General features: G+C 33.6%; 7 protein-coding genes and 1 non-coding gene across 14 annotated transcripts in view; 3 read left to right on the top strand and 5 right to left on the bottom strand.

Moving 5' to 3' along the window:
- The window catches only part of LOC111991065 (constitutive photomorphogenesis protein 10), a 3,557-nt gene extending 1,774 nt beyond the window's left edge, over nt 1-1,783 (bottom strand). The window contains exon 1 of one of the 2 annotated variants that reach the window (XM_024022844.2): nt 1,467-1,783. In XM_024022844.2, the coding sequence (XP_023878612.1) occupies nt 1,467-1,674 (208 nt within the window). In that variant the 5' untranslated portion in view covers nt 1,675-1,783. The remainder of the gene's footprint in view (nt 1-1,466) is intronic. The other variant, XM_024022843.2, reaches the window with a different exon arrangement.
- Nucleotides 1,784-1,997: 214 nt separating this feature from the next.
- TRNAM-CAU (transfer RNA methionine (anticodon CAU)) lies at nt 1,998-2,069 on the bottom strand. Its single transcript has one exon. It is a non-coding gene; the product is annotated as a tRNA-Met (tRNA).
- A 1,585-nt stretch (nt 2,070-3,654) lies between these two features.
- On the bottom strand, nt 3,655-9,463 carry LOC111991080 (glucan endo-1,3-beta-glucosidase 4). Of its 3 annotated transcripts, XM_065778866.1 has the most exons (6): nt 8,933-9,323; nt 8,264-8,443; nt 7,225-7,358; nt 5,320-6,567; nt 4,200-4,227; nt 3,655-4,106 (listed from the first exon to the last, which is right to left on the bottom strand). In XM_065778866.1, exons 3-6 carry the CDS (start codon nt 7,289-7,291, stop codon nt 3,926-3,928), a joined length of 1,524 nt encoding a protein of 507 aa, XP_065634938.1. In that variant the 5' UTR covers nt 7,292-7,358; nt 8,264-8,443; nt 8,933-9,323; the 3' UTR covers nt 3,655-3,925. The 3 variants fall into 3 exon arrangements, with proteins under 3 accessions (XP_065634938.1, XP_023878628.2, XP_023878627.2); XM_024022860.2 differs by lacking the exons at nt 8,264-8,443; nt 8,933-9,323 and adding an exon at nt 9,331-9,463; XM_024022859.2 differs by lacking the exon at nt 8,264-8,443.
- Nucleotides 9,464-11,699: 2,236 nt separating this feature from the next.
- Nucleotides 11,700-16,636, bottom strand: LOC136069833 (serine/arginine-rich SC35-like splicing factor SCL30A). 2 transcript variants are annotated; one of them, XM_065778865.1, is made up of 6 exons: nt 16,458-16,636; nt 15,372-15,533; nt 15,110-15,187; nt 14,059-14,223; nt 12,491-12,640; nt 11,700-12,135 (listed from the first exon to the last, which is right to left on the bottom strand). In XM_065778865.1, the coding sequence occupies exons 2-6, from the start codon at nt 15,512-15,514 to the stop codon at nt 11,922-11,924; spliced, it is 750 nt and encodes a 249-aa protein (XP_065634937.1). In that variant the 5' UTR covers nt 15,515-15,533; nt 16,458-16,636; the 3' UTR covers nt 11,700-11,921. The 2 variants fall into 2 exon arrangements, with proteins under 2 accessions (XP_065634937.1, XP_065634936.1); XM_065778864.1 differs by having other exon boundaries at nt 12,491-12,643; nt 16,458-16,635.
- A 575-nt stretch (nt 16,637-17,211) lies between these two features.
- LOC111991074 (transcription initiation factor TFIID subunit 7) lies at nt 17,212-22,057 on the top strand. 2 transcript variants are annotated; one of them, XM_065778863.1, is made up of 6 exons: nt 17,212-17,344; nt 18,802-18,924; nt 20,117-20,250; nt 20,343-20,462; nt 21,191-21,262; nt 21,748-22,057. In XM_065778863.1, exons 2-6 carry the CDS (start codon nt 18,804-18,806, stop codon nt 21,907-21,909), a joined length of 609 nt encoding a protein of 202 aa, XP_065634935.1. In that variant the 5' UTR covers nt 17,212-17,344; nt 18,802-18,803; the 3' UTR covers nt 21,910-22,057. The 2 variants fall into 2 exon arrangements, with proteins under 2 accessions (XP_065634935.1, XP_065634934.1); XM_065778862.1 differs by lacking the exon at nt 17,212-17,344 and adding an exon at nt 17,935-18,079.
- A 19,037-nt stretch (nt 22,058-41,094) lies between these two features.
- Nucleotides 41,095-45,442, top strand: LOC111991075 (IQ domain-containing protein IQM2). Its single transcript, XM_024022852.2, has 9 exons — nt 41,095-41,510; nt 42,348-42,869; nt 42,970-43,084; nt 43,173-43,238; nt 43,339-43,427; nt 43,533-43,620; nt 43,708-43,938; nt 44,099-44,200; nt 44,314-45,442. The coding sequence occupies exons 2-9, from the start codon at nt 42,391-42,393 to the stop codon at nt 45,115-45,117; spliced, it is 1,974 nt and encodes a 657-aa protein (XP_023878620.1). The 5' UTR covers nt 41,095-41,510; nt 42,348-42,390; the 3' UTR covers nt 45,118-45,442.
- A 5,305-nt stretch (nt 45,443-50,747) lies between these two features.
- LOC111987336 (zinc finger BED domain-containing protein RICESLEEPER 2) lies at nt 50,748-53,051 on the bottom strand. The gene is made up of 2 exons (XM_065778881.1): nt 50,912-53,051; nt 50,748-50,818 (listed from the first exon to the last, which is right to left on the bottom strand). The coding sequence occupies exons 1-2, from the start codon at nt 53,049-53,051 to the stop codon at nt 50,748-50,750; spliced, it is 2,211 nt and encodes a 736-aa protein (XP_065634953.1).
- Nucleotides 53,052-57,592: 4,541 nt separating this feature from the next.
- Nucleotides 57,593-67,785, top strand: LOC111994491 (probable ubiquitin-conjugating enzyme E2 24). 2 transcript variants are annotated; one of them, XM_065778861.1, is made up of 10 exons: nt 57,593-58,060; nt 58,793-58,947; nt 59,454-60,502; nt 60,791-62,229; nt 64,029-64,166; nt 65,118-65,534; nt 65,624-65,687; nt 65,851-65,990; nt 66,203-66,514; nt 67,283-67,785. In XM_065778861.1, exons 4-10 carry the CDS (start codon nt 60,796-60,798, stop codon nt 67,526-67,528), a joined length of 2,751 nt encoding a protein of 916 aa, XP_065634933.1. In that variant the 5' UTR covers nt 57,593-58,060; nt 58,793-58,947; nt 59,454-60,502; nt 60,791-60,795; the 3' UTR covers nt 67,529-67,785. The 2 variants fall into 2 exon arrangements, with proteins under 2 accessions (XP_065634933.1, XP_023882145.2); XM_024026377.2 differs by lacking the exon at nt 58,793-58,947.
- Nucleotides 67,786-70,603: the final 2,818 nt, after the last annotated feature.

Below are 70,603 nucleotides of genomic sequence, written 5' to 3'. Positions count from 1 at the left end.
CTCATATTCATTTGAACAGTTAAGTGATATGCCAAGAACCCAGTAATGGAATGATATCCAACCCAAAATAGCAAGTGCGTTGGGGTGTTGCTAGTGGGGCCAAAGAACCCATAATGGGCCCAGGCCTCACATGTTTATTGAATTTAATAAATCTCATAGAAGCATTCTCTAGTTCTCTAAAGGGGGGCTAGATAACACAGAGAACAAGCAAGAGGAACTCCATCTAAAAGTAAACTCAAATCACAAGATTAAGGCATTAAGCTTGACGACCGGAACTTCATCACCAGCCACACTACTCAAAATCAAATAAAACTCAAGCTGGTGTGGTTGAGGATGTGAAGAAAGTTCCTGAAGCTTCAACGACTGGGATTGTTATAAGGAGAAGGTTGCAGATGATGACGTACAATAACATGCACAGGATTATATTTGATAGGAGATTCAATAGAGAGGATGATCCATTGTTTTTGAAGCTTAAAATTGAGGGAGTAAGTTTAAGCTAATACTCGAAGAAAAAGGAAACTCAATTAGGCTTGAAGACCAGAACTTTGTTACTGGCTCCATTACTGGAAATTATCAAAACTGAAGCTTAAATTGAGAGAGTGGCAAAATTTAAGCGAATACTGAAGACAAAGTACACCCAAATCATATGGTTGATCTTGAAACCAGAAATTCATCACCAGCTGCGCTAGTGAAAATCATCAAAACACAGATTAATAGAACTTCATCACCAACAAAAGGCAAACCCAAATTAGGCTTTAACTAATAGAACTTCATCACCAAGCCATTACTCCAAATCATCAAAATACAGGTTCTTCAAATCAAGCAACGTGGATAAAAATTGAAGCAAAAACTCAAACAAACTACATCCAGAATCACATCACTAAGCCCTTAAAAGCAAAACTTCACCCAAAAACCACACCAAAAAAAAATCAAACTTGAACCAAAAAGTTAGTAAAAACATAAGCCAACACTCAAAGCAAGCAGTAGTGGCCTTAAAAGCTAATTTTATGACAAACCCATCACTCAAAACCACCAAAAGACTGAAGCTTGAACTAAAAAGTCAGCAAAAAACACATGCCAGCACTCAAAAACAAACAGCAAGCAAAACCCAGAAGACAAAAATAATGAAATCATAGAAAACAATAGTGGCCTTAAAAGACAATTATATGATAAACCCATCGCTCAAAACCACAAAAAGACTCGAGCTTGAACTAAAAGGTCAGCAAAAAGCACAAGCCAGCACTCAAAACAAACAGCAAGCAAAACCCAGAAGACAAAAATAATGAAATCATAGAAAGTAGTAGTGGCCTTAAAAGACAATTACATGATAAACCCATCATTCAAAACCACAAAAAGACTCGAGCTTGAACTAAAAACATAAGCCAACACTCAAACGAAGCAAACCCCAGAAGACAAAAACAATACTAATAGTAGAAGTAGAAGTAGAAGTGGATATGAGAGGAGACCTTGGGGGCCAATAATGGTGGCGACCCAGTGATAGAGATTGTCACCCTTGGGTCCGGCAGAGCAATCGGGAGGTGGGTCCACGTTGAGCTCGGACATCTCCCTCTGAATCCTCTTCCCCGAAGCAGACAAAGAGGTCGTGGGTGCCAATGCTATTGATGATGATGATAATGATGGTGAATTCCCTCCTATTCCTCCTGATATCATCATGCTCTCTCTCTCTCTCTCTGTGTACTCTTCAATAAAACGCACCGTTTTAACTCTTTTTTTTTTTTTTTTTTTGGTTACAGTTACAGTTACAGAGTCACAGACAGTCACAGAGCTAAAGAGGTGGATGAAGAAGAAGTGGTCGGTGTGAACGCACCGCTTTTATGTTTGTAAGAAGCTTAAAACGCATCGTTTTTAGCCAAATGGACGAAGAAGATGCGGTGGTGTGATGAAACGCACCGTTTTGGTGTGCTTAAAACGCACCGTTTCTACGGAAGAATATGAAAAAAAAAAATAATTGGTGGATTTGGGAAGCTACTCTGTTGTATCAGAGCCAGGTTTCGATCCTGGGACCTGTGGGTTATGGGCCCACCACGCTTCCGCTGCGCCACTCTGATTTGTTGATACGTAATGCATTAAATTTTTATTTAGCTAACTATCAGACGTATTCTTTACCGCAATTTGGCAACACGCTAGTGGGGGCCAGCGGCTACCGGCTAGGCTTTTTAGCTAAAGATCAAAACTATCGATATTTTTAAATTTAAAAAAAAAATTAATTGAATTTGATTGAAATGGGAAATAAATAAATCAAAAAAAGAAGAAACAAAACGTATAAATGGTCGAGGAACGTGGATGGTTTAGTACACTTTTATCTAGACCCAAAAGCCACAACGAACGAAGGAAAGGAACAAAAATACCAAGTCCTAACCTCACTAAAAATGTCAAATTGAATAACCAAGATGACAGTGTCTCATTTAGAAAATTTGAACTTAAAGGGAGATGAATTAGATTCAAACCATTTATGTGATTAGAAAGGGGACCAATAAATTGATTGTTGTCGAGGGATAAACTTTTGAGATTCGGCAAGTCTAATATTGACAATAACAACAAACCTGTTGAAATATTCCCCAATAATTAAAAATTGTTAGTTTGATGTGTCAACCAAAAATACGTAAAATTTAAAGGTGGCAATTAAATCTCGTCGCTGAAATTATTAAATGGCAAATCTAAATAAATAAATTTTGTAAGGTTCTTAAGTAATACTGGAATTAACCCAATAAAATTGTTCCCTGATAGAATCAAATAAGTAGTTTGAGTGAAATTTCTAAGCAATATTGGAATTACCTTTGTAAAATTGTAATAAGAAAGATCCAAATACTTTAAAGACTTTAGACTGCCCTAATTATATTTTAGAAGATAAACTTCAAAATTCTCATTTTCCCCAATATTTTCTCATACTTGTTCATGATTTGAATTTCCAACAAATAGGTATATTCCTGTCTCCATTTATAGATGATATTTTAGGTGTATCTTCTCCCCCCATCCCCTCCCAAAAGAAAAGGTGCATGTATTGCTCCTTAGTCCTTAGTCCTCGTAGGGAATAGATACTCATCAACTTTTACATTAACCCATCTTTTATATTATTTTTATTTTTATTTATCAATCATTGACATGTCACTTAAGCAATTATGAAAAAAAATTAGTGAAATTTTGTGTCTCGAGTAGACCGTACTATTTTTTTTAAGATGAATTTAGGGCCATGCCATCAACTCAATTTATTTGCAGGAACGAAGAAAACAATCAACTCGATTCCGTAAAACACTCATCACTAGCTATAAGAGAACCGAAAACGAGGCTCCCAAGTTAGGGAATTATGACATTAGTGATCCCCAAAACCAAACAGGACATCTTCTCAACCACAATACCTCTAGCTGAACCTGAATTTTGTTCATGTTTGGTGTGACCATAAGCAGTTTGTGGCCTCTCAAACAAGACTTGGCCAATACAAAACCCAGAAGCTAAAAACTCCACCTAAAAAGAGAGATACAGAGGGGTAATGGATAAATAAATAAACATTCTGGCAATAATGACATAGTTGTAGGACATGTCCACTCCCATATGGACCATTCTAAAATCCAGGTCACTCCCATTCTAAATGTTTACATGAATCCATAAACCCTAGTATAGAGAAAAGATGGTACATTTGTAAGCTCAATTTTTCATTGGCAAGGAACAAACTCAAGGTCCAGTTACATGGTCCAAAAAATTATAGTTCCACTACCTAAAAGTATAAATTACAGTGAACCACAGGAGAGGCCCCACGAGATAAGAAACAAAGGTGGAGGATAAAATTTAAGGAAAACTAGAGACAAACAAAATTGATGAACAATACATGAATATTTCAACCATGTCATTGGGCCTGTGCATTTCCTTTTGACTTCATTAAATTACAAACAGTGCTGCTTTTGATTGCTCAAGATGGTAGAAAACTAGAAGGACCTCCAGGGCAAAGCAACACAAGAACTAAAAATGTTGCAGACATCAGATATAGAAACTTGGGGGCCTGTAGGATTGAACTTGAACTCCCATCAAAGGGATTTGTAGGTCCAAGTGCTGTTGCAGGTGAAAATCCACCACTCGTGCTCGAACTAGAACTGTTTAGGAATATTACATGTTTAGAGTCAAGACCTTAAAAATAACAAACAACATTCTTAGTAAAAATAAGTGAAGTGGAATCAGATTCTCACCTTCCAGTAAATTTACAGGATCCATTACCTGCAAAGAGCCACCCACCAACAAATAGTCAGGGAAAAACCAAATATTAGAAACAGAAGACATGAGTACAGCGTATCTTTCTTTCTTCTTCAATTCTTTTTTTCTTAAGTATGGCATGGGGATTCAAAACGTGGACTTCTCAATTGGAAACACCAAGAAATCATTGGCAATAGTATATCAATGGGCATTAAATTGCAGGCCTACAGATTAAAAAGAGAGAAATGCTAGGCCACAACACTGTCACAACAAATCCTAAGTGGCAGGTTATTATTAGCTGTTTTTGGTGGGCAAAAAAATAATTTCAGTGATGGGTTTAAATTAAAACCAGTAACAACTTACCACCTATGATTTGTTGTGAAAGTGTTATAAATATATTGTTGATGTAGCACTTCTCTTTAAAAGAAATAAATTAAGAGCAAGGGGCATCACTCATAAGTACTGCCTAAAAGGAGACTAGTATCCAAGTTTTCAGGTACAGCCACCCATAGACCTAACTTGCAGGATAATGGGAGTCATTATAATAATTATTTTCCTTAATGGTAAACCATGTTTACTTCCGGGTAACAGAAGCATTGGAAAGATTTCCTAGGCACGTGCATAAATATTTTCACAACCGTATTGTCTAGATCATAATAGAACACCAGCATCATATCATATGAGAAATATTCCTGTATTAATGGTTATAGCACATCAAGTCATACTAGATATCTTAAAATCATTCAAAGAAACTGTTCTCCGTTGGAACGAGTAGATAGCAGGATTCTACTTCTATGTGCCATACTATGTGTCATATTTTAAGATATACTACTTAAAGATACCTTTCTCTAGAGCACTTAATTTCCTAAATGTTTCTTAGAGCCCACAAACTACCATTATGTTTAAACGGAAAAATGATGTAAGAAAAAAGAGTTCCTTTGCCCAGGGGTGCTCAACTGTTGACAAATTAATGAATATTCCTAATTAACTCTTACTACGGTATAGATGAAAAAGAATTCTGTCATATATTTGCTTATGGAAACTCAACTAAAAAAAAACAGAGCATCCAATTAATGATCTCAAGAGATAAAATGGAGGAAAATGACAAGTACTTACTGGGATCAATAGTGGTGGTCATAGCTGTACCATCAAAGTCACATGTTCCACCAACAGCATGCTTCTTTTGATAATAATCATTATAAGCATAAGAAGCATGATTTTCAAGAGTATCAGGGTTATAACATGGTTTCCCTGATTGAATGGCAGTGCAGTTAGCCTGGCCTTGCCCACAAGCCCAGTTTAGGCCATTTTGTAACTTATCAGAATCTGCACCAGGTTTTGCCACACAGAAAACCACAGAAGAATTTCCTGTAATTTGATCAGAAGCACCCAATCTCAAAGAATATACGGCACTCCCGTTGGCATAAAAAACACCCCAATTTTTTTCTGACACTGGCCCAGGCCTCTTATCTTCATTGAACAACTCATATATGTAGGTATTAATGGGAATGTTTAGCTGACTTGGTGGACCTGAATTATTTAGAACTCGCTTGATCAGATTATTAACAAAGGTCTCTGCATTCTCCACAGTAGCATCAGGTTCTTTTGCTCCACCAAACCATGGCCAGCCACTCTCTGTCACAACAATAGGGATTCCAGAAAAATTTAAAGCATCAATAGAATAATAGGCAGCGTCCACCATAGCGTCAAACATGCTGTTATAGTGGAAAAGAGTGTTTGGGTCTACAATCTGCTTGACTGAGGGAAGTGGTCGGAAAAGAGCATAATCAATTGGGAAAATGCCATTCCCTTTCGTGTATCCATAATAGGGATATGCATTTAACATGTAATAGGAATTTGTGTTTTTCAAAAACTGAAGGAGTTGGTAAATAGTAGAGTTCCAGGAAGAATCAAAGGTAGCAGTGGAGGGGGGGAAAGGTCTAGGAATTATGTCCATATGATGGGGAGTTGAAACTTTGACCTGAAAATTTAGGTCTGAAGCAACTAGGGCTTTATGAAGGTAATTCATAGCAGAAACTAAAACTGGGGCAGCATTAGGGACTGCGGTAAGAACCTCACTGCCAACTGCAACGGCTGTAATATTGGTTGAAGGCAAGTAAGCTGCAACATTTTTATTAATCCAGGCTGCTGCTGCAGAAGGAGATTCTCCAATCCCTAGGATTTCCTCATTTGTGACACCAACAATTACCTCAATCCCACTGTTAGAAAGGGCTTTCAGCATGTGAGAATCAGCATCATAAAGGCGAACATGAGTAATTTGATTGGCTTTGAGAATTGCAACAATATCTGAAGCTGGTGGCAAATTGGTAACATCAGTGCCAATGTTTATCCCTACAAATGCACCTGCAGGTTCACAGTTATGATTCAGTGACAACCAACAACCTGTAAGAAAGATAATATAACACAGTTAAACTATCTCCTAGATCCAAATGGCCCCTAACAGCTTCCACATCTGGCAGGCCCCAGCCTTTCCATCATTTTGAATAACTTATGTAAGATATTGTTTGTACATCTGGCAATTTCCTTAGCCTTTATAGATGTCTTTATTTCTGCAACTCTAGCTCATAACTATCTAATTAAACGTTAGAATATGAAACACTTCATGGCCACCTTGCATAACAACCCAATACCATACTTTCTGAGGCATCACCTTAGGCATACGCCAAATACATTTTAATATGGTATGTTTATCTTTTATTCATGAAATGTCAAGATGAATATTGCTGTGCTGTGTTTTTATAATCATAGATAGGATTAGAAACTGATGACGAGCCATAAGAATAATAATGATTTTACAAAATCAACAAGCAAGTATATACACACACAAACTGGGAAATGATACATCATTTTAGTACTTTAATGCTGACATCTCCTATTCTGACCAGAAAGAAATTCAAAATCCAGATTGTGCTCATGATTCAATTGATGCATTTGACTGTACCCTGAACATTAACAATGATGATGAGCGTGGAGAATGAGACCAGAATTTTATTAAATTACCTAATGCACGGGTAAAAATGCCAAATACGACCAAAAGTAGACTTCCAAGCCATTTTTCACGCATCATCCGATCCAAAAAAATGTCAACCTCGACTTCCACTTCTGAGCCTTTTCACTATCAGATGAACCTTAAACTGCCAAGTTCAGCAAAAACAAACCAAATGCAATCAGATCATCATTGCCAGCAAACTTCAAAAAGAGCTAACAACATATGGATAACATTGGTGGGGGTTGGGGGAGGGGGGGAGAAGCTTATAGAAATTTTTAAAATGGACAAATAACCATTTATGCTAATGGCCTTCAGAGAATATAAATAATGAAAAATAGTGTATAACATTCAAGCAAAAATCAGAACCTCCAAAATGCTATAAAATATAATTACCAACATACCAGTTGTGAAAGTACAATTAACATAGACGTAACTCAAAAATGATTAACCAATGACAATGAACCCAACAAATGGATGCATAACACTTAACGCCAACAACTATATAGGCACATGCTTATGTCATTTTTGCTCTTACACTACTAGGATCTATCAAGTGCGATATGACAGTTGCCAGGGGCACAAATAGGTTGAAAAATAAATCAATCCAAAGACAGCAACGAGAAAAGAAACGGAGCAACACAATTAATTAGCATCTTAAGGTGCTTGAAATGGACTGTATCATTTGTAGTCTAACACCATCTGACCAAGATACATATATTAATTCAATTCTCCAATCCAAACCATACCTTAACTAATACTCTGTAATTACACAACAGAACTGATGCTAGCTTAATGTGAAGATATGCTAAAACATCTGTTAACATTACATGCATCCAATTTCACTGCAAAAAGTACTAGAGTTATGTCTTTCTTTCTTTCTTTTTTTTGAGAAATTACTAGAGTTATGTCTTTGGTAACTCATTATGCTATTTATCTACAAACGTGAACAAACAATAACCTTTCCAGATAACCAAAGTCTCCATTTCCGATAAAGAATACAAGCATTAAGAAGACTAACTAAAGTTTTATCTTGCTCAACTTGCAACTTACTTATTTAAGAATGCATCCCTTTTAAGTGGTTGGTTATTTAGTTGGGCTGTGATTCCATAATGAATCAGAGGACTAGTGGAAATGAGCTTCAGCAAAACTCATATCCCAAGTGACAGACTCGGTTCGTACTTACTCCAATATATATGGGTCCACGTCATTTCTTTAAAATCTAAACTACAACTGCAAAAGCCAATACATGGACAGTGATTCCAAAACTCAGTTGCTACTAAATAAAACTGCAAAAACAAGCATAAAAGTTGAATATATACTCTAATAGGTTTCTTACAACCTTTCATATTTAACAAACAAAAGATAGTTTTATAAATGCAAAGCTACACATGAATAATCTAAAGAATAACAAAAGTTTATATATTTTTTTTTTAAATGTAGTCTTTTTATATGCATATCAGCCACTCAGGGTCTAAGAACATAAAAGTAGAAAACCATTATCCCTAAGCTAGATTTTTTTTTTTTTTAATAAAAGGCCTAAATTCAGAATACCCAGGTGCCCAACCACCCATCTTCTCCATGAAAATCAAATTCAAAAGCACCCAGATGCTAGCCAAAACCCAAAAAGCAACAATAATCAAAGAACCCAGAAACCCAAAGGAAAAGATGGGAAATTTTGAACCCATATGCAGAAATCAAGAGTAAACAGTGAAACATTACCTGATCCAACTTGCCCAGCTGAAGAGACTGAGATACCTACACTCTAAAGCCACTTCCAAGGTACTAAACAAAAACTAAACCCTAAGAGAAAAGCTTCACAAAGGTTAGTGCTTGGGACACAAAACTGACTACCCCAGAACAAGGAATCTAGAAAGATTGTCAAAACCCCCCCACAGTGTCAAAAGAAATTAAATAAATAAACCCTGTTCCTACTAGAGCTAATGCAAAACTTCTCTTTGCAAACAAACAACACTAGCAATTCTTATTACAAGCTATACCCCACCAAATCAATTAACATATTACAAGATATAGTATATATTTTAACAACACTAAATACAAATGTTAAACAGACTCAACCAAAACTAGTAATTAAAAAAAGGTGGTAGAGATGAAGAAACCTCCAAATAGCAGTTTCTTTCTGAATCTGAGTAACTGAGAGTGGCATTAGCCAACACACATACAGACACAAGGTCCTACTATTTTCTTGTTGACTGCTTTTTTTTTTGGGTTTGTTTTTGTTTTTGTTTTTCTTATTTCTTGCAAAGTTATATAATTATTTTTTAAAAATTATAGATTCTTTGACACTTAGTGGAGCACATCGAGATTACCACATTTATAGGACATTGTACTTATATTTTTAATTCTTTATTTAAATATAATATATGAGCCATGCAATAGTGTGACACTTTTTAGTGATTTTCCCTCCAAAAGTCATATTGCTCAGATTGAAAAAAAAAAAAAAAAAAAAAAAAAGGAAAGCAGGAGTTGAAAAGTCATTGGCTTTGTGGGATCGGTTTTTAGAACTAAAATAACTAGGTGAGTAATGAAAAGGATATCTAAAAGGTAGTATGCAATTATTAAATTATTAATTATTTCAATTCAGTGGAATTGATTGACACTAATTTTTTTTTTTTTTTTTTTGAGAAAGAATTGATTGACACTATTGATGAAGAAGGTTTACTTTTTTTTTATTTTTTGAATTCTATGGTCAGACTCGTGTATGATTTGGATCGAGGGATTCAGATTGGATTGCACCATGCAATTAACCGGTGAGAGAAAAGTTAAAAATATAAAAAAAAATAAAATGATAAAAAATTAGAGATAAAAAAAAATTAAAAGTAACTTTTAAAACTTTTAATCTTAACCTTTAATTTGTTATTGCACTGTGCAATTGCACTGGATCTCAATCTAGGATCGAGCAGGTTATAAATTTTATGTACGGTTGTAAGATACAAGTTTGAAATAATGTATTTTGAAAAAAATGTGAGGACCACAAGAGTTTTTTTCTTGTTTCAAAGGTCATGTTTACCAAAAAAACAAAAAAAGGCCATGTTACATGTGAAGTGTGAACAGTGTGAATACTGCCATACCTTTGAATATGGCTTCATCCTTTATGCATTTCAAATGGAGCTTCTAGTTACATAATTTATATGAGATTCTAAAAATAAAAAGTTACACCATCTATATGAACTTGTTGTATGATTTACTAGCATGTGCAACATTAGTATAAGAAAATTTTCACTTTACCTAGAGTATAGACATTCCATTTTTGTTAAGCAAATTATTGCCTTTTTCTCTTTCTTTTCTTTTTTTGGCTAATGACAAAATCCCCCAATTTGAATTAGAACATAAGGTTTGACTCTAATTCAATGCAATTGGTGTAATATAAATTCTTCTCATATAAATATAGGCCTTTATAGTTCTTATATGAAGGCAACTTGATTTCAAAAAACCGAGGGTAAAGTATGGAATCTCACATTACCCTTTAAACTACTTCCAAGTACCAACAGATTTTTCATAATTTAGCTTCTTTGAAGGGTTGGTGTATTACTCTTTAAACCACTTCCAACTTCCAAGTACCATCAGATTTTTCATAATTTATCTTCTTTGAAGGGTTGGTGAATTGGTTGGAGGGCTCTGCGAAGGCGGGTCTAAATAAAAATTCTTTGATGCCAAAAGAAAAACAAAGTTTGCACTAAAGCCAGAAAAGCAAGCCTCTGAGAGTCCCAGAAAACTTCTCAATGTAAATACTAAATACATGGGTCCCAAATGACAGAACTGGGACACGGAAATTGGGCACCTAGGAGATTGAGATTAACCACAATCTGAATAGAGAAGCATATAAACACAAGAAGAATTGATGCTTGCTTAGTTGTAAAGTGAAATGCTGTCCAAACCAAACGTCAAAAAAGTTCTTTTCCTACTACTTTATGGTCCCTTTTTGCAGCTGACTTTGGCAACAAAGATCCCTGTTCCAAGAAATGCAGTACACCATCAGTAGAAACAGAGAGGAGTATCAAGCATCCTTATCGGGGCCTATACGATAAAATGGCAATGATGAACAAAAATTGAACACATCATAACAGAATAACACAGATAAAGAGATTGTCAAGGATGGAATTATCAAGTTTCTTCAGTCATTGGCCATTTTTCTTTGTTCCATCTCTTTCCTCCTCCTCTCTTTCTTTATTAATTTCTTTCTTTTTAATGGCTTATTTGGCTTGGGGGCTCTTATGCATAAATTGAAAATCATAAATTCATTGTATTTTTTGATAGTCTTCTCTTTTTTAGAACTTTTAGGATGAAGTGAGCCTAGACAATTTCACCTGATTAACATCATCGCAAGATTAAACATCACTGGCCACTACATATAGTCATGGCTTTTAGTCTGGTCCTGTAGATTCTGTAGATTCTATACCCTCATTTTATATTTGCAGTTTTTATTTTTTAATGACATAGCTGATGGCACATGTTAGCAACTCTAGTCTAATGGTAAACAGAATTTGAACAACACAACTTCAACATACAATATAGACTCAAGATTTTCCAAAACCGTACCTAAAAGAAGCAAATTCTCCTAAATTATCACAACAGTACCAGAATCTAGATCAAATTCATGGAACAGTACGACATCCGACATAAAATTGATGGAAAGTGCAAGCAAAATCCGACAAAGAGCTAACATAACAGTAGTCTTCTTTCAAATGGCTCACTGACTAGGAGACCTATCTCCGTTTGGTTGCCTTGAGTACTCTTCATTGTTAGGACTTTGGCTCCGGCTCCGACTCGGGGCGGCCCTGGCTGGACTTTGGCTGCGGCTCCTTGAGCCATTATAGGGTGGAGAACGTGAATATGATCTCTCACGACTCTGCCGAGAGTATGATCTTTCTTGACTGTGCCTTCTGTCGCGGGGTGAAGCAGATCTGCATCAGAATAAGAAACCAACTTTTTAATGGAACAGATTGCAAAAGGTAGAGGATGCCAGTTTGGGCAGCTATCAAGTGATATTAGAAAATATGAACAAATCACAAATATAGTAAAAGAGCCACACACGTATCTATGTAAGTAGAGAGAGAGATCAGTGAGGACTGAAACACCAACATATAGACTAGCAGAGCAAAGGTTGATTCTCCCTATACAAAAACTCACCTCCCCTTTAAGATCAATTACAATTATAAGTATTTTCCTACTCAAGTCAAGTACCCCCAATTTTGAAACTGTGTATGTCACATTATTAAAAGAGATAAAGAGTCAACGGGGATTGGCTTCATTCCATACCTTGAGTAATTCCTTCGTTTGGGGGCAGGGGAATAATCACGGCTTTGGGAACGAGATCTTGCATGGCGTGGAGGTGGAGAACGGGAATATCTTGGCGAGCGAGAATAACGTGGAGGTGACCGTCTTCGATCATGATATCGACTCCTACTGCTGCTATAAATGGTCAAAGCACAAATGCAACTTAGAAAAAGAAAATGATAATGGGATTATTCTAACAGATATTTCGATTTACAACTGAAATAGTTATTTGTGATGGTGCCAAATGTAACATTATGAATGCAACTATGCATCCCTTTAAAACATTAAATCCATATCAGTTTGCAACACTTTCAGAATAAAATTTGTAGAACTCCAAGCATTTCCCATTGTGGTATTGTTGATAAATAAAATTAAGGAAAGTAATATTAGAACTTAATGTATTATTCATCTCGTATACCCCTTTATACTTGATGGATCTTTTCCAGATCAATAAAATTTATTACTTATCAAATAAGGAAAAGAAATTGATAACACATAACTAGAGGGACACAATACAAGTGCCAGGCTCCTGCACATTCATACTCTTTTATAGGTGTCTTGTTGATTGGCTATATCAATTAGGAAATTTTGAGGCAAAGAGGCAACTACCACCTATAACGGGTGCCTTCTAAAACCACACTCAACTACAAAAAGGTGTTCAAAGATTTCAGCTCTACAACATATGTCCCTGAATGATAGATAAAAAACGAAAGCCAAATAAAGATATTTTGATAATGTGAACACCAAATTAGAGAAACCCTCCCAGAATTATAATAATATATATCTTTTTTTTTTATAAGTAATAATAATACATATCTTAAACAGGCTATATTACAATTTTTCCAACTTTTCAAAAACTTATCCAAAATCAACATCATTTTTCATTCTGCTTATGGCTAAGCTTCACACAAGTTGAAAATTATGACAGCAGCATATGTGCTCTCAACACACAAATACTATATATGTTCAGATGAATCAATTTCAATGCATTCATCTGAACATATTCTAAGCTTGAATCACAGAAAGCATGAAATCATTTTACTCTAATACCATATGTAACAATGAGATTGATCTAAAAAACTCAGAATTGCTTTATGAAAGCTCATTTCCAAAAGTGTTGAAATTGCACCAAATTACTTCACTTTTGAGGATATCCATTCCCCCCCCCCCCACCCCCAATCTTTTTGGCAATTAAAATGCACAAGCCGCTTTTATGATTGAATATTCTCTAATCATAGTCCCCTATCCAGCCGCTTATATAAACAGACACACATACTCATATATATATGACCTTTTATGGTAAGAAAATCTTTCACGTTTAGTGTAAAATCATAATTCATCTTTCTGAACGAATATTGAGCCAATTTTTTAACATTCAAATGGTCGCCTCACCAAATGCTTTCACAAGGTGAGGCCTCTCTACAGTGTTTTCACATAAAGAAAATCTTAACAAATACATAATTATATAAATATTTACAAAAAAAAAAAAAACATATTCCAATGAAAATTAAGTACACAACATGATACCCAACAAACAAGAGGCACCTTACCTCACTCTCTCCCTTGCCCTCATATCAGATGGCTTCTTCCTGTTCTCCTCTGCAAATACAACAGTCAATTCACGGCCAAGAAGAACCTGACCATCCATATGATACTTAGCTTCTGCAGCATCAGCAGGCTCTAAATATTGCACAAAACCAAAACCACGGGGTTCCCTGCAAAAATAAATGGGTACAAGAAACAGGGGAAATAGAATACTGTCAAAATATGGGCCATGCTGAAGGGCATAACAAGGAGAGGTTCTTTGCACGCCATAAACCTTACTAATGAAATTGTCCAAAATAATCCCCAGTAATATGGAAGGTCATGATAAAAAAGCAAGCACTAGGCTGCTGACCTTGCAAGTGTCAGTTTTAAGATGACTTGAAATTCTTCAAGACTTGGAACATCTTCACAATGTATTCAAACCCAACTTCCTTCCAATCTTCATTACCCATTAACATCATCTTCAAAAGAACTCTAACTACTTGATTGTTGTCTTCAAAACTTTAGTTTCACTGTTAAATCTCAACAACTTCAATAAAAACACTCAACTAGAGATAAGAAAGAGTAGATAATGAAGAAAAAGGCCCACAACAAAACAGAAACTAGGAAGAAGGAACTTAGCACGGTGGGCAGGTGGGCCACATTTCACAAAACAATTTTTCAAATAATGTTAGAATGTCCAAAACTTCTAAAAGGGTGACGATTTTGAGAAATTTATATTATTTATACCTATGTTTCCTCTTCATCCAAGATTGGGAATGAAACCCCACACACACAAAAATATTACCACAATTCAAAGACATTCCCAAAAGCAGATGCTGAAAAGTAGATCAAAGTTTTAATTGATATTTTTTTCCAAAACTTGTACCTTTATGCAAAATGTTAGTAAACTTTTTTTTTATAAGTTAATGTTAGTAAACATGCCATTGACTCCACAAACAAGGAAAAAAAAATACTTGGCTTTAAAATTCCATTTAAACTTATGAAAATCGAATATACAGATATTCTTGATAGCCAAGCTAGTTCAGCTCTTATTGCTAGTTCACATATGCTCACCCAGTATAATAATCCTTTGGCAAGTAAATGTCCTTGAGACTACCGAACTGCCCGAATGGTCTACGAAGGTCCTCTGGCCTGCATAAAAGCAAATGTTAGAAATAAGTGAAATGCCATAATAGAGAATTAACAGATAATTAAAAAAATCCTTTTGATCATAAACACTTACAAAGATGCCAAGGAGTCCAATAGCAACTGATTTCAGGATTATACCAAGAGCATTAATTGATAAAAGTAGGTATAATAGCTAATCAGAACAAACCTACAATCATGGCGAAGGTTACGAACAAGAAGGCTAGTAGGGCCATCCCTACTACGACCACCATGGCGACCCCTAGGGCTAGGGCTTCGTCCTCTCCTGCCATAACCCCTTGGCGGTGATGGGCTATAACTTCGTCCCCTCATTTATAGAGAAACGTTATCCCTACAATCAATTTCAAGAGACCTGTTAAACGATGAAACAACAAAAATAAAAAGACAACATGGTAAAGTAACAAAAACATCACACATTTAGGCACACATGACAAACTCAAGCTACAATCTCAGATGTCTACATTAGTCCCAAAGCTTGCAAGAAAACAAAGCATTTAATTCTAAACCAAATCTTTAGATAATAACACGCGTATACCACAAAATGTAATTTCAAATTAGTTACGAAATATGCTGGAAGACCCATTGTACTTCCTAAAAATGTTTTCCTAGAGCAAAATAGTATAACTTTAGCGCATCCCTGAGTAATTAATGGTTGTTTTCTTTACAAACCCATCATATATTCCAAGAAAAAAGCTAAAGCTATAACAATTTTACTACAAAAAGCTTAGCAATTATCCTAATTAGTGCCAAATAAACAACATAATAAAATAAAATAAAAAATAAAAAATTCTTAATTACCTTTGTGTATTGTGTTTAAAAGTTGACCCACATATTACATACATATTCGAACACATATATGCATATACTTATGAACACATTATAACACAATCCAATTTTAACACAAAAGATTAAAAAAAAAAATTAATTTTTCCTAATCTCCAACATTATCAAACACAATACAAGCACGCGTTTCAGAATTCAGATTAAACGAAATTCCAATTACATTGAAGCTAAACCCTAGAAGTAGAAAAGCAATAAGCTCCAACCATAACAATTCAAAAAGAAAAACACATTCATACTGTATAAAAATTGAAAGAGAAAGAAACATAATGCATAAAAAAACAAAAACAGTGGTGGATGCAAATTAGTCAACGAAATTTCAACTCGAATGAAATTGAAGAATCGTGAAAATAGGGGGCACAACATAAACCCCTAAACCCTAACTAGAGAGAGAGAGAGAGAGAGAGAGAGAGACCTGAAGAGAGAGAAAAGGCGAGGGTGGTTGAGAGAGAGAGAGAGAGAGAGACCGGAAACGGCGGCGTTTGAGTGCGTGTCTGCAGCTGAGCCTGAGAGATAGAGAGAGAAGACAATGCTAATCTAATCTCTTACAGAAACCCTAGAGAGTAGAAGACTAATATTAATGTAGTAATACTGTAAATACAATGAATGTATTTCATTCAACTGTAACTCTCGCGGTCTTTTCCTTTTTTCTTCCTTCTTCCCAGCGTGCCCCTGCTCTTACACACACAATTACAATACTGCCCCTCTTTTTTCTTTTCTTTTTTAAGAAAGTTTTACCTCCGCTCTCTTTATCTTCGTACAAGTTATGTTTAAGATTAGCTTATTCTATTTAAATTAAAAAAAAATTATTGAAAGTATTATAAATAAAAATAAAAGTGAGCTGAAATAGTACAATAAAATTTATAAATAATATTAAAAAGTACATTAAAATTCACAATTAATAATAAAAATAAACTAAAAAATAAAATAAACTGAATTTTTAAGTTTGAGCCAAACTCACACTAAAATTCCCATTAATTTTGAAAAGTACTGCATTTATAATATTTAAACGACAAATGATGTAATTACGTAGGATTAGTTATTATTAAGTCCGATATCTCTGGTTAAACTCAGATCTTTTGTTCGACAGAGGCTTTACCGTGCCCTTGTCTTTCATGCATAATTACCATATTGCCACTTGCCTATAAAAATAACAACAACCGAACCAACGAACACCTTTTATTTATCCAAATTTTGTTCCAGTCTATAACCTCTTTATTTGATGAAGCTCTGAGGGCACAAAAAGAACTGGCCTGGGCTCTCTCATTTCGTTTGGAATTCGTGGAGTTTAAGGTTTTTGAGGTAAAAATTTGTGGATAATAATTTTGAGCTTCTATTAATCTCTGCGTTATTTTGTTGTTGTTTTGGGTCTCGCTCTGGCTCTGGCTCTAATAAGCTTCAGAGAAAACTGTATACTTGATGTGTCAATTGGGATTATGGGATTAGGTTTTCTTTTATCTTTATTTGTCGTTTTTGTTAGATGGGTGTGTGTTTTGTTAAATTTCTCTATGTTTGATCAATGAAATCTTATAGTTATAGCTGAAGTTGAAAACTTGATTTTTGGATGTGGAAATGTGGAAAATCATCAATTTGGTCTGTTCGGGGGGGGGGGGGGGGTTTTATAAATAATAATAAAAATAAACTAAAAAATAAAATAAACTGAATTTTTAAGTTAAAGCCAAACGTATACTAAAATCTCCATTAATTTTAAAAAGTACTACTTCCATAATATTTACGCGACAAGTTATGTAATTACGTAGGATTGGTTGTTATTAAGTCCGATATCTCTGGTTAAACTCAGATCTTTTGTTCGACAGAGGCTTTACCGTGCCCTTGTCTTTCATGCATAATTACTATATTGCCACTTGCCTATAAAAATAACAACAACCGAACCAACGAACACCTTTTATTTATCCAAATTTTGTTCCAGTCTATAACCTCTTTATTTGATGAAGCTCTGAGGGTACAAAAAGAACTGGTCTGGGCTCTCTCAATCTCTCATTTCGTTTGGAATTCGTGGAGTTTAAGGTTTTTGAGGTAAAAATTTGTGGATGATATTTTTGAGTTTCTATTAATCTCTGCGTTATTTTGTTGTTGTTTTGAATCTGGCTCTGGCTCTAATAAGATTCAGAGAAAACTGTATACTTGATGTGTTATTTGGGATTATGGGATTAGGTTTTCTTTTATCTTTATTTGTCGTTTTTGTTAGATGGGTGTGTGTTTTGTTAAATTTCTTTATGTTTGATCAATGAAATCTTATAGTTATAGCTGAAGTTGAAAACTTGATTTTTGGATGTGGAAATGTGGAAAATCATCAATTTGGTCTGTTCGCGCGGGGGGGGTAGCTCTTTCATTATCAGTAAAAGTTTTTGGATTTTACGGGTTGGGTTTCACTTATCTGCGTTTTGATTATTAAAGTTTTATTTTTTATTGTTATTTTTTTTAGTTTCTTTTATTAGGCATATGGAATTGAAATTTTTGGTTCATTGCCTTGGAACAAGCAGTGATTATAATGCTTTTATAATTATTATTGATTGGTAATTGTTTTTGGCATGTTTTCTCTCTTTCTACAATTCATTAGTTTTTTTTTTTTAATTGGTATATGTTATCTTGTTTTGATAATACTATAATGATATGAATGCAATTTTAATCTAAAATGGTTGGGTTTTATATTAAATGAAGAAAATTTTGATTTAGTTGATTTGGGCAATCAGTTTTTTTTTTTTTTAATTTGATGGAATTTGGTGTTGTTTCTGTAGTAATGGAAGAGCAGTTTATACTCAGAGTTCCGCCTTCTATTGCAGAGCGATTAGACCGTCTTTTGAGTGAGAATGAAAATGCTTCATCTTCTGAAGACAAGTCATTGGATTTGTCATTTTCCGGTGAGAATGTGCTCTCCTTGGCCAAACTTGCTTTTTATAACAATTTACGTGATGTTCTTGAAAGCAAAATTTAACTAATCTGAATCCAGATTTTTTTTTTTTTTAAAAAAAAAAAGGGGAAGCAAAAATTTGCATAGATTTGATGACAATTGACCATATCTAAAGCAAAAAGACGATGCTTTAGGACTGCTATGCATTCATTGATCATTTATGTGCCTAATGGGCTGTTTTGTTCATTAAATCTTGCATTCCCATCAAAGCTCACATTCCCAAAATCTTGGATCATTGGAATCATATTCCTAGGAATACAAGATTTAGACATTTGGTTTGCCAGGCATGGTAAGTGCAACCAATGATATTTAATTGCAGCACATAATGAGTAACATTACACTTTAACTTCTTGTTATTTGTTAATGATCGAATGTTAACATTTCTATCTGTACTTTTTGATTGGTAAGTTACACATGCTCCTAATGGGTCTTGAACCACAACCTCAACCTCCACCTAAGACTCATAAGGAGTTGCCAGTATAGCTAGAGCTCATTGGCATATGCGTGTGTGTATTGCTAAAGAAAGTTGTTAGTTTGTTCAAATGTGTTTCTGTGGAAACTATTGGTTAGTTGCCTCTTTAACTCCCCCCATCCATTGGGGAAAAAACAGCCTTCTTTCTGTTACTTTGTTTCATAAATTGAGGAAGTTACTTCTAGCCTTTGATTTGGTGTAAAAATGTGCACTTATTGTAAGTTAGGTTGCAGCTACAGATTCCCCCCCCCCCCCCCCCCTCTCTCTTCTTTTTTTAACACAAAGAAATGGTTTCCTTTAAAGAAGTTGCCTAACTGAATGTTTTCAATTTAAGCTTCTACTTTTTACAAAAAATTGTATTTTACTCAAATTGGAACATTTATCTTTGTAATTGTCCTTTGTTCCCCTCCGCATCAAGATCCCCTTCTACACTTCTTTCTCTATGTTGTTCCAAATTTCCATTCACCCTTTAGAATTTGTTCTTAGATTGGAAAGTAATATCTTTTATTTTGTTAAAGTAGGCTTTGGAAATATACTTTTGTTAACGTAGTTGGTCTGCCTGGTGTAAGAGCAAACAGTGAGGGAAAAAAAAAAAGATTTCATATCCAATCATTGTTGGTTGATCTACCTTCTTAGTCTAATTGTGAACTGAAAAAATCTTATGTTGCAGAGGATGGGAGGAGTGGCACATTTGTCATTGGCAATGATCGTTTTCCAGCATCTCTCTTGGAGCTTCCTTGTGTTGTGGAATCATATAAAACATACGATGACAGTGTGTTGATCAAGACTGCAGATGTTGGTCAGGTAGAGTGCAATTTAGTGCTATTGTGATTGACATAATTAAAGACAATATTTTTTCTTCTAATGCAACTGTATGAACTCCTGGGTTGTAACAGATGATTATGGTTAGAGAAGCAGATGATGCTGCTCCAGATGTGGTGGAGTACAGACATGGTCTCACCCCTCCTATGAGGGATGCTCGAAAGCGGAGATTTCGCAGGGAACCAGATCTAAATGTAACTATTAGAGTTACTTGTCATTTTGCATTAGCATAAGGGTATTTTTTATCATGACATATTTCTCTAATATAAATAGTGCAAGACTAAGATATAGTACTTAGGTGTTGTTCCTTAAGTTCCTCTTTTAAGATTCTGCCATGTGAATTTTTTTACATGAGATGAAAGTGTATTTTTTAATTAAGTAGTCACATGGCTAAATCTTAAGAAAGAAACCTAAGAAACAACACTTAAAATATTATACCTAAATTTTGTCCATATAAATGTATGCTAAAGTGACGGAGTGATTAATGAAGCCCTAAACCTTTTCTCAAATCTCTCTCTCTCTTCTCTTCTCCTTTCCTCTTTCCTAACTGTAATTTTACAGTTCAACCATATCAAAAAGTCATTGTGAAGCTTTCTCTAGTAACTTCAAATTATATTGAAGGAGAAAGTAAGGGGAACAAAAAATCTACTATTACCCTGGCATAAGAATTTTCATTTCTATAATAATGTTTCTGTAATTGTAGAGAAACTTTTATCAAAAAGGAAACTGTTAGTAGTAAGAAAAGTTGCATTATGCATGTAATTTGTGTGCAATATATCTTCTAATAAGAAGTGACTGTTTTATCAACATTTATAACTATGTGAATTCTGGGGTTTCTTAGGATGTTATTATGTGGCTTTCTCTTCATTTTCCTTTTTCAATCTGATGTCTGTTCTGACGGAAACTTTGTCACATTCTGCAGCCTGAGCTTGTACAGCGTGTTGTGAAAGATATGCTGAAGATCAATGCTGGTGCAACAGCTGAGAATGTTGATATCCTTTTATATTATGTACTTTTACATAATTGAGTTTCTAGATTCACAAGTATTTTTAAGCAACACATACAATTTTACTAGTAGGGAAGTAGTCTAAGCTATGAATGTTGGCTTAAAATCCAGCAGCTGATTGGGGTAGTATTTGCAGTAATGGCTGCCAGTTTGATTTGAATCCTAAGATACATAGAGAGTGGAATTGAGTACCATACTACAATTGGAAACATGTTATGATGCTTTGGTATCTTTGTTTTCAAACGTCTAATTCAATATGTCACTAAGCTGAGTGTGTTAGGTCAAGGCACTTGGTACATGTACATTGTTTCTCAGAAAAGCACAATGCTAATAGTTAAAGTTTTCCTTCTTGTGAATGATGGAATCAGTTATGTGCCATGACATAACACACTTGGATTGGCAGCTGTTGCAATGTGAAGATTTGCATACCATGTTTTCATATGTTGATAATTCCTTGACTGAGTTGTGCACATGCTGAAATTGCTGAGCAAGAGGAAGATGGAGATGGAAGCGTTCGTAATGCAAGCAAAAAACCTGTGCCTGCGCCTGTGACAAAGGCTGATGCTCCAGAGACTGGAACAAATGTTGGGGAGCCTGACAGAAGTGACTCCGACGAATCAGACGACTCAATTTGACTCTAAGCCGGTTTTAGAATTTAAAATATGTTTATAGGAGTAACAAGAGTTTGTATCTTGAAATTTGACTGTTTAGTTTGAATATTTTGTTGAAAATATCTTAAGTAATATGGTGGTAAATTAAGAGCACTGCTCAAGTCTGCTTGCACTTTTTTTTGTTTGCTTAATTATTGCAATCAGCAATTCCTTGAGTAAGAAATCAGGATTTTTGAATGCTGATCCGGCTTGTCCAACAAATTTGCAATCCTATATGTGAGGTCAGACATATGGACTGCCTACTTTTGTAGAAGTTAAAGTTAGCTCTCCCTATAAAGTGTCATCAATCTCTGAAGAATCAATTAAGTTATGAGCAAAACAGTTTTGGAGAAAACTCTCTATTTTGATGTCTAGAACTCCCAATTCTCAAAGCCAAGTATTTCCCGAACACTTCACTCTTGGATTGCAAAACTAAACCAAAAATAAAGTGATTTGAATGGAGCCTGATAGGATTGCTTACCGGAGGGTCTACAAAAATACTTGTAGAGTTAAATTGCCTTGTAGATTTTACTGTATAAGATTTCCCACGGTCTACCTATCAGAGAATAACAAGTGATGGACATCTGAAATCATAAGTGTCCATGTATTTTGCAGTGAAGAAGACACTTGATCACCTTTTCATTCATTTTGGTTTGGAGTGTCTCGTGCAGTTTGTTTTGGCTGTGATCTTAATTAGAACTAATTACATAGAGCCAAGCTTAATCCTAGATTATTCAGGGGAAAAAAGACTGAATCCTAGATTGGTTGATAAGCTGGCTTTCCTAATTTGGCTCTGATATGGTCAGCTGGGTGAGTTGAGCTTTTAGCCAATGCAATAGGTTCTTTTTAGAAGAACCAGTGGTGTTAGAAACTTTCTCATGACAGAGACCCTTGACATCTTCATCTTCTTACTTCTGATATTAAATATACAAAGGGATTGCTCAACAATGTCAAAGTGAGCCTTAGGGCCACAACATAAATAAGGAGGCTTTCTAGCTTGACAAAATTGTCTGAAATAACTTTCATGACCCCCTAAGTGGGAGATAGGCATGCTTACATAGAAATCAGGATGTTGGATTTTTGGTGAATATTTTGATTCCACTGTATTAAAAAGTGTGTTGAGTGTGTGATTACAAATCTGGGCCAAACTGGGGCTGACCTTAAGCTGTTTTATCTCTAGATTTTAACTTGGGCCTGATCAAAATTTCACAAAGTCAGTGACCATGCAGTATACAGCCAATGTAGATTGGGTGAGATGAGACATGCTCCTTGCATGGCAAAGCCAGCTAGTATTCTGACTATCATGCTCGAAATTCTGGAACATGTCTTTAACTCAGTTATACATTCCCATGTGCTCCAAAACCCAGGATGGTACAACTTCAAAAATTAATTGCCAGATCTGATTTTCCGTAGTACCTTATCCTGCCTTTGTGCCCAGTATATGCTCATGTGCTGTAACAGTCTATTTTCTAAACCTTGGATTCCTCTGCATTTTGCAGTAACGGTCATTAATTGTGAGATTTGGACAACACTAAGTGTACGTTTGGTACATTGAATGAAGATTACAAAAGGTTTTGTAATCTTTATTACTAGTAATAAAATATGTTGTAATGTAATAACTAAACATATTCATTAGTTTGGTTGTGAGTTATAACATTAGAATGAGACTTAACATTTATTTTAGGAAATTTCTTACTCATGAAATTATATCTCCTTAAAAATTGTTATTTTTAAATTTAAGAGAGATATGTGTTTTTTTTATGATTTTTTATTTTTATAATTGTTAGATGTATATAGAAAGTTTATTTATTTGGAAATATATTAAGTTTTGAAAATATTACACTTACTAAGGAATAGCTAATACAACCTTTTAAAAAGAAATAATTATTCCTCATTTTGAAGAATAGCTATTCATAAGGAATGATTATTACTTACAATAAAAACATAATCAAACTAAAGAATAACTAAACCATATGAATAACTATTACATTACAATATCTATTACAGTCTACCAAACATGCCCTAACTGTACACTTATTGGAAGAAGATATATCATATTATAAAGCTTTATATCATATAAGAGTAGCCCTGATCCCTAAGGCCTAAGGATGATTTCATTTTTTTTGGTGAAAATGTTCACATGGGTTTGAGCCTAGAGAGTGTGAACTGTGAAGAATTGTTTATTTTAAGCAGCTAACTCTTGATTGCATCCTTTGAACTAGTGAGACTCCATGCATATATAATAATTATTTGAAATCTCTAATGCTATCCTCTAGGGATGGTTGTCGGCAAGTGGCAACTTGTCATTGTGAATTATAAATGCCAGCTTGTTCATTAGGTATGGTGATGGAGCTCTGAGTGTTGACCCTATCCTGTGAGCTTGAATCACAACTTATCTGCAGAACCCTTAACTACCAATTTGATTTCCTACCAAATTTCTTATTGAATATTTCTGGGGTTTTTAAAATATAAATCGTCAACTAGGGTGTGCATGGTCCAGGCATTTGTTACAGTTTTGAGTATGAATCTGAAGCCCATAATCTATCATGTGCTGGACTGTGTGCAGCTCTACTTGAGACATTATGAAAAAAAAATGGACTCAAAAGTTAGTTTTTGCATTTTTTGCTTCTTATTTTGGGGGCTGAATAATGTACTTTATCATATTATGTGGTTTTATTAAGAGCTTATAATGAATGGTTTATATAGCATAAATTGAAAATTATTATTAAAAAATAATAATGATAATAATAATAATAATAATCTGTATTTAAAATTAGTTCAACCACTAAACATGTTTCTGCTTTGTTTAGCTGTAGGTGTTCTGATCACATCATGCGTGCTTCTTTGCCATTGTATCTACGCATGCATGCTGCATAATTGCTTGATGTTTTCTTAAATTTTTATCATAAAATTATATTTTTTTTTAAAATCCAACAAAATCAGAAAACATGTCTATAATTATTACATGGACAACCACTGAACATCTTTTTTTTTTGGGTTTCGTGCATCTAATGTGCTCACTTGCCATTGTATATTATAACAGTGTCTCTGAAACCAACAATGCATGAGAAAGCCCCAGTATCCAACCTAGGTAAAGAAAAGAGAGGGGAAAATACAAAGCTTGAGTAGTTGATGAGCATAATTACTATGTATTTTCTACTTCTACAAAGTCAATTTTTAGTTATAATCAACTTGGTGTGTTCATTACTAGTAATATGTCTGTTTTTAATGGGTAATTTCTTAGTTGTTATAACTTAAATTTTCTAATTAAATTTGAACAGATTTATGTATTGACCAATCCAGAAAAGTGTTATCTTTCTCGTTGGTGTTTTTTTTTTTTCTTTCTATGTGAAAAATAATTTAATTAAGGATAATTAAATTGAATGAAACCATCTGTTGAATTTAATTGAAAATTGTAAGGTACAACACCAAATAAACTATACCAAAATTTTATCATTTTTAAATATAAATATGTGTGTGTAAATATTTTTTATTGGTAAGTTGCACACACATCCAATGAATTTTAAATCTATGCTTTCATCCTTTATTTTACTAGTTCAAATCTATGTTCTCATCCTCTATTTTATTAAGCAAGGTTAGGGATACAAATTTGATTCATAGTTGTTGATATGGTATGTTGTAAACGATACATATTAAAAGTGGTGTCAATAATAGATTCAGATGGAAGTAATGTTGTTGCAATCATAATAAGTTATGTAAACAGTTGGGGAACAAATCAAACATATACATTTCTAGCATTACTCGTTTATTATTATAAAACGAGTATTTTATTAGCCTTCAAATATAGAGAAAGTCAACAACAACCTATTGCAAGACCATTGGCCTAATAACTTATTGGTGCTTCATCTCTTCCTTGCAAAGGAGGAGATTTGTAGATTGATTGGTACTTCAATTGTTAAAAAATAGCACACACACAAACGCAAACTTGTTGGAAAGATGTGTAGGAGGAATTGCAAAGTAACTTGAAGGAAATTGATTTTGTGGGGGTAATGGGAATAAAATGGGTTTAGAGTGAATATGCCCAAGCCCTAACCACAACACAACTAGGGTTAATGCTGGCCCCAAACTACAGTCAGTATGATAATCAAAATGGTTTTCAAAAAGGGGGACATTGAGACTCACTTTTTTCGTAAAATTAATCACACGTTTGGATTAGTTTTAAAAAATATAGTTGTACCTTAAAAAAAAGTCGTATATAAGCAAGTAAGTTAAAAGGTTTTAAACAAAAAGCTAATCAAAATGTCATGATAATAATTTTCATTGTGGCATTAGCATCACTCTTAGAAATGTAAGACTCAAATGTAATTAGCTTGTTGAATAAGAGTGGTACAAAATATAGGACTTAAAATTGGAAGTGATGGTTAAGTTTTTTGAGAGTTGTTGGGCAAAAGGAATAGAAGAATGAGAAAAATGCTTGACTTTTACTTCAAGGATTGAATGGGGTTCGTTACTTTCCTTGCCTTTATCTGAATCGAGAGGGACAAGTTGAATGAGTCATCCTCATTCCTTAACTAGAAAGGTTGATTTGTCATAGTAATGTGAAACATTTTGGGCGTCTAAAATGGTTTAGAAATTTTCCATAGGAAAAAAAAATTTGGGCTGACCATTTCCCATTACTTATTTATTTTTTGGTCTTGTTATTTGACAATTGACTCGAGTGCTTGTTTGACAAGTTGTAAGCTACACGAATCACAAACTTGCTTGACAAGTACTTAAAGGGAGGGGGGATGGGGTCCAATTATATCCCAAAAATTACAGCCCTTTTAATTAAGTAATAAATGGAATAGAACAATAAATTTCACTATTTTTTTAATAAATAAATAATATTTTTGGCATGTCGTATTTGAGTAGGTATATGTGAAAATAATATATGTGATAGGCTTATGTAAAAGTGGTATTCCAATCATACCCCCACCTTTTTCTTTTCTTCTTCTTTTCCCCTAGAGTAAGATTTATAAATTATTAAAAAAAAAAAAAAAAAAAAACCCTACTATTGAATCAAAAGAATTGTTTTTTTCTTCTTCTTTTCCCCTAGAGTAAGATTTATAAATTATTAAAAAAAAAAAAAAAAAAAAACCCTACTATTGAATCAAAAGAATTGTTATTTTGTATGATGGGCATATATAACGTACTTTTCACACCAGGTGGACTTCATAGATGTTATATATATCCGCTATATTAAATACTACATTGAACCAAAGAGTTATACGGTACTACTTGAACTAAGCGGTTTTGATGATATTCTAATAATAGCTTATGACCTTGAGAAATAGTAAAATTTTGTAACCATCATTGCTATAAATTATTTACTGGTGTATCAATAAATAGAAATTGACTTTGACTACATCCTATTTTCCTAAGTAAATGTGGTATAAGAAATAGTACCTTAAAATTGGCCATATAAGGCATTTGAATGATAACTTTTCTTCTAATACTACGAGAGCTTGTGACAAAATCAAGTATTCAAATTAAAATAATTTCACTTCTAGTTCCATATATGATGTCTTAACTCTTAACCTACCTTTGTAAACAAAAATAATAATATTGTTGATAGTTCCCTAGAAGGTTTTGAATTGATTTTTCTGATTTTCTTTTTTCTTTTTTCTTTTTTTTTCCAATTGATTGACCACATCAAAATTCATGCTTTCATTCAACATTCAAAATTTTTACTCAAAAAATTTAAAAATTCAACATTCAAAATTAGTCATAACCTAGTGATTGACTTTCATGAAATTCACTTGGAAATCTCAAAGCAAAAGAATTGTTGATGTGAATTGTGAATCAAGGTAAAGAAGCCGACGCTGCACCAAACCGACTATAGCTCTTGTAGATAAGACAACCTTTTTTGTCTCTAAACCCAATATGGTATCATTTAATCTGTGGAGCCCACAGTAGCTAGCTACTACCTCAACTACCGTCATCACATCTGGGTGATGCAAAATGGACGGTGATGCTGATGTTTCTACTTCTGTGGGGGGCCTCCATCCTGAATAGTGAAAAACACCTTTTTGTGGGCCATGGTTACTCTCTTTATCAGCCTACCTTGGTTCAAACACAAGGCCAATGAATCAATTGATGTTTGACCAAAAAGGTAAGGACTAGGGAGAATATTTTGTTTATACAAATTAAAGTCCTGAGAATATTTTGTATATACAAAAAAAGGAATATTTTGTGTAAATGGTCCAATTCTTTTGATGTACTTCCAAGTTCCAACACCTAAAAATGTACATATTTTTCTCCTTTATAATATAAGAGCTTCTCCAAGAGCATCAGTATGGCTTTTATTAGCTTAAATTTGGAGATTTTGAGTACTGTATATGCTCCAATAGCTTCGGCATAGCTGGATTTTTTTTTTTTGGTTAATGAACAGTAGCCCATCAAGTTTGATGGGCTACTGTTCATTCTTCAAATACATTTTTTCTATTATAATAATTATGTGTTAAATAAAAAAATGTTGAAAGATATGTAGTTGTTAAAAAATAAATAAATAATAAATGAAAAAATAATATTTAAATGAGATAGAAAATCTGTTGGAATGTACATTTGAAAAAGTGGATAGATAAAGGTAAAAGTCACTGTTCATTCTCGAAACAGTACAAAAATTTGATGAATCTGCTGGAAATGCTCTAAGACAATGCAAATTGAGAGATAGACCATTTGTGTTTTTTTTTTTTTAAGTAAAATTCAAATATTTTGTATGTTCGATTCTTGACTTAAAAAATATTACTATGTTTTTATTTATTTATAATATAAGACATAGTAGAGTGAGTGATAGACTTTTTCTTTTTTTTTAAGCGAATCATAAATCTCACAAAACTAGGGCCACTTTTATAAGTTTTGAAAATGATCATCATGTTTGAAAGATGAGTAGATAGTGCATATATTTAGAGTGACAAGCACTATTACATCTCGAGTCCTCAATGGAGTTAGTAGTTTTTCCTCCTATATCATTTGGCGGTTTGATAGATCTGTTTCAATGATTTTTTTCGAAGAATTTTTCACCCATTGATGATGGGATGGCCCCATATTCAATTAACTTTCCATATTGTGTCCTTCCTCAAAAAAAAAAAAAAAAAAAAATTCCATATTGTGTTAGCACGATGAAATTCAAACCAACCACAACCCTTCACCTATATGGGTTTTGGATCGATTCGAATCCTTAAAATACATACCCCTCTATGCATGACTTACCATTCTTATAACGTGTGAGAAGTCAAGATGAAACGTACCTATTATGGAAGAGATAATATATATACATACCCCTATATATATATATGACACTTAAATGTTTATTTTAAAGAAACGTTAAAGGCTTTTGTTAACGGATATTATTTACCAATTCATTAAGGAAGTATCTATTAGGTTCCACTTGAATTGAGAAATAACAAAAACAAAAAAGGTAAATTAAAATATAGATTTTTTTTTTATTAAAAGTGGTTTGTTTGTCAATAATTTCTTTTTTAAAAATAATCAACTCGATTGTATTGGGCCTCTTATCCTTAACGAATGGAGAAAATCTTATAACATTGTCACAAACACCCTTATCATGACTTGTGGGGGGTTTGAGTGTTATAGTATTATTTTATTTCATTATATTTTAACTTATGGTAGGTTGACAATTTAGTTTATTGGGAAAACGTTTATTAAATTAGTAGAAAAACCCTAATGAATGCCCTAACCAAACCTGGCCTATTATAAATGATACAATTTGTAGGGTTAAGAGCCCAAATCATATATTGGGTCTTGGCCAAGAACGTGAATGGTCTGAGAATTAATAAATAGTTATGAGGGATTCTAATTTAGAGTCTCATAAGTAAGGAATGAATGGAAGGTGGTCCGAGAAGGAACTCCTCTTTGGATATGATGAATGCAGCTCAAGTATGTATTCTAGCAATTAGAGTGACCCTCCAAGAAGCTCTAGTGATAGGGACGTGCCTCATGAATATACAAGAAGGAAGGAAACTCAAAAATATCTAAGGAAAAACTACTACCACCACATTAAACGCATTGCAGCTACTTTTCTAGCCGTATTTATGTGGAGAAAATCCCTGAACAGTATTGTCTTGGCTGCCACAACTCATAAAAAGTCAAAAATGGTGTCTGATGGGACAGACACTTAAGTAAGGGCTCAAATGATCAATAAGTGTAGGATTAAGATGGTCTAATGGGATTTATATAATGTAAAAGACCCTTCATGAGAGTGAGATTAAAAAAAAATACTGTAGCAATCAAAGTTATATTTGTGATCAATTTAATTGATTCGTGTGAAGATTTAACTCCTCGGACAGTGAATTCATTCAGTTCTATGTTCCTTTTTCTTCCTTGATCATCTTCTGAATCCATACTAACTGTTGTCAAATTCATTAGGGCCTAGTTCTTTGACCTATTCTCCACAAATTTATTGTACTAAGCTCACTGAGCCAATATCTCTTACATTTTAGGGCTTGGGCTGCAAAACGTGCCCTTACACAATTAATATATCAAAATTACCACATATCTGAAAAATATTTTAATAAATGTTAGGTTGCACTCAATAAGAAGGAACCAATCAAATTCCTCAACATCAAAAAATAAGAAAAACAAATACCCTCTTAACTAAATACTTGCAATTAAATACGAAAGTTAATTGATCTTTGTTTTTTTAAACTTACCCTGAACTCATGACTTTGACACTTAATTAACTGGATCCAATATACTTTTAGCAAAAGTGACCTTTTAGAGCATTCGAATCAAATCGTGAAAAATTACTGTCTATTTTAGCATAAGAACCTTTTTTTTTTCTTTCTATTTTACATATTTACTTTTCAAAACACCCCACGTCAGATTATATATTTTACACTGCATTTCATTAAAATATCAATTTTTTTTTCACACACAACAACCACCACCATCCAATCTCTTCCTTTATCCTCAAGATATGTTAATAAATAATAATTAACTAAATACAAAATAAATAGTATCAGTGCAAATTTATACAATTAAAGTAGAAAACATGTAAATTTACATAATTATACATAGATTGATGTGGGTTATTTTTAAACAAAATTGTATAAATTCTACACTTTTTTCTATTATACTAGTATCCAGGGATGCACTACTGCGCACCCTTAGTGTGATGGTCATTCCACAAGTATAAATGCTTGTGGGGTGTGAGGGGCAAGGGCTGAGAAGTTTCTAAAATGAAACTTCACACACATATATACTTAGATTATACTAGAGTATAAATTTTATCTTATATATATATATATATAAAGCATCCAGGGATGCAAAAAAAAAAAATTAAAAATTATTTTGCATTTTCAAACACTACATTATCTATTTTACCAACTTATTTTATAACTCACCCTACATCTCAATTTTTATTTTTACCTACAACCCAATAAAATAATAAAAAGTAATCTTCTCTCTCTCTTTCCTCCCGCTCTCTTTTTCTATTCACACACAACCATAATATTAAAATAAAATTTTTTTTTAACAACTTATGAATAGCAAGCATTAGCACTGGGGTGTAAAACCCTCCGATTACTATTTTAGCAACCTGACAACTCAAATTGAGCTTCACCCAAGTGTGGGTTGCTAAAACTTTTTAGCAACCATGAATAGTAATGTTGTATATACAGCATTACTATTCATGGTTACTAAACATAAAAGTAAATATAAAAGTAAATGAAAGTACAAAAAAAATGAAAGAGAGAGATGGGAAAGAAGAGAGAGAATGAATTGATAGGGTAGTTTATATTATTTTATTGAATTGTATGTAAAAATAAATATTGAAATGTTGATAGTACTTTTAAATTTTTTTTTTTTTGAAGAGAAAGTACTCTTAGATAAGTTGGTAAAATAAATAAAATAGTATTTGAAAATGTAAAATAAGTATTTTTTTTTACATTTCCAATGGTTAGTGCTCTCTGTTTATAGGTTGCAAATTTTTTTAAATACACAAACCCAAATGTAATAAGTTTTGAATATCTTGTAAATTAACAACCGGAGGAATTTACACCTTCAACGCTAACGACCCAGAAAAACACGAGAAGGCCCAACACAACAACAAAAACACAAAAAGGAGGAGTTGACGTTTAACGTAGCAGTGGAATTAGGAATAGGAAGAGTGAGACATGGTTTGAAAAGACAGATCCAACAAACGTCAACAGAATAATCTAATTAAGCTGACTATGCACAGTATTGGTACAACAAAAAAAAGTTGAATTAAAATAATAATAATACCATTCTCAATAGTTTGACTTTTACGACCTACAATTTTTTTTCCGTCTACTTCTGTAGTATATGTTTGTCTAGTGTCCACTTTCCTAGTTTCTTGTGCATCACGAAAATATTAATACACTCAAACACAAGTAGTACAATTTTGAGAAAGTCCTAGTGGTTTAAACTTCAAAATTTGTATATAGAGTCCTTGTACACACAATACAATTAAAACACGTCGGTGCCGCTTGGTGAGTCACGTATAAACGCGTTTCCATTTGGGTTTCTCAGAGGCTTCACAGTAAAAGCAACACACACACAACCACACCAGCTGTCCTATTATTTATTAATGATCCGGGGACCGGAGTGCCTTCCAGCCTTCGTTAGGTGACGGTTACCCTCTTTGATTATGTGGATTTTTAAATTTATATATATATATATATAATTATTTTATAATTCAATTGTTAAATAGAGATAGATGATATTGAAATTTGAGTGTATTTGTGGAAAAAAATATATAAAATTTTTAGTTAAATTTACAATACTCCTTGGCCTTGTGTAAAGATTTGATAAATCATGGTATTTTCTAACATTATCCTTTGTGTTTGTTCTTTATCATTATATCAACGTGCTTAAGTAATTATGAGAAGAAAATTTAGTCCCCTAGGTTGATTTTAAGCTAAATTAATCAAGTTGTTGATTTATTAACCAATTATGCTAGTCACCAATTATAAAACAATAAGTAATAAAGTAATTAATATAACAATTAGAGACAACCTCCATATGGCTTTTCTTTAAAAATGTTCCCTATGTTATAAATAAATAAATAAATAAATATATATATATATTAATAGCCAGAAATTAGAGAAAATTTAATTAGACTTTAATTGGATTCTCAATTTTAAGCCGTATGTCCTATTGAATTTTTAATTTTTGTACCAAATAAATTATTGAGTGTAAAAATCAAAGAATTCAAAGCCAATTAGATTCTAAATTGAATTTCATTTGAAGTCCAATTATGCGCCATGTATCCATTTTATTTTCTGATTTAAATTTGGTCATATATTATACCCTGTACATAACTTATTGACATGATCCATGATTAGCTCCAATAAGTCATTTGGACACTTTCGTCTTGAAGTGTCCAAATGAAACTGAAATATTGCATATGTTTTATATTACACATGACATTTTCTTTAATTCGAGGTACCTTGCTATTATAATTAGGAAAATATTAAAGCTATTATAAATTTTTTACAAATTAATATGATAATAAATAAAATTGGTCACACTTCAATAATATAATTAAAATTTTTGAATTATTTTGGACAAAATTTAGTTACAAAATTGGTTGTAACCTAAGGCTAAAATTTCATTTAAAGAAATTATCATTACTTCATATTATGAAAATCTAACCGTTGAATTGTATGTTCTTTACACTTGTAATAAACATGCCAAATTTTGTGTTAATATGATATTATTTACTATAAAATCTATAAGTTTATATTTTATGCATAATTTTAAATTACAAATTTTTACAATTTAAACAATTTATTGATGACATAGCTATTGATATTTAATTTTCTATAAATTTTGCAAGTATGGAGGATATAAGAAGAAATGTAATCCAATGGTGGATTTGTCAAAATTCACCTCTAATGAAAAGATATTAAATAAGACTACAACCAATTTCAGTTAAATTTTGTCCATTATTTTTTATTGATAATATATCAATTTATAAAGGTTTATATAATAATTTTTGCAATAAATTATACCTAAAAAAATTTGGTTAGATTATTCTAATCACCGTATTTAAGATATTCAAAATATTTTATAAATTGATAATATGGTAACTTGAACTTAATCTATCACCCCAAATATCACGTACAAGTTAAAGTAAAAGTCTAGCACACTTATGCTCAACATTTTACTACACTTAGTATAATAATGCAATTAAAGTAATATTCATGTCAAATCTAGATAATTGACAAGAAACTCACACCAGCTGTCCTATTATTTATTAATGATCCGGAGACCGGAGTGCCTTCCAGCCTTCGTTAGGTGACGGTTACCCTCTTTGATTATGTGGATTTTTAAATTTATATATATATATATATAATTATTTTATAATTCAATTGTTAAATAGAGATAGATGATATTGAAATTTGAGTGTATTTGTGGAAAAAAATATATAAAAATTTTAGTTAAATTTACAATACTCCTTGGCCATGTGTAAAGATTTGATAAATCATGGTATTTTCTAACATTATCCTCTGTGTTTGTTCTTTATCATTATATCAACATGCTTAAGTAATTATGAGAAGAAAATTTAGTCCCCTAGGTTGATTTTAAGCTAAATTAATCAAGTTGTTGATTTATTAACCAATTATGCTAGTCACCAATTATAAAACAATAAGTAATAAAGTAATTAATATAACAATTAGAGACAATCCCCATATGGCTTTTCTTTAAAAATGTTCCCTATGTTATAAATAAATATATATATATATATATCTTAATAGCCAGAAATTAGAGAAAATTTAATTAGACTTTAATTGGATTCTCAATTTTAAGCCGTGTGTCCTATTGAATTTTTAATTTTTGTACCAAATAAATGATTGAGTGTAAAAATCAAAGAGTCAAAGCCAATTAGATTCTAAATTGAATTTCATTTGAAGTCCAATTATGCGCCATGTATACATTTTTTTTTTTCTGATTTTTTTTTAATTGTACCTATGCATTAGTGCATATGTACAGGATTACACACTAGTAACAATAATAATAATAAAAGAGATTGGTAACAAAGTGGAAACCTATGGGCGCATTCAAAGGAAAACCCGTTACAAGAGTTCCCAAGCCCTAAAAAGAAATTCACTAATAAAATTGAAGTTGTACACTTGGAATCATAAATTTGGTCATATATTATACCCTGTTCATAACTTATTGACATGATCCATGATTAGCTCCAATAAGTCATTTGGACACTTTCGTCTTGAAGTGTCCAAATGAAACTGAAATATTGCATATGTTTTATATTACACATGATGTTGATTTATTAACCAATTATGCTAGTCACCAATTATAAAACAATAAGTAATAAAGTAATTAATATAACAATTAGAGACAATCCCCATATGGCTTTTCTTTAAAAATGTTCCCTATGTTATAAATAAATATATATATATATATATCTTAATAGCCAGAAATTAGAGAAAATTTAATTAGACTTTAATTGGATTCTCAATTTTAAGCCGTGTGTCCTATTGAATTTTTAATTTTTGTACCAAATAAATGATTGAGTGTAAAAATCAAAGAGTCAAAGCCAATTAGATTCTAAATTGAATTTCATTTGAAGTCCAATTATGCGCCATGTATACATTTTTTTTTTTCTGATTTTTTTTTAATTGTACCTATGCATTAGTGCATATGTACAGGATTACACACTAGTAACAATAATAATAATAAAAGAGATTGGTAACAAAGTGGAAACCTATGGGCGCATTCAAAGGAAAACCCGTTACAAGAGTTCCCAAGCCCTAAAAAGAAATTCACTAATAAAATTGAAGTTGTACACTTGGAATCATAAATTTGGTCATATATTATACCCTGTTCATAACTTATTGACATGATCCATGATTAGCTCCAATAAGTCATTTGGACACTTTCGTCTTGAAGTGTCCAAATGAAACTGAAATATTGCATATGTTTTATATTACACATGAAATTTTCTTTAATTCGAGGTACCTTGCTATTATAATTAGGAAAATATTAAAGCTATTATAAATTTTTTACAAATTAATATGATAATAAATAAAATTGGTCACACTTCAATAATATAATTAAAATTTTTGAATTATTTTTGACAAAATTTAGTTACAAAATTGGTTGTAACCTAAGGCTAAAATTTCATTTAAAGAAATTATCATTATTTCATATTATGAAAATCTAACCGTTGAATTGTATGTTCTTTACATTTGTAATAAACATGCCAAATTTTGTGTTAATAAGATATTATTTACTATAAAATCTATAAGTTTATATTTTATGCATAATTTTAAATTACAAATTTTTACAATTTAAAAAATTTATTGATGACTTAGCTATTGATATTTAATTTTCTATAAATTTTGCAAGTATAAAGGATATAAGAAGAAGTGTAATCCAATGGTGGATTTGTCAAAATTCACCTCTAATGAAAAGATATTAAATAAGACTACAACCAATTTTAGTTAAATTTTGTCCATTATTTTTTATTGATAATATATCAATTTATAAAGGTTTATATAATAATTTTTGCAATAAATTATACCTAAAAAAATTTGGTTAGATTATTCTAATCACCGTATTTAAGATATTCAAAATATTTTATAAATTGATAATATGGTAACTTGAACTTAATCAATCACCCCAAATATCACGTACAAGTTAAAGTAAAAGTCTAGCACACTTATGCTCAACATTTTACTACACTTAGTATAATAATGCAATTAAAGTAATATTCATGTCAAATCTAGATAATTGACAAGAAACCTATACATATTTTGTTCCTTTTTCTTTGGGTCGGCATATCTACACATAGTTTCCATGTTATTATCAAACAAAGTCCACTCACTCTCTCTATGTCATTCATGTGATTAGATTGTGATGCAACCAGAGTTTACTTTACTTAACAAATCATTTCCATGAAAAATTGAAGGTTCCTTCCTAGGCCCTTTTACTACAAAATTTACACTAAAATAGCGCCGACCGGCAAGGGATTTGCTTGTCTAAAGTGTTAGGTATGTTTGTACAACAATTACCAAGCAGCACCACGTGGCTGAATGTGAAGGAGACACGTGGAAAAATAGAACACACCACCTCCACGAGTTCGTACGGTGCAAAGTACCCATCGAAAATGCATGGAGATCTGAAATTTGACAGTTGTAGGTGACGATTATTGTTCGATTTCTTCTGATTTTTATATCTAAAAAATTATTAAACTATATTATAAAAATTGAACATAAAAAATAAAATAAAAAATTGATGGGGTTGACTAGATGTGATTCAAACAAAACAACTGCACTGGGGACGAGGTTTTCATGGACTGGTTCATTTATGAACCCCGTTGGCTAAAGTGTGTTCCAAAGGGTTATTTATTTTATTTTTATATTTTTATGACAGATCATTTTTTTTGGATTTGGAGACCAACTTTTTGACACTTGGATTTTGAGATCTTTATTATTATTATTATTATTCAAAAAGTTATGAAAAGACACAGGATTCAAAATGATTTTGTCAAAAAGTTCACTACTAAATTAAGGTATAAAATGTTTAAATTATTGTATGATTTTGCTGTATGCTACTTTTCAGCCGGCAAATACATAATTTTTATATACTGTACTTGGGTTTTTTTCGGCTACGCGTGATGTACTTTCACAAAAAAAAAATATGTACACATGATAAATCGAGAAATGATTCAAAGCTAATTATAGCATATGAAGTGTCAAGCTTTATTGTTTCACATTCTACCCAAAAAAAAAAAAAAAAAATTTATTGTTTCACACACAAACTTGGTTTGGTTTATTTTTATTTTCATTGATTTATTTTGTTTGAAACATAAATTAGGTAGAAATATTGTTATATCTAATACATAAAGGGTCTATTTAGTTGGTTCGTTCTAACCAACATTTTCACATTTTAAACAACTTTACATACATTTCAATACATTTTTTAACCCATACATATATCAAAAACACTTAAACAACATTACTCAAACTAACCTACCAAAAAGGCCCTAAGATTTTATAAAACTATTATAAAGTTAAGTGAAATTTATGTTTAGTAGCCAAATTTACTAGACATGTTATAATATAAACACGTGTCTCTATAAAGTTTATAAAATAACATATCTGTGTGCGAACAATGTGGTAAATAGAAGTGAAAAACAATATTCTCATTGACATACTCATTGGGGGCTGTAAATTATTTGAGGAAACAGCTAGAAAGCACAACTAGCATTTGGTACTCCCAAAATATGTTACTTTCACTCTGCTTTTAACATTCTAAACAAGTAACAATTAATTAGCAAAAAAGAAAAGAAAAGAGTAGCTAGCAGAGCATTGTACAAATTATGACGAGAGAGATCATTCATACAAGAGAATAGAATATTGCTCTATTTGATGAGTATTGAATAAATTTTGTTTCCCATTAATATTGTTAACCACTTGCAAGTTTGGTACCAATATTAGATCTCAAACCTTCACAGTACACAAATATTTTTCCTTGTCCATTTTCTCTCGAAAAGAATATGCTTAAATTAAATCTTTAGGTTTTACTGGTTCCTCTTTTGGAGTAAATTAGGATCTTCTTGACCTAGAAAGACAGAAAAGCGACCCCCAAAGCTTTCTTTGGACTTTGAAGGGATCAACTAGTACGTGTGGAATGGTGTTAGAGTCTAAGTATATAATTTTCTACTGACATTAATGCTACCAAATACTTACACCACCACCCTCACCAAGCCAAAAAAAAAAGTACACTACCCTTTTTTTTTTTTTTTTTTTTTAATTTTATAGAGTTTTTTATGATATCTGCTTATGATGATTGTATTCATTATTATCAGACCAAGACATCAATCAGTTTTTGGTATAGGCATAAATTGAACCACAGATTTTTTATTTAACCATCAGAGACTTTACTAGTTGGACTAACTGGAACCCATTATACTATGATTTATATATATATATATATATAAAAAGTGAATTTAATTTAGTGGGGTATTAAGACATGTAGCACAACAAATTAAAATTGTACTCGAACCAAAATACATGCACAATCCTCCATAATCAGTGATAGCATTTATGCATATAAATAATTAAAGGGACAGATAATATCTATGTATTAAAGTGCCAGCATAAGATTGAAAGCTTCAAATATATTATCAAACTAAGGACAAGCTTTAGACTTTAAAAGGACTTTTTGTTGTTATTATTAACCCATCTTACACTTTCCTTTGGTATATTCAGGGTCAACCTGTGGGACATACTTGGAAGAATGCATGGAAGTTTCAATTTCACAGACCTTGAAAGCTAGCTTTCACTTAAAAAAAAAAAAATATATATATATATATATATTCAAAAGGGCCAAAGCTAAGTGCGGGGCAAAAGAAATTTCAATCTAACTCATATATATCCAAAAAAAATCCAATAACAACTATGTCATATCTTACACCACCAAAGCCTACAAAGCTTCCTCAAATAATGACTTTGTCAAAAAAATGTAATATATATAATAAGAAATGTTAGTAAAACAAAAAAATTCATAACTTTTGCCACAACTCATCACATTATAAGTTGTAAATGGTAGAAGTGTGGACCCATTATTTTTTCTCTACTACTCACAACTTGTCATGTGATAAGTTAGATAAAAGTTATGATTTTATTATTATTATTATTATTATTATTATTTTGTGTGTCAATAGCGTTATATATAATCTAAATAATACTCCAACTAACTAAACATGTCATATGTGAGGTAAGCTTATTGGAGTTTAAGCTTAAACAAAAAAGCTTATGAGTTAAGTTACGTTACTTATTCTAGTGGAGGTACCTGGACAATCCAAATTAATGACATAAGCAGTGGCGATCGATCATGATGAGTAAGTCAAATCGCTCTTGTTGTTGAGTAACTACTAGACTTTTTAGTGAAATTGACACAAACTTCATGGCCATGGAATAGAGTTACGATGACTATTTCCGAGAAAGTTATATATAAAGATAGTCCTACACATTACTATGAACAGAATGAGAACAAATAAATGGTACATACCGTCGCTCTATTCAAAATTGTAAATGAATAAAGTAGGTGATGAGTTAATGACACTTGTAAGTTTTTCATTAGCCTTTTTTTTTATAGCTTACTTACTTACTATTGTACGAATACAAATTTTCTGAATTATTTTTTATGTTCCACTTCATATTCCATGTATTACAATTTGTCATGTTTTTATTTTTATTTTTTTCCATTTTAAACTTTGGCTATATTATAAGAAAAATTAAACAAGCACATGATAAGTTATAATTGGTAAAATATAAAATAGAATACAAAAAGTGGTATAGAAGATTTGTATTCCTTACATGCAACCTTTAAAACCTTGTATTTTTTTAAATGCAACTACATGTTTTAGTTTTGACAACTTTCAACAAATAATAAAATTGTAAAACGCGTAGGTCCTTAAATTAAATTCAATCATGTGGTTGCATTGACCTATGACCAATATGTTTGTATTTAAATGCTCTTGAAAGAATATATACTATTTTTGCTACATTTAATATAGCTTGTCTCAGACAATGTAACTTTGTAACTCAAAACTTTGTTAGATACATGCAAGACATATTAGCAATTTTTCTATGTGAATGAAGAATGTTTTTCCATGCTTTAATAATGTACTTTTACCAGATTATAGCTGAGTTTGATTCAATGAAATATTCAGGTTTCTTCTATAAAAAAATTTCAATATAATTAAATTCAATTGGAGAATCTTAGATACAACAATACATAAGAAATTGTACATATGTTTTGCCCATAATTTACCATAATTTGTAAATATAACCATTTTTTTTGGGGGGTTAGATCTCATAAAAGCTCAGATGTTTGAAGCACATTCAATGCTTGCTTAATGGCCTAAGATTAAATTATATCATGGCACACAATAGGATTCCTAAATTTTGAGGGAAGGAAAGTAATTTTGGTAGCTAAAATTATCAAGCAAAAGGGAATTACCAAAAAGCAAGAATTTTTAAAAACAAAGAAAATAGACTTCAGAGAACAGAGCAAAAGGCCATAACTTTTTTCTTTTTTTCTAAGAATAAAAATTTGACAAAAGGCAAAGAAATTTATATACATACGCATATAAAAAAGAGAAGAAAAGATTGAGAAATTACGTCCTCAGTATTGTCCTCCCCACGTGGTTGGAAAATTAAAACACACACACACACATACACACAAAATAAAAATAAAACACTGAAACCTCTCTGTCTCTGTCTCTCTCTGTCTCTCTCTCTCTCTCTAACTTTCTCTGTCCTACATACTATATAAACAATCGTCGTCTGAGGTTATCTACGTTCATCTTTTTAGCTCTGAAACTTGAAGTACAAAGCTTTTGTATAGGAAAGAAATATACACAGAGAGAGAGAGAGAGAGAGAGAGAGAGAGAGAGAGAGAAGCTTTAATCCTCTCTTTGCAAAATTATCAAAGTCCAAACCTCCAAACCTCACAAAAAAAGTCAAAGCTTAAATCTTTTTGCACACACCCCATTGAATTCGGAACTCTTTTTTCCCATTTCCTAGCTCCTCATTTGTTGGTTCACTTACTATAGTCCTTAATTTAAGGTATAGTCCCTAATAATATCTTTCTCTTTTATAGTTTTCTATTTTTTCTTGTTTCTGTTTGTATTTTTAGTCTATAGAAAGGGAGCTACAACAAAAATGGTATTACAAATGTGACATTTCTGCATTATTGTTTGTTCTTATGCTGGTTGGATTAAATTCCTGTTCTGGGTTCTTGTGAATTTTATCTTCATAACATGGTAATGTGTCTGATTTCTTGGATTCTTTGCTTGAGTATTCGTTTTTTTAGATCCTTTTACTCTTTTTCTTGATGGGTTTTGTGTGAAACATTTGGAAGATTATTCAGCTCATGTAAAGTATTATTCTTTTAAATGAAATGGCAAATGGGTATTCTGGTTTTTCTGTGTTGGCTTTTGGTTACAGAGATATGTGTTTGTCTTCAGAATATATATATTTTCTGATTTGAAAAAGATATATTTTTTTGGGTTATTGTTTTTGCAGATCGTTGGTCTTTTCTAATGGGTTTTCAGCGACTTGTTTGATTGATAGGACAGTGACTTGCTTGCTTACCTTAGTTATATCATCTTTGAATGTTCTACCATATGGATAATGCTATTAGGAGAAAATGGGCGTCTTTGGCTTTTTGGGGGCTAGATTCAATTGATTTTATCTGTTAATTTTGCATACCTGGTTGATTATATATTGTTTTTTCCGTACGTTTTTTTAGATTCAAGCTTGTATTTTTGTTTGTCTTGAAGTTTTTTTTCTGGTTTCCCAAGTTGGAAAGATGATAATTTTACAGTCAATATTGAGTCCTTTAGCATTATCAAATATGTGACACTCCCGCTCACATCTTTGTATTTTGTTTTGTTTTGACAGGAATTTGGATTGATTTGGTTGTTTATACAACCTTCCTTGTCAAATGGGGATTTCTTTTTCCTGCCCATTTGCAAGATACAGTGATGTAGAAGATGGCCTACGATCTATTATTGTCAATTCCATCAATTTGGGGGACGATGAACTTAAAACACCAGTGCGATCTATCAGTATAAGCGATTGTGATTCTGAACCCCCCATGTTGAAATCCTTAGGTTCTGGAAATATGACAATAGAAACATCTGTTAGCTTTAAAGATAGAGAAATGGAAAAAATGGTCTCAGTCAAGGCTCCTTCAATAGACGAAGAACGCAATGTGCCCATTGAATCAAACAGCCCAAGAAGTGAAGTGATTAATAATCAATCCCCAAGATCAGATGGTGAAGTGGGGATGATCCAACAGTCGCCAATTTTGGATCCCAACAACCCCAAGCATGAAGCTGCACTAAAGTTGCAAAAGGTGTACAAAAGCTTCCGAACCAGAAGAAGGCTAGCAGATTGTGCAGTCCTGGTTGAGCAGAGCTGGTATGTGTCCTTTTTATATGCATGCAGCAACACTGCCCTTTTTTTCATGTATTTGATGTGTTTGTATCTTGTGCTAATGCAATTATATTTCATACCATAGGTGGAAACTCTTGGATTTTGCTGAACTGAAGAGGAGTTCTATATCATTCTTCGATATTGAGAAGCATGAAACTGCCATTTCACGATGGTCAAGAGCAAGAACCAGAGCTGCCAAGGTAAATTTCAAACAGATTGATATTTGCTTCTGACTTATGCCATGTACTTTATTTTGATATCTAAGTATTTGTCTCTTTGTTAATGCAGGTTGGAAAAGGTTTATCTAAGGATGATAGAGCACAAAAACTTGCTTTGCAACACTGGCTAGAGGCTGTAAGTCAATTACACTAGAACATAGTTGGCTTTTACTGATTTTTCCCTGTTTCTTCATCAACCTTTACTGATTTCAATTCTTATTATTCATCTGAAACAGATTGATCCACGCCATCGATATGGACATAATTTACACTTTTATTATAAAAAATGGCTTCATTGTCAGTGTAAAGAACCCTTCTTCTACTGGTAATTTCCTTTAACCAAAATGATTTTGCTTCATAATAAGAATTTTGATTCCAGATGTTCAAGAATTTGGATTTGAATATACTTATTCTGGTTTTGGAAATGCAGGCTAGATATAGGAGAAGGGAAGGAAGTAAATCTTGAAAAATGCCCTCGATCAAAACTTCAACAGCAGTGTATCAAGTATTTGGGTCCGGTGAGCCTTTATTTCCTTCCTTGATCATCATCTATTTCAATTTGTTATCATTTTATTTACTAATAATTTGTTTCCAACTTTTAATAGACGGAAAGATTGGCCTATGAAGTTGTTATAAAAGATGGAAAGTTCTTGTACAAGAAATCGGGGGAGGTCCTCAACACCACCAGTGATGCGAAGTGGATTTTTGTCCTTAGCACATCTAAGGTTTTGTATGTTGGCAAGAAGAAAAAAGGTACTTTCCAGCATTCTAGCTTCTTGGCTGGAGGAGCGACATCTGCTGCTGGGAGATTAGTCATTGAGAATGGCATCCTAAAGGTATAGATATTGCATTAAAGTTCATAGAATTTCTATCTTAGAACATGAAAAAAAATATTGTAAAGAAAAGTAATAAAAGGCTCAAGATTTTTCTTCCTATTTACGGTAGTCCTCATTTATGGCACAATTAATTGACAACGATTTCTACTACTCTCAACAGGCAGTTTGGCCTCACAGTGGTCATTATCGGCCTACAGAAGAAAATTTTAAGGACTTCATCTCCTTCCTTAAAGAGAACAATGTGGATCTCACAGATGTCAAGGTAAAAATAAAAAGCTTAATGTTCTTTAAAATGATATCAAATCTTTTTTCTCTTATTATCGAAAATAAGTAAAGGCCAGTATGCTGAGAATGTCATTTTTCTCTTATATTCAGACGAGTCCAGTCGATGATGAGGAAGATGATTTGCCTGGAAAGCAAAGAAGCAGTATTCATCTTAGAAGCCACTCATCTGATGAGGACGTGACTCAGAAGTTGAATGGCTCAGAGACTGAAGACTTAACTTGTGTAAAGACTGATTCAACAGGAGAAGAGACAGATACTGCATCCGATCTGTCCATATCAAGCCGATTACGCAGTGTCAATAGAGATTTGGTTAATCTTGATATACCGGAAAGACATGAATTGTATGAGAGTTTAGAAAGAGAAAATCAAGATATTGAACCAAGTTGCAATAGTTTGCCAGTGGAACCTCTGGCTGATGGTTATGAAACAGCCGAAGAAGGATTAACTTCTGAACAGGATGGCAAGGCTCAAAAGCAGAACTTGTCTGATGAAGAAGAACATGAAAGGAATGAAGTAGAAATCATTCCTGAAGAATCAATTCTCAAAAGGATCAATTCACATAAAGAAATGAACTCATATCAACTGGGAAAGCAGTTGTCTTGCAAGTGGACAACAGGAGCTGGACCCCGAATTGGTTGTGTGAGGGACTATCCCTCAGAGCTCCAGTTCCGCGCTTTGGAGCAAGTGAACTTGTCTCCAAGAAGTGTTGCCGGTTCAAGATCAAATTTCTCTCCTCGACTCATTTGTGGGTTGAGCCCAAGGGTGTTGACATCATCAAGCTCTGGTAGGGAAATGACACCAAGCACAAGTTCAGTCGAGGAAGGAAACTTCTCAGAAAGAATTATTCCCCAATCAAGAACACAGTCCTCCCCATTGATTAGAGGAACATCATGAATAACAGAATTTCCTAATTTTTCATGAGTAAGAGCAGATTACTGATTCATATATTCTTTTGTGTAAATAGAAAGGATGATATAGAAATTCATTGTCATTCTCTTCATTTACAATCATGTATACATTTTTTTGTTTATTCATCTTGTACAATATAAGATGAAAATTGTAGAATTTCATGGGTTTCATGCCCTTTTCATACAAAAGAAGGTATTCATTTTTCATAAGCAATGTTTTGTTACTGAACCCTCATACTATGGCATTTTGAGCACGTTGAATGCTGTTAATCACTAAGATTGGACGAGATTTTCTAGTCCATTATTGGTCAGGTCGGATAATTCTCACCATTTAATCTATTTTACTTTCTCTTCTCCACTGTTGGCTATGTTTTCTAGTGTTAAAAGAGATTAATTATACGAGCTCCATAAATCCCTTAAGGTTTAAGACCATAAATTTTTGTGCCCAAATGCTTTAACCTATATTTGGATAGGAGGGAGTGGATATACTAATATTCTTGTAACCCTTTTTGTGATTGTGATTTTGGATTGGATATATGCGTTTTGTACAAGTGTGTTAGGTGTATACCAAGTCAAATTGGATTATATAAGTGATTACATAAGTGATTACGTGAACAAAGAGAAAGTAATACAATGGGGCTATTAATTTTGACTCATGACTAGCTCACTAGCTAACAAATTATTAACGGTAACAGTGCTTGTTTTGATAAGTCTTACGCGCTTGCATGTTGACCACTTGACTTCACATACTGGACCTGCAAACTATTGAACAACTTCTGGAAGTTACTAACATTATTTTTTGCCCCAACAACTAGAATGCTCCGTTTGTGATAGGTGGCGCTTGAGTTTGTATGAGATTGTACGTTTTGAAAAACGAGTAAGGGACACAAAAATATATTCGTTTATTACCTCAAGCCGCGTTAGAAGGTAGAAGACTATAAGAAAAGTTATCGCATTGCTTATGGTCTGCATTAAAATCTTTTGATATGTTTACCATATATAATGTTATCATGTCGGTATAGGTAGGGTTGAATTTTCTCATGTAAAGAAGCAAGGCAATAGACCTGCTCACTTGTTAGCAAAACATGCATTAGGTATTGAGGACTATGTGACCTGGATAGAAGAGAATCCTTGCTTCCTAGAGCAAGCTATTCTCCATGACGTAGCTTCTTTTTGAGTTTTTTCAATAAAAGTCTCAGTCTTCCCATCAAAAAAAAAAAAAAAAAAAATGACCACTTGACTTCACATACTGGACCTGCAAACTATTGAACAACTTCTGGAAGTTACTAACATTATTTTTTGCCCCAACAACTAGAATGCTCCGTTTGTGATAGGTGGCGCTTGAGTTTGTATGAGATTGTACGTTTTGAAAAACGAGTAAGGGACACAAAAATATATTCGTTTATTACCTCAAGCCGCGTTAGAAGGTAGAAGACTATAAGAAAAGTTATCGCATTGCTTATGGTCTGCATTAAAATCTTTTGATATGTTTACCATATATAATGTTATCATGTCGGTATAGGTAGGGTTGAATTTTCTCATGTAAAGAAGCAAGGCAATAGACCTGCTCACTTGTTAGCAAAACATGCATTAGGTATTGAGGACTATGTGACCTGGATAGAAGAGAATCCTTGCTTCCTAGAGCAAGCTATTCTCCATGACGTAGCTTCTTTTTGAGTTTTTTCAATAAAAGTCTCAGTCTTCCCATCAAAAAAAAAAAAAAAAAAAATCTGTTTAGTTGGAGAATTATGCTCCAGCCTCCAGGTAGGTATAGTTAAGAACGAGTCTACATAGATAATCACTTAATAAATATTAACTTGTTTCTATATTCCGCGATATATGTCATTCTCAGGAGTCAGGAGCATATATGGTGAACTTTCCCGATAGAGTTTTGAACTTGCAAAGAAAAATAAAGAGATATATAGATCTTTCTTAGAAGTATAATAGTTTATTGAAAAAGCATTTGGTATTGTAAACAAAATAACTGGTAAACTTTCAAAGATACCGCATAACTCCTCATATCCACCCTATTTTCCACCGACTAATGTGAGGATCTAACGTGGAAATCTTCTCTTAATTTTCCATTTGAATTCATTCTTGTAGGAGAACTATAGGTTAAATCTGTATGTGTATTTGTGAGCTGGCTTGATATTGATCTGTTTTTAAGTTAAAAAACTCCACCAATTTTGAAAATTACACAGTTTTCCTCCAAATCAATAATTTATACGGTCATCAATGTGTATTTTAATCACTTAACTTATTTAATTATTTAAAAGTGGTTAAGAACTCTGTGACTCAGTGACATTGCTTGGTTTTCCCTTGAAAAATAATCAACTACACAAAATTTGAATTTAGGCGGCCTTTTTTAATGTCACTATATCCCACACAATAGTCGCAAAACTGAGACTTTTGCTGGAACTGAAACTGAAAGTATTTTGCTGAATCCTAAAAGTACTATAGATAAAGGTAAAAATTTACTGAAATAATACAGTAGGACCCATAAATAATATCAACAAGTGCAATGACACATATAAATAGTAACAAAAATAAGTTGAATGGTAAAATAAGTTGATTTTTTAATTTGTGCCAAACGCACACTAATGTTGGCAAAATTTGCCAAATAATATGTTTTTAGAAAAAAATAGAAAAGTGGCACATGGATAAAGTTAATTAGTTAATTAGACTGTTTTTGGAACTTGAGTTTATTAAACTCAAGTTTGACAAACTTGAGTTTCAAAAACAGTCTACTTAACTAATTAGAGTTTAACAAACTTGAGTTCTAAAAACAGTCTATTTAACTAATTAACTTTAGTCGCATACTATTCACAAATTTTTTTCTAAAATAGTACTAGTTAGCAAATTTTGCATTTTTATGTTTAGCAGCAACTTTATAAACTATAGTGAAGTTTTATAAAACTGCTACAATAGAATTTTTAGAAATGTCGCAATTGTCCAAACAATACAAATAATCTGAGTTGTTGTTGTTGTTGTTGGGGATTATTAGACTTTTAAGCCTTTTTAGGGTTAAGGATATGGTGCTTTCTTGAATGATCCATTTGCTTTGCTGTTTGGTTTTTCAAGTTTCTAGAATAGTGCTCAATTGAGGCGACCAAAATGTAAAATTGTTTTTGTTATCTTGTTTTTCATAATAAAAAAATATATAAATAAATAAATAAATAAAAAGGAAAGGAAAAACGAAAAAGAAGAAGAGGAAGAAGAAGAGGTATTTATTTCCTTTACTAACCCAAGTAGTTGCATTAAGCAGGAGAAGAACTGTTGCAAAGTTCACGGATTGCTTGTAGTTACTTTAATATCAACGGTTCTTTCAAGACCACATTTGATTAGAGTTGTGGTAAAAGTTGTGATAATACATAAAAGTTGTGTTAGACTTTCTCTTAGATCAAGCATCAACTAATAAAATTCTCCGGGGCATACGACTTTCATGAGAACCAAAATGACAATCATAATCAAAGACACAAATCCTTGGCGGAACGACCATTTAATTCTAACTTGAATTTGTCAAATTCGAGTTTGAGCTGGAACTCGAGTTTGATAAACTCACGGTCCAATTAGTATTGGTGTATGCTACTCGGAACTCAAGTTTGTTAAACTCGAATTTGACAAATTTGAGTTCCAAAAATAGTCTACTTAACACATTAACTTCAGCTGCATTCTATTCACCAATTTTTTTTCAAAAATTATTCAATTAGCAAATTTTGCCTATTATGTTTAGCAGCACCTTTATAAACTACTAGCCTCATCACATGTGCTCCTCACGTGCAATGAGTTTTTTTTTTTTTTAGTTTAATATAATTTTTTAATTTAAATTTATCTATTGTTAGTAAGGTTAGGAAGTGATTTTTATAAAACTAAAATTTAGGATTTAAAATGGAGTAAATTACTGGGTTTAGTGTGTGCTAGTTTTTAGGAGGAAAAAAAAACTGTATCAAATGTATGTGAGATATGTTTAGATAGAGAGTGTACTAATTTTTAGAAAAAAAGTTTCTAGTAGTTTATTTATTTAATTTTGTTGATTTACAATTTTAACCCTTTTTTTTTTAAAAAGAATAAAGATTATCTAATTAGATTTGAAGTATTTATGACATTTTTTGAAGGCATAACTAACTTTCTAAATAAATAGAGATTTGCACGTGCAATAAGGCTCTTTTTTTATTTAGAGTTTAATGTAATTTTTCAATTTGAATTTGTCTGTTGTTAATGAGGTTACATTGAAAGGAATTTTTAAGAAACTAAAATTTAGGGTTTGAAATGGAGTAAAATGCTCGTTTTAGTGTGTGTTAGTTTTTAGGAAATATTTTTTATCAAACGTGTATGAGATATATTTAATCTTCTATATTACTATTTAAAGGGTTTATCCTGTTCGGATTCTTTATTTTTTAATTCAAAAATGTCCCTACACCTCTATATTTAAGTAGAGACAAAACTAAATGACATTCCGGTAAAAATCCACTTTCCTTTATTTTTTATGCCTAAAATTCTCTCATCATACTTACTTACAAGTTTTTAACTAATGGAGATAGATATGTAAATTAAAACTCCTATACTTTAAAACCCACAAACTCACGTATACTTTGTAGTTTCTATCTCACTTTCTATTAGGGGTGTGCGCGGTTCGGTAAGGGCGGTTTTTTGCTAAATTTATTACCGAACCGATAGAGATCGGTTTTTTTATAATTAGAACCGATGCACACCACCTAGGGTCGGTTTTCCGACCTATAGCGGTGCGGTTTTTTGCGGTGCGGTTTAGTCGGTTTGGTCGGTTTGAAATATTAAAAAAAACTATTTTTTTAATAATAAAAAAATTGAACTTTCAAGCCTAATATCAATATATCAACCTGTTCAAAAAACCTATGCCAAATAATGTATTTTTCATTTCATAATAATCACATAATGATCCAAAATTTCAAACCTGTGCAAAATTTCAAATAATGATCCATAATGATCACATAATGATCCAAAATTTCAAAACTGTATTTTTCGTTTCAAACTTATGCAAAACCTGTGCAAAACATATGTTCACATAATGATCCAAATTTTTTCGTTTCATTCACCATGCAAAAATATTTTGAAATTGCCTCAATAAGAGTTCAACTCCCAAAATACTATCATGTAGCATATAATATCATTAGTGTCACTGTGTGTGTCAGTGTCAATAACAATAAGCGTTAATGTATCTACTTAATAACGTATTACAGAACCATTTGTCACTGTCCACAAATGCCAAAAGATATACAAATTAAATTAGCATTTAGGCAAAAGAATGCTAATTGCTTGTATCCCCAATAATAATCCCACCCATGAATACCTAAATAACTATCATTAGTGAAAAGTCCACTACCAATAACATGTACAGATATAATTAGCATATAGGCAAAAGAATGCTAATTCTTGTAAGTCCTTTGTCCAGTAAGTCTGTGCACTATGCATCATTCTAGAACTCCTACAAAATACTAAACAAAACAAAATAAACACGTGTTAATAACAATAAAACGTTTATGAACAATAGAATATTTATAATTAACACAAACGAATGAGAATAGCAAGTATACTTACATAATACTAACTACTAACTAACTCCAAGCAAAGAGCAGCACATCACTCATCATCATCCAATACAACGGTGCTTGGATCCTCCTCCATAGGCATTGGGCAAACCGATGCAATTTCTACAATCCCATTTAAAATAAAATGATTCGTAAGCATTGAGCAAATAAATAAACAATTAATATATACAACAAACAAAATGAACATATATTTACCAGTGTCAATCTCAAAACCATCCACATCCTCCACATTATCCATGCACTCTCGAAGCTTTATTGGTCTTTTTTGCTTTGCATCCTTCAACCAATTTTGGGTACAAATAAGAGCTTCAACTGTATTAGGAGATAGTGAACTACGGAACGAATCCAAAACACGTCCCCCAGTACTAAAAGCAGACTCGGATGCAACTGTAGAGACAGGAATAGCCAACACATCACGGGCAATTTGGGAAAGGACTCGATATCTAGAAGAATTCATTTTCCACCACATCAAGATGTCAAAATCTTCCACATCAGGGTCCTCAGAAGATTCTAACAAATACCTATCCAACTCAGATTTGCTTTCCACACTGTCCTCGTCCGCCAAGTGTTGCTTAAACTTATTATTATAACTTTTAATGCGATCAGACAATGAAGTATTGCCAACACTTGGCTTGGAGTCCCTAGACAATGAAGCACCACTACTACTAGAACTCGAAGCTCCATTTTGACCCACTCTCTCCACATACAACCTCTTCAATGCATCCCGAACCTTAGAGCTCATCGCATCCCCCTTGTCCTTTCCATACCACTCCCTAAACCAAAACTTCACATACTTCAATCTATACCTTGGGTCAAGAACAACAGCAACAAAAAGCATCAAATTGATATTATCCATACTTCCCCAATACTTATCATATTTTTTTTTCATCTCTACCGCCATACTCTTCAAAAGTGGATCCCCATCAACACTACACAACTGTTGCAATTGATCTTCAATGCTAATTAGCTCATGGAAGTATGTATTAGAAGTGACAAACAAAGACCCAGAAAATCTAAGTGTCGCCTCATAAAATATGCTGAGAAATTTCACAAAGGTCTTGACATTTTCCCAATCAAGATAGTTAGGAGGACCAATGGGTTTTTTCCCATTCCCATCTACTTCACAAAAATAAAGTTTGTAATGCCCATCCTCCTCTTCCAACCTATCAAATGCTCTCACAAATTTCAAAGCACAATCTAACATGAGATAAGTGGAATTCCACCTTGTTGGCACATCAAGGGACAACAAACATTTGGTTTTGATTTTCTCATTTTCAACACATTCTTGAAACTTCTCAAACCTTGCGGGAGAGGCTCTCACATATCGCACCGCATTCCGAACTTTGGCAATTGATTCATGAATGGACTTCAACTCACTTTGCACAATCAAATTCAAGATATGCGCACAACAACGCATATGCATGAACTCACCACCCAATATGCTACTATCTCTTTCTTTTGTTTTCTTCTTCACATAATCAATTGCCACCTCATTAGAACTAGCATTATCCGCGGTGATTGTAAACAACCGGTCTATACCCCACTTCAACAAACATGACTCAACCGCTCTACCTATAGTGTCCCCTTTGTGATTAGCTATAGGACAAAAGTTCAAGATTTTCTTTTGGTAAGTCCAATCTCCATCAATGAAGTGTGCGGTGACTACCATGTAGTTCAAGTTTTGTATGGATGTCCAAGTATCCGTTGTCACACAAACCCGTTGCCCAACAAAAGCCCTTCTCAAAACATCCACCTCACTAGAATAAATCTTCATACAAGCCCTTGCAATGGTAGTGCGATGGGGAATAGGAAACCTAGGCTCAACTATTTCCATAAATTCTTGAAAACCTTGATGCTCCACAAATTTAAAAGGTAATTCATCAATGACAATCATCCTTGCCAATGCCAACCTTATCCTCTCTTCACTATAATTTGCAACCACTAACACATTTGAACCACTTTCCCCTTCTCTCTTCGCTTGGAAAGACAAAGTTTTTTGCTTATCATCACGAGGAAAAGGCCACTTCTTACACACCTTCATGTGTTGCAACATGCCCGAAGTACCATTTTTCTTACCATGACATTTATATTGATTTTTACAATACTTGCATTGAGATCTAGGATTTTTGGGATCAAAACCAGCCAACTTAATGAAGTGTTGCCATACTATAGACGGGTCCTTACCACCTTGTTTAGGTGATAGTGGGGGAAGTGATGCACCAAGTCCAATTGGTGCTGCAGGTTCAGGTGGGTTAGGGTTAACACTACCAGGACTAGGAGGAGGTAGGTTAGGGTCCCCAGGTGCACCAAATCCAGGTGGAGCATCGACATCCATCTAATAAAAAAATTTCCAAACAACAAAAAAACAAAGTTTCCACAACAATATCAAATTATAATTTTTCCAACAAATGTAATATCAAATAGCTCACTTTCAATCAATGAATGTCACAACCAAATTTAATAATAGCAATAACTAATCAATTTAGTTACAACAAGGCAACAAACAATAACCGACTAACAATTATTAATCATTAATCATTACTCAACAATTCATGTCACTAATATTAACAACAATTCAGAACTAGAGAATTAGCTTTTATTTTATATTTATGTTGAATAAATATAAAATAAAAGCTAATTTTATATATAATTATATATAAACTTAAAGCAGTTGTTACTTGTTACTAAGTGCTAAAAATTTAAAATCATAATATTGAATATAGTGAGTGTTTAGTAATTACCTCTCGGTGAAGGATTGAAAGCGTGAACTCTCTCAATCTCGTCTCCCACAAAAATTAAAATGCTGAAGAAAAAAAAATCGTTAGTGCTTACTAGTTAGTAGACTGAGTCAGTCAATTGACTAAATAAATAAATAACTAAAAACTAACTAAATAAATTAACTAAACTGACTAAATAAATAAATAACTAAAAACTAACTAAATAAATAAATAAATAACGAAAAACTAACTAAATAAATTAACTAAACTGAGTCAACGCACCAAAAAGTAAAAACTAAATTAAATAAATAAATAACTAACTAAATAAAAACTCAATAAATAAATAACGATGCACAACTCACAACACGCACACGGCACACCATCAGTGCCTCACAAACTCACACAGTCACTCACACGCACAACTCACACTCACACGCATAAATAATTAAATAGATTAACTCAGTCAACACTCAACAGACAGACACACGCACGCCTTAACTGATTAACTCCAATCTCCATCTCAGTCTCTTAACAGTTAGCTCTATCTCTATTCTCTAAGTCTCTAAGTTCCACTTCCCTACTGAGCATTGAACAAGAAGTAGTCAACAACTCACACAGTCACACTCACACGCACGGCACATCTACAAACAATCAAACACAATCTCTCTCAGTTTCCATTAAAACCAAAAGAAAGGGGCTCATGGCTCAGGCTTACCGTGGTTTGCCGCGGGGAGCTGCTGCTGCTGCTGCTTCTGCGAGGGGCTAGAGGCGAGGCGACTGAGAGCGAGAGAGAGAGTTAAGGGTCCCAGCAGTGAATAGGATGAATTTATAGTAGGGTCAGGTTTGTGGTTACTGAGGTATGTTTCTGAAAACCTACATTAAACGGTGCAGTTTTGTTTTTTTTTTTTTTTTTTAATAACCCAATACGATGACTTTTACAAAAAAATTTAAAATAGCTACACACCTAAACGACGCCGTACCCTTTATCTGAACTGAAAATATTTCTCTTAGTTTGTATCGTTCGGTTCGGCTCTACTCGGTGTGCGCTTTGCTTCTCCGACGTTCTCACCGCACCGGCATCGGAGCTCCGTTCGCGTTCCGATCGCCGGCATCGGCTCCGTCGGTCGGTGCCAGTGGCGGTGCCGGAGGATCGGTGCCGGTCGGTGTTGTCGGCTCCGGTGATAGTTTGCACACCCCTAGCTGCCACCTCCAAATGTTGTGTTCGAGGTGGAGCCTAAGGGGGAAGTGGCTGAGGGGGTGCCTTTGAAGAAGAAAAAGAAGGATAAAGAGCAAGAAAAAAAAAAGGAGCTAAGGAGAAGGAGCCAACAACCTAGCGTAGCCCTAGCCTAAGAGATACATAGGTAATTTTGTAATGGGCCATTGTACATATAGTGCCCTTTCTTTTTCTCCTCTGTACCCTAGTTCTCATATGTTTAATGAAAAAAGTTTTGAAGTTACTCTTATTTGCTTCTTCTTCTTCTTCTTCTTTTTTTTTTTTTTTTTTTTTTTTTTTTTTTTTTTTTTTTTAATTCTTGTACATTTTTACCCTAGGTTGATAACCTGAGGAGCTAGACAAGGCCTAGGTTCTGTTTAACACTTAGAATATTTTTGTAATGTTAATTTACCCTAGGCTTGTGACCCAAGGAGCCAAACAAGGCCTAAGTTCTGTTTAACACTTAGAGTATTTTGGCAATGTTAATTTACCCTAGGCTTGTGACCCAAGGAGTCAGACAAGGCCTAGGTTCTGTTTTTTTTAATGTTAATTTACCCTAAGCTTATAACCCGAGGCACCAGACAAGGCCTAAGTTCTGTTTAACACTTAGAGTATTTTTGCAATGTTTCAACAAATACACCCATAACAAGATATAACCAAGCAAGATATGAATGACAATAGAATTTATTAATAATAATAACGTCGTAAATTGTTTACATTCCAAGGACGAAGAATTACTTTTTCATCCAAATCTTCTAGATAGTAGGCCCTAATGCCAGCAATGGAAGTGATTTTGTATGGCCCTTCCTAGTTAGGACCCAGCTTGCCCTAAGCAAGGTTCTTGGCCGTCCCCACCACCTTTCTCAAGACCAAGTCTCCTCGAGCTAATGGCCTGGCTCTCACCCCTTTGTCATACCTTTGTTTAAGTTTCTGTTGGTAGTAAGCCATCTTTGCCGTTGCTACCTCTCGTCCTTCCTCGGCCAGATCCAGGCTGTCTAGGAGTAAATGGTGATTCTTTTCAACGTTGAATTGATCCGTTTTTAGAGTTAGGAACCCAGATTCAAGGGGGATTACTCCTTCTGACCCATAGGTCATTGAAAAAGGGGTCTCCCCCGTTGATCTTCATGGTGTAGTACGATAGGTCCATAACATGTGGGGCAATTCATCCACCCATTTTTCCTTAGCATCGTCCAATCTTTTCTTCAGCTTGGCCACTATAACTTTGTTAGTGGCCTTGGCCTACCCATTCCCCTGAGGGTAAGCAAGTGTAGAATACCCATTCCTAATCTCTAACTCCCTGCAATATCTGTAGAAGGCTTTACTGTCAAATTGAAAACCGTTATCTGAGATTAGTGTGTGAGGAACTCCAAACCTGGTGACAATGAGAGTAATGGGTTAAGCCTTTCGAACTTGGCCCAAATAAATGAAATTTGTAAGATGAGGGTAAGAACAACAACAGAGGGCTCTGCCCGATGACAATTACAAGGAAAAATAAAGTTTGTACTCCCAAGCGAAAGAGTATCAACTCTACAGCAATGCTCCCAAGGAGACTGAATTTGTATAAAAAATAATACTGTTCACTCCTCTCTCTCAATGTTCTTCATTTTCTCTCTTTTCTCTTTTTCCGATCCCCTTGTTCAGTGCTCTTCCCTTTCCTTATATACCTCTACCCCCATCTCATCCTCACCATCCATTTTCACCTAACCCCCTTCCTTTCCTAACACTTATTACCTTTCACATCTGAAGAAGATGGTGGTAGGAATCTGCTTAGCTGTGGCTTACACTGTTCAGGTCACTTCCTCATCAATGTGGCTGATAAAATTGTTGTCTACCATTTAAGGCGGATGCCACTGGCTACACCAGACCAGAAGCTTCCCTACTGGCCATTGACTTCCATGCTCTCTAAACTCTAGTTCCCACTTAGAATACCACAGAATACCATGATTCATTTCTTCTCTTCCTCGGCTGGCTTCCTTCCTCAGTCCCGTGGTTTGTAGCATTCCCACATCAACGCTGCGACCTTTCAACTTCATCCCCAGTCCTCAGGCCAATGTTGTGACCCTTTAACTTTATCCTCGGTCCTCAGGTATCCACAATATGCATAAGCATAGCCATGTTGACATTACCCCTAATTCAACCATTCCCAAGGTAATGTGCACCCCTCTTCCGATCCAATCACCAAAGCCTTGGCTAGCAAAAGACACACATACAAAACACATCAAATTCCAATTCTTTTAGAGAAAGAAAGATTAGTAAATGTTCATCATCATCAACTTATAGTATAGATAAATCGAGAGAGAGAGAGAGAGATTAGAGGGCTCAGGTATCATCAACTTAATTGGATGGGAATAGTTTGAGTTGCTGAAATGGTGTCATACTGGCACTAGTGTTTTGTGTTTCCAATTTGGGTGAAACGACTTTGCCGACTCTGCCAACTCTTCTTTTTGTTTTAAGTGAAACAACGTCTTTTTAGGATTGATTGGGCAAAAAATAAACACATTAGCACGCCAACATGTCACTAACATGAGGTGGAGTTTTGCCAATAGAACCAAACCCCAAGATGTAAAATCTAATTTCTTAAATTTCAAAGTGTAAAATTCAATTATAATTTACCCTATTAATTATGGGACCACAGTCAAATCCACAACCAACTTACTTATCTAAGTAACTAGTAGGCTAGTAGCCTAGACCTCTAAAGGGGAAATCATATATTAAATTTTTTTTTTTTGAGAAGGTAATCATATATTAATTTAAAAAATAATAATACTATAGTAGTAACCGTCCTCTTTGTTTTGGGCATTAAAATGGTGAGAGATGTAATTCAATGGTGGCACACATGAAGGGCAGACAGGTAATTTTGAAAAGGAAGGGTTAAGTTGTACAAGCCTCAAGTATATGCGTATGTCTATGAGCGTTAAAAGTGTTGAGTGTGATACTGTGTGTTGGTATATTCTTTTTTCTCTTGTACCCGTGTATCCATAATTTATAGACTCTCCCACACACTCACTCCTTATTGGATGTGAAACAAACGCAGCCCTTTCATCAGCTCCAACGTTTCTGAGAGCCAACAAAACAGTGCCATACCAGCCACCATACAAACACAAACAGAGTTAGAGTTACACAAACAGAGTTCTAATGATTTGGGGGGTCGGGTATGAAGTGAAAAGCCAGGTTCAGAGAGGAGCCATTCCTCTCTGAATTCCCAGCTTTTCCTTTCCTTCCTTCTTTCTTTTACTAATACACTGATGGTTTTCTTGGCTCACAAACAAAGCGAGTCTTGAAATTGTGAACAACTAAGCGAAAAATCAACTGGGAACACTTTGTTTCAGTCAGTTATGTTCTGGGTCGACTTCCTCTGATCAGCTTTTGCGGATTTTCTGGGTTTTTTATGATGAATACCATAGGCTGCAAATGGTACAGTTCTTTTACTCTGCAATTTCTGTCATTCATTCAGTCTTTTTTCAAACTGTCATTTTTGTTCGTTTGTGGGGTTGATAAATTTTTGCTCTTGTTATTGTTAGTAATCTTGTATAACTTTTTTGTTTCCTCAAAATTCAGCATCAAGCTTTGGGGCAATATTACAGAAATTATTGGAAATATTTTTAGTTAAAAAAAAAAAAAATTTATTTTTCGTGGGACTTGAATTTTTGTGGGGCACAAATTTGGAGTATGGTTCTTTGTGATCATTTGTTATAAGGTGTTGGTGTAAGATGTTATTTTTCAATATTACTTTTGAAAAATTTGAACTCTTTCATGGGATTTGCGCTTCTTGAGAGGCGCAATTTCTGGTGTGTAGTTTCTCATGTTCTTTGGAAATTAGGTTTGTTTGTAAACCAATTCTTAAAGAAATCGATGGCTTCTGGGATTCGAATATCTTTTTGGTTTCGTTTGGATTTGAAAAGTTTGGAGCAAGCGATATGGAGTTTAATCTTCAGTTCACAATGCTTGAAAGTATGAGAACTGAGAATCACAATCTTAAAAGGAAAAAAAGAAAAAAAAATCATGTGGATGACATACTTGGACCCTTGTTGATACATGAATTTGAAATGATTATGTTAAAGATGATGTTTCACTTTTGTTCCTCAAATTGCTTGGTTGAATTACAGTAATTTTTTGTTCAATGGTTGCTCTTCTTTCTCTTACCAGTCTATAATCTAAAACTTCGCGTGTGCACCCTGGAGATGAAATCAAACCCTTCTATGAAAAATCCATCAGATTCAAATTCATCAGTTGAAGTGAAGTACCAATTTTGAATTTTGTCAGACTGCATGATGCTGCTTTCTCTCTCTCTCTCTCTTCAGGTTGATGTTTTCTCTGTAAAGTTCAATCACTTCAATGTATTGAAATAGAGTTTAACACTTTTTCACATCCATTGTTCATAAAGGAGAACCTCTAATCAAATTATTTAACTATGAAGGAAAAAAGCACATCTTAGAGTCATATTTTTAAGAATATATGCCTCTGAAAAAAAAAAATTTAAGAATATACTGGTTTTCATTCAGTTGTGTGTGTACAAAATGCAGTTTTTTGCTGTGATGAAATCCACCTATTATTAGATGCTATTCTTTTCAGTTACTGGAAATACAATACTTAACAATTTATGTTTTTAAATCCACTTCTTCTGATTTCTTCTTCATCTAATTGTATGACCATTTTGTTGCACCTCTGATTAATTTTGTTGAGTATACTTTCGTAAGAAAGGAGCCAAAAATTAGACAATCAATGCTGGATTCTTAGATTTTCTGCTTCTATTTTCTATTGATACTGAAAAGTTTTAGGTACTTATTAACAGGTGGTGTTCTTGCAGGTTCTGTGGAAATGTTAAACTGGTTAGAGAAGCTCTCCTGCCTTTTGGCACTGAAAAACGGTTATGTTGATAGTTCTCTCAAAGACATCATCCAATTTGTTTCCAAGTTGTTTTAGATGTGTGCTACAGGTTCAATTGTGATGTTAAGCTACTTAGAGAAGCTTTCTTGAGTGTTGGCCATATAAAATGATTGTTGAGGTAGCTCTCTCAGAGACGCATGATCCGTGGTTAAGTTGATGTCAGTCAAGTTTCTAGATATGTCTAAGGATGGTTTTTCTGTTGGGTGGCTTGTACTGACCTAATTCTGACCCTGAATTTCTGTTGGTAAATCAAACTCTTTGCAGGAGGCAAATCTCCTTTGGCATAGATAAACCTGACAGAAACTTTGGCTTCATTTTGGGGCAAATCTCCTTTGGCAATATTTATTTCAAAAAAAAAAAAAAAATTCTTCTAGTTTGTGAAGATTCAGTTCTTTAGGGCAAATCTCCTTTGGCAATAGTTACTAAATTTTCCTTTGGTTCGGTGACTTCCCTTGGCGGTGAATATTGGAGGAGAGCTTTTTGGTTGCACAAGTCTCATTTGTCATCATACCTGGAATTCCATACTTGCTATTGGAAGATCTCCTTCTGGATTTGTTTTTACTTTCTAATTCTCAGGCTGTTCACCCCCCTCCGTGGGGTAGATTTTATCTGGCAGTTGTAGCTTTTTGGCTCTTCTGTGTTTGGAAATTCTCCAGAAGTTTCATCTGGTGGAACTTCAGTCCATTTATTGGGCAAATCTCCTTTGGCATTTAGGGGTCATAACTTGACTCCTGTTATCCCTTTTGGGCAAATCTCCTTTGGCATCAGATCTCCAGTTTTATCAGTCTACATTATCTGTTGGAGTTATTGACACTTATTTGCATCAATTGGAACATATATTATTTTACTGTTTGTTATCGTCCTGAGGAACCGACTACAAACTGAAGATCCTTAAAGCAGTACGTAGTAAGGTCATAAGTTCAAATTACGAGTGACACAAGTGTTGGGTTCTCCATTTTGTTTAAAGAGGTGAGAATCAATGGACCTTTCTCTATCCCTACTGCTATTTCTTCATTGCAGTTATTGTTATATTGGTGCAATCTAAAAATAAATAAAGTAGTTGAACTTTTCATTTTTGAGGACAAAGATAGTAAAAGTTGTTCAATTTTAATGAATAGCAATGTGGTTAACTGTTGGTTTTAATTTTGTTATATCTCTTCGTACTAAATTTTCTTTGTTGTTGCCATTATTATGATATTTTTATTCTTGTGTTTGTGTTATTGCTTTTAGACTAATTTTGCTAAAATCTTCCAATAGGCATCATGGATGTGTTCCCTAGTGAGTCTGATTGGGAGAGTATCAGTGAGAGTGGTAGTAGTGAGGATCAGGAGGAAACCGAATACTTGTACGGTGGGCAGGCTAGGAGCATTTTGTCAAGCCTTGAGGAGAGCATTGAGAAAATTGATGATTTTCTCTCATTTGAGAGGGGATTTTTTCATGGGGATTTGGTGTGCTCTGTAACAGACCCATCTGGACAGATGGGCAGAGTGGTAGGCGTTGATATGTTGGTAGATTTGGAGAGTGTTAAGGGAAAAATATTGAAAAATGTAAATTCCCAGACACTTTTAAAGATTCGCTCCATTTCAGTTGGGGATTATGTGGTTTGTGGGCCTTGGCTGGGAAGGGTAGATAAAGTAGTTGACAAAGTCACAGTCATCTTTGATGATGGAGCAAAGTGTGAAGTCACTGCCATGGATCAAGAGAAGCTACTGCCACTTTCTCCCAATCTACTGTATGACTCACAGTACCCATACTATCCAGGACAGAGAGTGCGGGTTGGGCTCTTAAATGTTTCCAAACCAGCTAAATGGTTATGCGGCACTTGGAGGAGAAATCAAGATGAAGGAACTGTTTTTTCAGTTGAAGCAGGTTTGGTGTATGTGGATTGGCTTGCATCTGCTCCCATGGGTTGTGATTTGAGTTTGCCTGCTCCACCATGTTTGCAGGATTCAAAAAACTTGACTTTGTTGGCATGTTTTCCATATACAAACTGGCAGCTTGGTGACTGGTGCATGCTTCCAAGTGCTGACAGTAAGGGTGTAATGGACCAAACATTTCTTAACACATCTACTGGGAAAGAGCATGAGAACTTAGCAAGAGGATTTCAGAGAACACACCTTAGTTCAAATGTAGAGGAAATCTTTGTTATTGTGAAGACACGGACTAAAGTTGATGTTGTGTGGCAAGATGGTAACCACTCCTTTGGACTTGATTCCCAAAATCTACTCCCTATAAGTGTAGTAAACATTTATGAATTCTGTCCTGAACAATTTGTTCTGGAAAAGGGTACTTTTGATGATCCACACATGTCTAGCAGCCGCAAATGGGGTGTTGTGCTGTCTGCAGATGCAAAGGAGCGAACTGTAAAGGTACAGTGGAAAATTCTTGCTATGACTGAAGCAAACAATTTGGATGGAGATGGGACAGAGGAAACTTTGAGTGCTTATGAATTGATTGAGCACCCAGACTTTTCCTACTGTTTTGGTGATGTTGTGTTCAGATTAATCCAAAACCAGTTTGGTGTTCCAGCTGATAAAGATCATGTAAACTCAGAAACTGGCATGAGTGAGGCTCCTGCTTTGAAAGGTGATAACTGCAGCAAGAATCAAAATCAGTACCTATCATGTATTGGCCTTGTTACAGGCTTCAAAGATGGTGCTGTGGAGGTGAAATGGGCTACTGGTTCTGCAACCAAGGTATGATGTACAATTATCCTAATTGTTTTTACCTATATCTGTATGTACTCATTGATTTGTGGTTGACATTGTTGATTGTATAAGAGGCTAATGTAATCATGATTAATCAACATTCCCTCATGTGTTTGCACTTAAATTATGTCACTCACACTCGTGTTTCACTCTTAAATTGGTTTTTTTCCGATATTAGTCTCACACTCTCTTGCCTTTTTCCACTCGTAGCTTCCCCTTTTTAATTCTTCATTAAACTAATAAACTTGATCAAGAAATTCAACTTGTAGTATTTAAACTAATACCGACGGCAAGAAAATATTACAGAAACAATAAATCAAAGGAAGAGGACAAAAGAAGACAATATTTTGGTTTGAGAGAACTGGAACTACAAACTTTTTTTTTTTTTCTATTTCTTTTCTAAAGTCTCTTCTTTTTTTTCTTTTTTCTTTTTTCTTTTTTTTACGTTTTTTTTTTTTTTTTTTTTTTTTGGAAACTTGGTGCACGATTTTAACCCAGTGCACATCACAAAATAAGAACAAGGAATAGAGAACACAAACGGAACAAGATAGAATGATAATAGGAAACAAAAGATAAAGGGATAGTAAACTTGATTTTGGAACCTGTGCTCTGATACCAAATGATGCGAACCTCAATCAACACGCCTTGAGACCCAACAAATAATATTGGAATACTTGCCCAAGAAAGCTAAAATTCAGATTTTGATAGAAACCCTAACCCAATGTTTATAAATGAAACGCGAACTAAAGGTATAAGTAACAGACCCTAACCCAAAGATTATAACTGAATCATGAACCGAAGGTTTAAAATTTGAATGCCACTAGGAAGAATTCTTGATAAGTTCACAGTTTTTGAAGAACTAAGAGAAGAAGCAACAACTCACATTTTTTTTTTTTTTTATATTCAATAATTCCCTCCAATACAATGAGTGCATGCTATTTATAAGATATGACTGAAAATAGGAAAATATAAAAACGTTCTAAATAATAAAAGCCTAAATTAAAGTTGATTTGGTCTGAAATTAGCATCTCCAAAATAGGAAAATAGTTAAAAAAACGTTCTAAATAATAGAAGCCTAAAATTAAGGTGGATTTGGTCTAAAATTAGCAACTCTAGAATAGGAAAATATCTATTAATTGGTATGGAGCTGGAAAGTCAATCAGCCTTTAATCCACACCATAAATCACACCAAATTAAGCCAGATCAGCCCTCAATAGCTTGGATTAAATTTATTACGCCTTCATCTTCTTTTGGGTCAAGCTTGGAATGTCCTGAGTTAGAATCAGCCCAAATCTCTTGAATCAGCCCATTAAGTGCTTCTTTGATCTTCTTGGATTTTACTCTAGTAATAGGCCCAACTGGAACATGCAATGAATCCTTTAATGCTTGTTGATTCTCATCAAAGGTTCTGGCAGTTATGGTAGGCAAATAGGATATGTTAAAACTAGATTGGATTGTATTGTTATGCTACAAACTTTAGCCCATTATGATACCAATTATGAGAGATGAGTGTCTATTCTCATTTCATTCATCACTAGGCAGTGATTCGTTAGCGTGTCAGCATGATTCCAGCTTCCAATGAGATGCAGGGGTTTGGAGATAGATGTAGGATGTAGTTGGTAGTCCAGATAACTGCACAAAGTAAGAATGCTTTGATATGCAGCCAACTTCAGCTTCTTTTGAAACTCCTTTTTGGATTGCTAGCTATTTCTGTTTCATCCATAACTGGGTAGTATCCAGTACAGGTTCATCAAGTTCTTCAAATTCTTTGTTGTGCATGGTTACAGGTTGCACCTAATGAAATATTTCGCATTGATAAAGTTGAAGATTCAACCACTACCCATGTGCTTTATGGAGAAAATGTTGAGGAATCAAATCAAGAGATTATTGAACATGAAAAACAATCTCATAACCATAAAGGAAAGGTAAAGTCATCTTCTCTCTCTCTCTGATGTAGTTTTGAAACAATGTTCAAATTTTTATGGTGACAGTTCAGGCCCTGGAATTAACGGATAACAACCATATTTTAGATATAAGAATTTAAGATAGATTTTAATGTGGAAATCTGTGGAAGAGTCAGGGAATGTTAAAATTTTGTAAGAATTCTATGCTAACTCGGGATTAAGCTCGTCTAGAGAAATGAGCAACATTCTGTCGAAAAATGAAAAATTTGTATTTCCGCACTTCAAAACTTTGCCCCTGAGGGTATTGTTGAATATTTTCCATATTTAACATTAATTGGCAATATATATATAAAAAAAAAAAAAAATTATAAGTAAACATTAATTGGCAAATTTTTTTAATTTTGAATATTCAAATTAGGACACATTTTCATCATGAGGAGATTCAATATGATTTAGGACTTCTTATCTGCTAAGTATATGCAAGTTTCATTACCATTCTGTTTGATTGCTGCTAAATTGTATGAAAAAGGAACATAAAAGTAGACTGGAAATTGTACAGCCACTTGGCCTGTAGGCTACAATTGAAAGAAATAGAACATAAAAATGCTTACTCTGGCATCTTGTGTGCTTCTGTTTATCTTTGGAATGGCCACCTTGGCCTGTAGGCTACATAACTAGCTCAGCCAGGCTACATAATGAGGTTAGCTGTCCCCTTCAAGGCCTTTGGTGGAAGCTAGAATTGAATCCCTGGCATATGATGACCAAGAGACTCAACTAACCATATTTACTGGCACCTTAATGCTGCTCGAATTTTTTTTTTCCTTATCTAGTGACTTTAAATGAAAGATCCTAAAAACATTATTGAGTTTGTGTTAATTCTTATACTAGTCCAGTGATTCCGGAAGTCAGTAAGAAGAACCCTGTATCATCTGGATTTGTCTCACAGAAAACCAAATGACTTTTATTGTTCAGGATTTGTTCGATTCTGATGGCTCTGGTGAGAATTACAAAAGACATTTATGGGAGTTTAGTTCCTTTTTCCTACCTAAAGCTGCCATTGGGTTTTTCACGAGCATTTCAGCAAGCCTATTTGGATCCATTGGCTCAACTTCACTGTCATGCCCAGTTGTATCTGTCCTTAATTCTGGAGATGGAAATGAATCTGGGAGTCTCCATGAGAAAGAAGTACTGGAAACTTCTGATCTTTTGCACACATCCAGACACACAAGTTTAGATCATGAGGTGGAAGAGACTCTGGATAAGGATAATGATGTTCTTCTATTTTCAACAGCTAGCGAGAACTCTGATCTGTTTAGGCAGTTTGATATGGTTGGTGATTGCTCAGACCATCACTTTCTTGGTGTTGGCAAAGGGTTGGCATTGTCTCAGGCAAGAAACACAACTTAAATCTTCTAAATATAAAAAGCAATATGTTCAAACGGTTGGAATTCATCCCTTTTTTTTTTATCCACTTATAGGTGAAAAGCAGTTGGTTAAAGAAGATTCAGCAAGAATGGAGCATTCTAGAGAAAAATCTCCCTGGTAAGCACTTTATCTATTTTGGGTGGAACCTATGGTCAGTTATATCTCTGAGTTGAGTTAATAACATGCTGAATATCTCAAGGGGAAATTATTATGCGAGTTCTATAACCTGATTCACTGTGCTACACTGCTACTACTTATTATACCTTTTGTGACCTCACAGAAACAATCTATGTCCGTGTCTTTGAGGGAAGGATGGATCTACTGCGGGCAGCCATTGTTGGTGCCCCTGGAACTCCATATCATGATGGCCTTTTTTTCTTTGACATTTCCCTTCCTCTTGAGTATCCACATGAACCACCTGTAAGTTTTCTCACTGTTTTCCCATGCTTATAATCTGCTTTTATGCTTGATTTAATACCTCAATAGTGCCAAAACAAAATTTCCACTGCAATTTCTGTTTTTTCTGTAAATTTATTCTGTATCCACACATACTCATAAATCATTCATGAAAAGAATTGGCACTCTATATTTGAACAGAATCTTATGCTGTTGTGACATGATATCCTATGCAGTCGGTGCACTACAATTCGGGTGGGCTTCGAGTTAACCCTAACTTGTATGAATCTGGAAAGGTCTGTCTGAGTCTTCTCAATACATGGACGGGTACAGGCTCTGAAGCATGGAATCCAGGGAGCTCAACTATTCTTCAGGTTCTTCTCTCCCTCCAGGCCCTTGTGCTTAATGAGAAGCCTTATTTCAATGAGGCTGGATATGATAAGCAGATTGGAAGAGCTGAAGGAGAGAAAAACTCAGTGAGCTACAATGAAAACGCATTCCTTGGCACCTGCAAGTCCATGCTATACCTACTACAGAAGCCACCTAAGGTACGATAATCAATTCTCAAATCTCATTTCAATCTATGGATGTAGTGGTTGGCAGCAATTGTGATAATTACCTTTGGAGTCCGGACCACAATAAATGAAAAAATAATAGCCATAATTTGGAGTGCTATATTTCCATCAAATAAATTTTTTTTATCTGATTTATAATATATTTTATTATACTTCAGCATGTAGCTTTTGAAATGAGTATCCACAATTCATGTATGGTATCACTGCCTTGATTTCAACAAATGAAATATTGGATGATTCAATAGCTATTGTTTGCAAGGACTCCAATTGCATATTCACACGCGCACGCGCGCGCGCGCACACAAAAAGAAAAAAGAAAAAAAAAGCCACTTACATGACATAACCCTGCTATTTCAAAAGAGAATGATGCTATTTAGAACCTTTGAATTTGTCTTTGGAAAAACTAAACATTTAATTTTATAAGTGTTGATTTCACTGCCTTGTATCCACTAAACATTGAAATGAGTATCCACAATTCATGCATGGTATCACTGCCTTGATTTCAACAAATGAAATATTGGATGATTCAATAGCTATTGTTTGCAAGGACTCCAATTGCATATTCACACGCGCACGCGCGCGCGCACACACAAAAAAAAAAAAGAAAAAAAGAAAAAAAAAGCCACTTACATGACATAACCCTGCTATTTCAAAAGAGAATGATGCTATTTAGAACCTTTGAATTTGTCTTTGGAAAAACTAAACATTTAATTTTATAAGGGTTAACTTTTACTGGTACAGAATTTTGAGGCACTAGTGGAGGAACACTTCAGGAGACGCTCTCAGAATATTCTAATGGCTTGTAAGGCATATATGGAAGGAGCTCCAGTGGGATGTGCTCTTGGATGTGGAAAGACTGAGGGCAAAAATTTAAGGGGAAGTTCTACTGGGTTCAAAATAATGCTTGCTAAGCTCTTGCCAAAGCTTGCGGAGGCATTTTCTGGCCAGGGCATGGATTGCAGCAAGTTTATTGAGCCAGAAAAATGAATTTTCTGCAACTCCAGGTACTAAAAAATTACCTGATGTTACCCTGTTTATAACCCTGTAAAATTCACTATAAGCCCTTGGCAAAAGATTGGTCATGTTTTTGTATATATATGGTTGTTGTCTGTAGTGAAAAATGTCTAAATAAGACAAATCAAAAGAAAAATGTCTTAATAAGGCTTACGTGCCATATCTGTATTATATTATGTTATGCAGACTCTGAAATAAGAAGCATCAGTGGGATTTGTGTGTTTGAGAAATCACAATGTTATACATGGCAAAAGAAGTAGATGCTGGTCCTTTATCCAATTTGGAGCCTAGTGCTGGTTCTACTCCTACATCCCAATTTGGAGGGTCACATTTCCTTGGTATGAAGCTAAAATTCATGACATCAAACCCCAACCACCGGTTCCTCTATTCACTTTTCTAGATTTCCTGTCAAATTCATTTTTGGGTAAAATACTATTTTGTTGTCATCAAATAGTTGATCGATTACTACTTGCAAGATGCAACAACTTTGCTAACCTCAAGCAAATAAAAAAAAAAAAAAAAAAAAAAACTTTGCTAACCTGTGTTATCATTGATCCATAAAATTTTTAATCCTATATACAAAGGGTTTTGTATTTTCAATCTTTTCTTCCCATCACAATCCCATCACAAACTTGTCGAGGAGCCATCATCTCCGTCATCATTTTTATTTCAAAGTAATTAAATAACTTGTTTTGAGGCCATATAATACGGTATGCTCTCTAAAATTCATGAACACGGCCAATGAGTAATGAGAATGCGATGGCTGCTGTCAAATGGTCACAAAGTTTCCTTTGGATGAACCTTTATTACTTTTCTTGAATCGATAAATATTCTAGGCCCCAAGGGAAGTTGTTCAGGTTGAAAATGATGGATAAATGGCGACAAAGTTCAACCTTTCTAATATAATGAAGAAATTATTAACCTTATAGCGAGTAGATTTATAATTGTAAGGGTTTTTTTTTTTTTTTTGTGAGAATGATAATTGTAAGGCATTGACTTTGATTACATTGTCATTATTATATAATACTAGTTTTTACTTTAATAAACAAGCAAAGCTAGAATTTGACTTAAGATGAGGCAAATTTTATAACTAACATATATATATATATATATATTTCCATATATCTATAAACAATGCGTAGATACATACACATTGTGCACGTAAAATATATTAACCCTAAAGTGATCATCTGTGGAGTTTTGTTAAACTCATAAAATTATTATTATTAGAATTAAAAATCATATAGTAATCATTTCTTCGTATACTTTATTGTTTAACTTGAAAATGATATCTCTCAAAAAAAAAACTTGAAAATGATATAAAATAAATTATGGAATTTATTATGAATTGTTTCCAAATTTATAACTTTACTCGTTTTTGTGAAAAATACATAAAGAATTTGATTTCTTAATACTCAAATTGAAGGATTTTTAAAGTGTAATGGGAAACATTTTATACTTTTAATGGTAGAAAACATGTATCTTTCATAGTAATTTTTTTTTTTTTTTTGGTTGAGAAAGCTTCATGGTACTTAATATCGTGGCAAAAATGATTTTTTAAAAGACTCATACGTTCTTGTAACATTACATGTATTATGTATATTACTAATTATGAAAGTCTCACTTGCATATATATGAGATCCCCAAGTGAAGGACCAACATACATGTGAGAAGTTAAATGAGCTTTTCACTTAATGGCATACTCTATTTTTCCTATCTCTCAAATCACATCTTCCCCCTCCACCTTCCCAAAGAAAAAGAAAAAGAAGTAGCACGTGAAAACAATATTGTATATATTTGTTATACAAAATACTTCATTTAAATATTTTTCTTGATCTTCTAACAAAATATATATATTTTTCTTGAAATAAAAAGGGCTTTTGAAATCATGTTTTTTGCGAAGGGATGGCATTGGGTCAAGTTTAACGGGTTTTCCGGCTTAATCCAACCTTAATAGTATGGGTTAGAAATTTTTAAATGGGTTTGAGTTTTCATTTTTAAATTGGTAGGGTTTGGGATGAGTATGGGTTTACTCATTACATACCCAAACCTGACCTAATTATATATTTAAATTAATAATAAAAGTGTTCTATTAACTATTCTTAAACTTTGTTAAATTTTATTATAAATGTTCTATTTTAATTTTATTTGACCTGACTCGACCCATTTAGCCAAACTAATAGGAACATGTACAAGACTGGGGTATGGGATCAATTTAGGCTTTTCAAGTATAAATTATTGGCTAAAATGAAAAAACACCCCTAGGGGTTTTAGCCGATTGCAAAAACACCCTTTGGGATTTCAATTCTTCCTCATATCCTCCAAATTGACCATTGGGACTAACTTTCATTAACTCTTATGGAAGAAAAAATCGCATGACCACATTAAGAAGAATCACTAACTAATTCAAGCTACTAAACTATTGATCACATAATGGTTACATGATTGTTTTTTTTTTTTTGGGTCTATAAGAGTTAATGCAAGTTAATTCTATGGGTCAATTTGGCTGATATAGAAACTTCAAGGAGTTATGAGGAAGTATTTAAATCGGTGTTTTTGCAACTAACCCAGCTTATGATATTTTTGCATTTAGGCCTAAATTATATTTGATGGAGTTGCATGAAATTCCTAATATGATTTGGTATGCAAAATATGGACTTTTATATGTTTATGGCATTTTTTGACAAATATTCAATTTTTTCATATATATATATATATATATATTGTGGGGGACGAGAATCCGAGAATACAGATTGATAGATTAAGGGCAATGCTAAGAGTGCGAACCTCGAAAAGCACCAACAGAGTGTCCTCGGGGAAAAACAAGCGACCTTATGAAAGTGCAAAAAGACTACAATGCCTGAGGACACTGAGGATGCCTACATGCCCTCGGGAAGTTGAGAACCAAGGCTAAAAGCCAACAGATGCAAACCAAGGGCGAGGAGGAAGATTTGTCGCCAAGCTGGGAAGAAAGGAAGGAGGACGAATAAAGCATCTGTCACCTCCACATTTAATGCTTTACACCCACTTAGCTGGCTGCATTAATGA

The sequence above is a fragment of the Quercus suber genome, unplaced genomic scaffold (genome assembly GCF_002906115.3).
Source record: "Quercus suber isolate HL8 unplaced genomic scaffold, Cork oak 2.0 scaffold_192, whole genome shotgun sequence".
NCBI classification, from domain to species: Eukaryota; Viridiplantae; Streptophyta; class Magnoliopsida; order Fagales; family Fagaceae; genus Quercus; species Quercus suber.
Note: the sequence above shows the minus strand (reverse complement) of the source record. Positions and strands in the feature narration are given on the sequence as shown.

Bases quoted from the DNA above. Each gene is read 5' to 3' on its own strand.
- LOC111991080 (XM_024022860.2), bottom strand. From the start codon at position 7,291: ATGATGCGTGAAAAATGGCTTGGAAGTCTACTTTTGGTCGTATTTGGC. The intron at 4,228-5,319 runs GTAAGTACTTGT...GGCTCTTTGCAG, and splicing joins GACCACCACTATTGATCCCA to GTAATGGATCCTGTAAATTT. The intron at 4,107-4,199 runs GTGAGAATCTGA...ATTCCTAAACAG, and splicing joins TCCTGTAAATTTACTGGAAG to TTCTAGTTCGAGCACGAGTG.
- LOC136069833 (XM_065778864.1), bottom strand. From the start codon at position 15,514: ATGAGGGGACGAAGTTATAGCCCATCACCGCCAAGGGGTTATGGCAGG. The intron at 14,224-15,109 runs GTGAGCATATGT...TTATTTTTGCAG, and splicing joins CCAAAGGATTATTATACTGG to GGAACCCCGTGGTTTTGGTT. The intron at 12,644-14,058 runs GTAAGGTGCCTC...GACCATTTATAG, and splicing joins AGGGCAAGGGAGAGAGTGAG to CAGCAGTAGGAGTCGATATC.
- LOC111991074 (XM_065778863.1), top strand. From the start codon at position 18,804: ATGGAAGAGCAGTTTATACTCAGAGTTCCGCCTTCTATTGCAGAGCGA. The intron at 18,925-20,116 runs GTGAGAATGTGC...CTTATGTTGCAG, and splicing joins ATTGGATTTGTCATTTTCCG to AGGATGGGAGGAGTGGCACA. The intron at 21,263-21,747 runs ATCCTTTTATAT...AGTTGTGCACAT, and splicing joins CAACAGCTGAGAATGTTGAT to GCTGAAATTGCTGAGCAAGA.
- LOC111991075 (XM_024022852.2), top strand. From the start codon at position 42,391: ATGGGGATTTCTTTTTCCTGCCCATTTGCAAGATACAGTGATGTAGAA. The intron at 43,239-43,338 runs GTAAGTCAATTA...CATCTGAAACAG, and splicing joins TGCAACACTGGCTAGAGGCT to ATTGATCCACGCCATCGATA. The intron at 44,201-44,313 runs GTAAAAATAAAA...TCTTATATTCAG, and splicing joins TGGATCTCACAGATGTCAAG to ACGAGTCCAGTCGATGATGA.
- LOC111987336 (XM_065778881.1), bottom strand. From the start codon at position 53,051: ATGGATGTCGATGCTCCACCTGGATTTGGTGCACCTGGGGACCCTAAC. The intron at 50,819-50,911 runs GTAAATATATGT...ATGGGATTGTAG, and splicing joins TGGTTTTGAGATTGACACTG to AAATTGCATCGGTTTGCCCA.
- LOC111994491 (XM_024026377.2), top strand. From the start codon at position 60,796: ATGGATGTGTTCCCTAGTGAGTCTGATTGGGAGAGTATCAGTGAGAGT. The intron at 65,535-65,623 runs GCAAGAAACACA...ATCCACTTATAG, and splicing joins AAGGGTTGGCATTGTCTCAG to GTGAAAAGCAGTTGGTTAAA. The intron at 65,688-65,850 runs GTAAGCACTTTA...GTGACCTCACAG, and splicing joins TCTAGAGAAAAATCTCCCTG to AAACAATCTATGTCCGTGTC.